The sequence below is a fragment of the Rattus rattus genome, chromosome 10 (genome assembly GCF_011064425.1).
Source record: "Rattus rattus isolate New Zealand chromosome 10, Rrattus_CSIRO_v1, whole genome shotgun sequence".
Taxonomy (NCBI): domain Eukaryota; kingdom Metazoa; phylum Chordata; class Mammalia; order Rodentia; family Muridae; genus Rattus; species Rattus rattus.
The window spans coordinates 11,414,774-11,486,085 of NC_046163.1; the positions used below are offsets into that span (position 1 = coordinate 11,414,774).

At 51.4% G+C, this 71,312-nt stretch overlaps 1 protein-coding gene across 1 annotated transcript; it reads right to left on the reverse strand.

Annotated features, from left to right (window-relative positions):
• Positions 1-2,019: 2,019 nt before the first annotated feature.
• On the reverse strand, positions 2,020-34,986 carry Gli2 (GLI family zinc finger 2). Its single transcript, XM_032915614.1, has 11 exons — positions 34,843-34,986; positions 33,431-33,616; positions 23,174-23,375; positions 21,451-21,664; positions 20,209-20,331; positions 15,359-15,493; positions 12,845-12,994; positions 11,251-11,415; positions 8,943-9,224; positions 6,932-7,268; positions 2,020-4,854 (listed from the first exon to the last, which is right to left on the reverse strand). The coding sequence occupies exons 1-11, from the start codon at positions 34,934-34,936 to the stop codon at positions 2,474-2,476; spliced, it is 4,269 nt and encodes a 1,422-aa protein (XP_032771505.1). The 5' UTR covers positions 34,937-34,986; the 3' UTR covers positions 2,020-2,473.
• Between the last annotated feature and the right edge of the window lie 36,326 nt (positions 34,987-71,312).

Sequence of the window (71,312 nt, forward strand, 5' to 3'; positions counted from 1 at the left end):
TCTACCCACCAGGGGGCCTTCCTAGGCTCAGGGTTGTAGCCATGGCTAGTCTCTTCTGGCCCTTCACCCAAGGCTGGTAGCTATGCATCCTGGGCTCCCCTTGCCTGCCTGACATTTCTCTTTTGCCGACTTTGGGGCTCTGCCCTCTTTCCCACCCTTCACTCCCCTAGATGTTTGATCTCAAAGTCAACCTGATGGGTTCTAGGATCATCAGGAAACAAGGAAACAAGCGTGTGGGCGTGTCAGTGAAGGGTTATTGGGTAAACTGAGCTGGGAAGACCTACCTTAACCACGGGCAGCTCCGTTGTACCAGCTGGGGTCCTGGACTGAATGGAAGACAGCGAGCTGACCATCAACTGTCTTCCTCTGCTTCCTGACTGTGAAAGCCATGTGGCCAAGTATCTGATGCTCCTGCTGCCATACATTCCCCACCAGGACAGACTGACTGTACCCTTGAACTTTGACCCTAAGCAAACCCTTCCTCCCTTAAGTTGCTTTTGTCTGCTATTTGACCATCGCATGAGGAAGTAGCCCCAACCCAAAATGGGTATCATCACCGAAACCAGACTGTGCCCGGGTCTGTACAGAGATCTGGCATGGTAGGACTTAGGCTACATGTCTCATGAGCTGAGCCCACGAGTGTCTCAGTCTTGGCAAACTGTCAAGACCTGTCTGCCCCCGCCCCAAGGTGCCAGAAAGCAAACAGTCGGTAAATGACTCTGAATTAAGCCCGTCTGGGTGAAGGTGGGGTAGTCAGTTTTGACACTGTTATGAAAAAATTACAGCCTATGTTTTGTTCAAATGCATCAAATTTACTGCCTGGATTCTCATTAACTACTGTCAGGAGAAAAGCAGATCGACAAGATAAATTATGAAAAAATTATTTTTAATGTACAAAAAAAGACTTATTTACAAGTTGAGCGTGTCATCTCAATTTATAGCATGTAGAAAAAGCTAAAAATGTTTGGCAATATAAATTTGGCTGGACGATTCATCCACAGTATATTCAGGCATGACGATGTCTACACAAAATAGATACAGATAGAGAAAGGGGAGCTGGGGTCTATGCCAGGCAGTGAGCCCACACCATGAGAGCCAGAGACCCATGGGCATGGCCCAGAGCTGTCATTTAGAGTTGGTCCTGTCTCTGGATTGTAAACAGAGAAGTTTGCTGCCCCGGGACACAGGGGGTCCAGACTCTGTTAAGAAGTTCCTCACTGCAGCCAAGGTCACGGCCAGAAGGAAGCTCTGAGTGGTGAGGTTTGGTTTGGCAAAGTTTCTATTAACTCAGAGGGACAGGTCTGGGATGTGGACATGTGTGTGGGAAGTCATGGGTTCACCCTGCAGTGCGCTCTGGACTGATTCTTTCTGGAGTCAGTTTCCGTATGCCATTTCTTATCTGGGGCCAGGCCATACTGAACAAACAAATTCAGTCCGGAGTTCCTCAAGGTCCAAGAATCAATCCCTTCACCCTCCCGCCCAACCACAAACACCACGCATGTCGTCACAGGTCGGTGCCAAACGACCTGGAGAGGAGGGGAGAGGTCAGGGGACCAGAAAGCACAGAGGCTGCATGTGGTGGCTCAGTACTGACTGCTGGCCACCAGCACTGTGTAGAGGAGCCCTGGAATCTCCCACGGGAGAGTGGTCAGATAGTGCGCTGGAGAAACAGAAGCGGGTAAACACACGACCTCCTTTTCCTGGGGAAGGCCTCTTTCACCCTGAGGCCCTGTCCATTCCTAGTCCACAGAAACCCCAGGTATGAAGACACAAGTCCTCTTCCTGGGAGGGCTTCACTGTACACTTCAGAACACTGTAAACAGGCCAAGAGAGCCCCCCACCCCATAGTAAAATACGTGTTTTACTAATTCTTCTCCACTCAGGAAATCTGCTGGTCCTACCCTGCCTAAGGAGTGGAGATGCTAGCAGTAACTGAGGAGACTCCATGATATCCCAGGGGCTGCTCCTTCCTCTTCTGTGGTGAGCAACTTGGCAAACTTCATGGACACATCCAGGGGAAGCAGTGATCCCTTTCCCTCGCAGGTGGTAGAATGGCAAACCGATCTTCTCAGAAGAGAGAGTATCCAGCATGGTCTCAGATTCAAACCCAAAGTGGCTCCCCTCCCCTCTTTGGGCATGTACTTAGAAAGCCCTTGGCCAAAGTACTCTCTCATTAGCTGAAAAATAGAGGTGAAAAAGCCAGAACCTAGTAATCTCATAGACACCAAAGACTGGCAAGCTTCATGTAAACGAGTTTCTTTCCAAATATGACTTTTTGAGTGTCCCGAAAAATAGGCCAAACAGCGGAGAGGATGCCCCTAAACCTTTTCTTAAAATATGTGCAAGTTTGAACCAGCCACTTCCCAACCCTCTCAGGCCTAATTAACACATTTGGACAAGGAGACTAGATTAGACCCTCGTACTCCAAGAAGCTGACATTGCTCAGGTCTGCTGTGCCAGGAGCCAGGAGTCTCTAGGTCATCATATTTAAAAACTTGTTCTCTTCGGCCAAGCTGGTGAGCATGGAACTCATGTCCCCAACAGCCATGTTGCTGATGCCCGCGGGGATGGAGGGCAGTGTCAGGGAATTCCGGGGTGTGGTGAGGCGTGAGGAATTCTGGGAGAGATTGTGGAGCAGGCTTGGGCTCAGTGCACCAGAGAACAAACTCGAGTGATCGCCATCGTCCATGATGGCATCAAAGTCAATCTGGGGGGGCTCCAGGAGCTGGGAGTCCACGGTGCTGGACACCTGGTTGACTCCTGGTGAAGGCAGAGGTTCAGGCTGGATATTGTCTGAGCAACCTTGTGGTTGTGGCAGCTGGGGCTGCATGGCTGGGCAGCCTCCGTTCTGTTCATACATGTGGATCTGGCCATAGTAGTAGAGCGTGTTCTGGTCCTGTGACCGCCCTGTGTCCTGAGATGGCTGAGGAGTTAGGGATACCATGGTCCCTGCTGTTCCCTTCGGCATAGCTTCTGCTGTCTCTTGGTTGGCTGATGTGACCACGGCTTGGCCAGCGGTCCTGGCATACAACTGCTGTTGCCCAGAACGTACTCCTCGGTGACGGCTAGCTGTGTTGGGCTCCAGGGGTGGCCGAGGCTGCATGAGACCAAAGCCCGTGTTCTGCTGGGCCTCCATGAAGCTAGGCTGATGGGATGGCGGAAGGCCAGAGCCCTGTTGGTAGCCGTCCTGCTGGGGATAGCCCAGGACCGGGTGAGGTTGGGACACTGCAGCCATGGATGAATTTGCAATCCCAAGTTCCCGTTGATGGCCACTTATGATGGTGGCATTGGGGACAACTTCCATTTGCTGAGGGAGTCCCAGATGGCTGGGCTTGGCTGCCATATTGCTGCAGGAGGGGGCAAACTGGTTCAGAGATCCACTGACAATGTTTGGACTCAGCTGCTGGTGGGTTTGGCTGTAGTTGGCCTGAGGGCTCATGGCTGCAGTCACACCCAGGCACTGACTGCCTGTAGCTGGCAGTTGAGGCTGTTGCGTGTAGCTCCCTCTTGATGCAGAGGGGGCCCCTCGAAGCTGTAGGTGTGGTTGGGTGCTGTCTAGCCCTCCAGAGCCGCTCTGCAGGGCTTGTGGGCTATAGCCTGGATAGTGGGCAAAGGCTGGCTTCTGCTGAACCAGGTTGCTCTGAGGAAAAGAGGGTGGCTTCACCTGGGTGGGCAGGGCATCCACGGTGCCAGAACTCACCTCGTTCCACTGCACAGGCATGTTGCTCTTGTTGAGGCTGGAGGAGGGGCTGTAGCTCAGCTGGCAGCCTCCCAGCCCAGGAGCAGAAGGGCTCATGTTGGAGTCGGCAGCCGCTAGCCTGCGGTGGCCTTGTAGCCCGGGACTGGGCAGTTTAGAGTTCTCGGGGAAGCCAGTACCTTCTGTGGGATACACCTGCCGCGTGCTGTCATCCAAGGCACCACCGGTGTGAGCCTTGATGTACTGCACCACATCATCTGGCAGCACGAGGTCATCCTCCACCAGCCCCAGGTCAGACTCTAGCCCTGCACCGTCTACCCCAGCAGCCATGGCTTCCATCACCACGTTCTCATTGATGCTAGGGGGTCGCGGAGAGTAGGCATGGCGGGTCAGGCTGCCATCTACGCTGGGGTGGCTCTGTAAAGGCAGGCCACGCCGATCAGTGCAGGGGGGCAGCGGACCTGGATTCATGTTGTGGATGCTGTGGAAACGTTGCACTCGAGGCAGAACAAGGGGGTCAGGGCGCCGCACAGGGTCGCTGGCCCGCCGCGTGCTGCCGTTTGGCCCCTCATGGGGTAAGGCAGGAGCCGCACCTACATAGCCATGGCCGTGGTTATAGGTAGGCCCGTCGCTGCCACGCCGTGGCCCCAGAGGTTGTGGGCAGGCGCCCGGCAGTGCGCGCTCAGGAGCATCCAGTAATGCCAGGCGGGTACGAAGGCTGACACGGTCGAGGCCCGGCAGTGGCGTGGGCGGTGGCCCGCCTGTGGCCGCTGCGTACTTGGCACGCAGGCTATACTGCTGTGCGGGTGTCAGGTTGAGCAGCCCGGGGCCACCGCCGCTGCACTGACTGGCCTCACTGGAGCGCCGAGAGGCATCTGTGGAGATGGGGTCGTAGGAGTCCGCTGAGCTGGCATTGTGCGGGCGTACGCCACCAAGAGGCGAGGCCTCGCTGGAACGGCGGCTGGAGAAGTATGGGGAGATGCCGGAGGAGCGGCGGCTCACGGTGTAGGCTGAGCTCATAGTGCTGGTGGAGCTGTCTCTCCGTTCCTGCAGCTGGCTCAGCATGGTCACTTCTGTCAGTTCTGGTAGCCGCTGGTTGGGCAGCAGTCCCGCTGGTCCACAGCCCCCAGTATTGTTGAAGTTTTCCAGAACAGAACCTAGGGAAGAACGGAGGGGTCACAGGAGGCCAAGGGCTGTGCTCCACAGGGCATAGACTCCCTGGGCTGTTTCCCAAAACCAAAAGATCACCTACATCTAGTCCAGTAGAGGCAGTGGAAATAGTAACCAGTTCCCTCACCCAACCCCCCGACCAGACTGATCCTGGAGGCCCAGCGCAAGGCCAGGTACATAGCAGGTACTCGACAGTATAAGAGTTCTGGGTATAGGAAGGGAAGAAGGAAACCAGGTGGCATGGTACACACAATCCCAGCAGCCGGGAGGCAGAGGCAGGCAGATCTCGAGTTTGAGCCCAGCCTAGTCTACAGGGTGAATTCCAGGACAGCCAGGGCAGGACAGAGAAGCCTCCCCAGTTTCTTTAGCTACATTACACGCATCTGCACAGAGGATGGGGTTACTGACAGCACAGTTCAGGAGCGCCCTGGCTTGAAGACCCAAGGTCTTGACTTCTGACCCTCCTGCCTCTACCTTTGGAGTGCTGGGGGTTACTGGTGTGCACCACCACGCGCTGTTGATCTGGTGCTGAGCACTGAACTCAGGGCCGTGTGCATGCATGCGAGGCTAGCACTCTACCTGCTGAGCTACGCATCCAGCATTTGCTTTGTTCTGAGGCTGGGTCTCTCTATGTTGTATAGGCCGATCTTAGGGTAGACAGAAGAGAAGCGAGCCCAAGACTGCAGAGGAAAGTCAAGGCCTCTCACAGCACTTTATGGCTGGGTAAAAGGTGGTCACACTCCCTATGAACAGTCATGACTTGAGCTCAGGCAGCTGTCTGCAATCCAAGAGATCCCTTGCAAAGTTCTAGCCTTCTGGCAGGAATCCTTCCAACAGTGGGGCTGGTGGTGTGCCAATGGACACCACCATGTGGGGCAGCCTGGTGTCTATGTGCCCAGCGGCACTCCAGAGGTGCTCTGGAGATAAAAAGAGCCTGCTGAGCACAAGGCTACATCCTCTGAGAAGCCCCCCTGCTCGTTCCCCATGGAAGGCACCTCCTCAGGCCAGCAGTAACCCAGCTTTGTGGTGCTCTGATGCTCTAGGGCTTGCTCTGCATGTGACTCTGACCCTGGGTCCTTTGGGATGGTGAGCATTCTGCTCTCCTTTCCTTGAGCCTTTGCCATGATGCCCTAAATGCTGACTGGCTAAGTAAGGAAGGAGCCTATGTTCAGAGGCTGACAGTGGCATGCTGCATGGAGAACACCGTGCGCTTTGGGGCTGCACAGACCTGAGCTAAGTCCACTTACTGCTGGGGTTTGGGTGGGGTACCTTCTCCTCTGAGCCTGCTTCCTTTCCACGCAGCACAAGGCAGAGTTGAAGCAGGCAAGTGAAGGGAAGGCCTAGCAGTTGGGCATCATTGGATCACACCGCTCACATCCCTTTGCCAGCAGAGCATCTCCGTATTTGCAGCTTAGTGCAGGGGCAAGCCTCTCCAAAATACCCCTTCAAAGTACCCCTCTCCATACCTCCATACCCCTCTCCAAAATAAAGAACCTGGTAGGGACCTCTAGTTCCCTATCAACCCCTAGGAATCTTTAGAGGCCAGACATACAACCTATAACCAAGGGACCAGGTTGATCCAGTTTGAACTTGCTTGGGGTGCAAGGGCAGTAATGTAAACTCTATCCTTTGAATGAACGTTTAGGGAAAACCCTCCATTTATCAGGTTATACTTGTATATGGTTGGGTGTGCATATAGTTAAAATTAGGGCGTGATCAAAGAACTAAGGTTTACATAACCTAAGCCTGTCAATCAAACCCAAAGACCATCCACACCCCTCCCCTAACAACTAGCTCCTCCTCTTCCTAGACTTCCTAGAGGAAGCCCAAGGCAATACCTGGGTACTCTTGGGCTTTCATGTACTCATGGTTCATTCGATTCTGAAGAAAACTTTTCAGTTTTGCTATTTTCGTGGGCTTCTTCAGTTGTTTGACCAAATCAGACACCAAGAACTTGGAACCATCTTCTCTGCCCCATTGTGGGAAGCCAGACAGACTATGCATGGTGCCTGAAGGAAACAGCCCCAGGCTCTCTCCCACCAGGGTCTGTTAAGCCTCACTCACCATTCACTGGAAGGGGAGGCAGCTTGGTGTTGCGGGTGTGTGGGGCTGGGCCAGCCCACGAGCAGGAATCCTTTAGAGACTTGAGCTTCTCTCTCTTCAGCTGCTCAAAGCGATGCATGGTGGTCATGTGTTTGCGCAGCTGCAGGCCACCAGTGGAAGGTACAGCCAGGGCTGATGTGTCAGCTCCTGGAGACGTGTCGTCCAGTGCAGTCAGGTCTCCCAGACTCCCGGGCCCTGTCCCCGGCATCTCCACGCCACTGTCATTGTTGGGGACACTGCCCAGGGGAGAGGGCTCGCTGCTGCAGGATGACTGGGCCCCGGGGCTGGACTGGCACAGCTGCAGGGACAAGGTAGAAGACACAGGCTCAGGGATCATGAGAAGTCGCCCGGTCCTGTGAACCATCCCACATTCAAACCGGGTCACGAGCAATCAGGGAACTACTTTAAAGGGGCACTTGCAACCCATTCTTTGTGTGCCTGTATAAGATGACTAAGTCTAACTGTGGCCCTTTTCCTCAACTACGGTACTGACCCAGACTGCCTTCCATGTAGCAGCATGTGCCAGGATTTGTTGTACTGTAGGCAGAAGAAGACTAAGTTGATCCAGAGAGAAGGTATTCAGCACAGCACTGCACAGTGAAGTGGGGGATAACAGAACCCTGGGGACTGGTTGGCCAGCTGCCTTCTACTGCTCAGGTTAGGGACAGGTGCTCAAGAGGTCAAAGAGTGAGGAGCGGGGAGCTCTGGGGTGTGGCCACTGCTTGCACGGCCACTTCAAACTGGCAGGCTATCAACTTGACTCAAGCAAGAATCACCTGGGAAGAGATTCTTAATAAGGAATCTGTGTGCATGTCTGTGGAGGGCTGTCTTAACTGTTGATTGAGTGTGGGAAGACCTAGGCAGTGTGCAGGTGGCACCAGGCTGCGTGTGTCCTGGACTGTCTAAGAGTGAAGCCAAGCACAGCAGCAGACCATGACGCACACACATTCTCTTTGCTGGGGACTGTGGATGTGATGTGCCTAGCAGCTTGAGTTCCCTCCCAAAAAAGTGGTGGGCAGGAATGTAACTCAACTCCTCACCTCACACTTGCTCTGCCGTGCTTTTCCTCAGTGTCTTTGTCACGGCAACGGAAATGAAACTAGAACATGTGGTTCTCCCCCCTCCCTCTGTGCTGGGGTGGGGCAGGCACATAAACAAGGAACACCACAGAACCCTACAACATCTGAGGTCTGGGCTGGGAAGCAAATTCTAGATGCAGTAGTTTGAGGCTCGTCTCTGGGTTGGATGATTTCCCTGCACTGTATGCCTAGCTTAGCAGAGCCAGTTCCAACAAGCATTGCGACAATTCTTTGCTCCATCTAGTCCAGACTCACCCCTGCTCTCCCTTGATCTCCATACCTCACCCCTACCTTCCCTTGCTCCCCATACCTGCCAGCCTTATTTTTACTGCTTACCTCTCTCTACCTATTCCCACGGTGCCACCCGATATCTGTCTCTCTGAAAGCCAGTTCAACCTCTGCCCGGCCATGAGCACTGAAACAACACGCGGCCCACCCTCTCTCCCTGGGTGCTCCCACCCCCACCCCATTCCTCTGCTCACCTCAGTAGCGTCTATCCTTAGGGGAGGTACAGTTGGGAAAAAGAGGTGGAGACAAAGAACAGGTGGTTAGAACAGAAGGAACACAGGCTAGAGCGGGGAGGACACAGACAGGGACAGAGGGCTGGGGATCCACAGAGGCACCCGGGTACTGGAGGAGAGGCAAATTCATCCTGAGCAGACTACCATTGAGGAAGGGCGTTTCCCAGCCCCGGCCTCAGTTGCCCAGCAGGAGCTGGGTCAGAGAAGGCAAAGGAAAGGAGAAAGGATTCATGAGGGGGTACAAGGTGATAAATAAGATGGGGCAGTGTTTTGTTCTGAGAACGGGGTGCTCTAGCAGGACCCTCAGAAGGAGGCTGGGCTTCTGGGCCTCTGAAGAGCTGAGCACCAGCTTAGCACCCAGCTCTGTCTTACCCCGGAGCTCTCTGTCTTGATGGCTTTGATATGCAGGCAGTCCTCCGCAGTGTGACTGGTGCTACTGGCCTCCACACTCTCCTCAGGTCCCCGGCCACCTGGCTCGGCGCCGGCCTCATTGTCCCCATTCTCCTTGAGCAGTGGAGCACGGAGGTGCACATCATTACGCTGTTTCTTGGTCACATGGGCATCTGGCCCGTGGACGGTCTTCACATGCTTGCGGAGTGAGCTGGGGTCTGTGTACCTCTTAGTGCAGCCTGGGATCTTACAGATGTAGGGTTTCTAGGAAGACAGCCAGGCCTGGGTTATGGACAGGGACCCAAGGACAAACTCCGAGTGGGTGCTATAGCTGTTCTGAAGCCACTGCACGTTCCCTGGCAGCCCTGGCTGGCACAGGGGCAAGCGCTCTAACACATTCATAGTCTGTGGGTCAAGTTTGTAAGAGCCTGGCCTTCCCATCTGCCTTGTATGCAGAGAGGATACAGTGTCAAAGAAACTCCAGACAAAGGATCAGAAAGCGTGTGGGAAAGACCCACATGCTCCCCCAAGACAGGGATGTCAATCTCATTAGACTCCACTGAAAGCAGATAGACTAAGGAAACTTGTAGTCACCCGGCCACTGTGGGGCACACCTGAGCATCCAAACATCTTGTTTCTGTCCTAGCTTGTACACACTCAAATCTATAGACGGAAACCACCACCTAATGTACCTTACTCTACACATGTCTTCACACACACATAACATACATACATACATGCATCTACACATATACACCACCCTCATTCATATCCACACAAACACAGATATACCTACAATCCCACACTTGGCCCCATATACACTCCATGTATGCACCCCACCATGCACACACAAATGCACAACACACATGTAAATACCTCCATACCTGTATACATGTTCCTATATCTACATGAACATAACGTACTTATACACATGAACACAGACATATGCCCCCCCCACACACCCCAATCTTCTAATCCATTAATATATAAACATGTAACATACCTCACTACCACATCTATAGTGCACATATAAATACACACATGTCCCCACATTGGCTATCTACATAAGTGCACACATATATGTATATCTATACTTCTCCCCAAGAGGATGGCTTCAAGGGGCCCAGAGGCCTTTGGGAATGCCTCTCACTTCTAACATGAACTGAAGCAAGGTCTCTTTCTTTCTTCTAAGCTGTCAGAAATACTCTTTCTCCCAGGTCTGGAGAGATGGGTCTGTGGTTTAGATCACTTATTGTTCTTGCAGAGGTTCAATTCCAAGTACCTATGTGGTGGCTCACAGCCATCTGTACAGTTCCAAGGGATCTGACCTTCCTCTTCTGGCTGGGCACATGCATGATGCAAAATATTCATATATATATAAACACATGATAAATATATAAATGTATGTATAATATATACATAAAAAAGTTCTCTCTTTGGTCTGCCTGAACCACAGAAATTGTATAGCCGAGCAGGGACTAGGGAGTTGGGTTCCTTCTCTCAGGCCTGTCTAAGGGCTCCACTTGCTCTGGGCAGAGTTTGTGGTCTAGTGGACCCCAGGCAGCACTAGCCTCTGCAGTAGGAGCTGCCTGTCGAATATGCCAAATACTGATAACACTGGGGTATCTGTTCTGTAGGGGCACACATACTTGTGAATAAAACAATGGCCTAGGATGGTTTCACAGCTTCACAGAGTGCCTAGCAGGCCTGCCAGCAGGCCTGTGACATCACCTAAGAGATTGTGTCACCTCTGAGTGTTGGTTTCCTTATCTGTAGCAGAATCCATTCAGCAGCCAGAGAAGCAGATGGGGGAGGGGCGCCTGGCAAGTGGTTTGTGCTAGCTAGCTTTATCTATTTAGAATCATGTGGGCAGAGAGTCTCAATGAGAGACTGTCTGTGGACATGTCTGTGGGGGTATTGTCTTAATTAAGCGGATTGCTAATTGGAAGTCCACTGTGAGTAGACCATTCCCTAGGCAGGAGGTTGTGAACTGTATGAAATGGAGCTGAGTACAAGCAATCAAGCAAGTAAGCATGCATGCATTCATTTTGCTCTTGACTGTCAATGAATATGATTAACTGAAGTTCCTGACTTGACTTCCCCACAATAGACCTTAACCTGGAATTGTAAGTTGACCCGAGTCCCTTTTTCTCCACATTGCTTTTAGTCAGGGTATTTTACCACAGAAATAGAAATGAAACTAGAACAGGGTTATCCACTAGCCAGTGGCAATGCATTTACACACATCAGCAGCAATGCATGCGTTTCTGCACATCCCAGTCATGCGTACCTCATTGGAGTGAGTGCGGTTCTGGTGCTTGGCACGGTCCGAGGCATTGGAGAAGGCCTTGTTGCAGCCTTCGTGTTCACACACATAGGGCTTCTCCCCTGTGTGGGACCGCAAGTGTGTCTTCAGGTTCTCCAGGCGAGAGTAGGCCTTTGAGCAGCCTTCAAACTGGAAAGAGGTGGACTGGTCAGAGAGGACACTCCAGAGTCACATCAGGCAGCTAGACCCGGGGCTCCCCTGCACCGCCCTCCCTGCCCCCTCCTGTGGCATACATTCCCTCTCGTGCACCCCAAAGCATGTGTTTTAGTAATGACAGTTACTCTCTCTTCTAGGAAATACTGAAAAGGCTGCAGTACAAAACTCAGACGAATCAAAGACCTTGGAGGAGGGCTTCACTGTGAAATACAGGAGCATGCATGTACGTATGTATGTGTGATATTGACATGAACAAAAGCACACACTTATAAGCTGTCCGATTCTTCACGATTTTATACACTTGTCCGAAGCACATGAAAGTTCTGATTTCTCCATAGTCTGGTTCTTACTATTAACTGTCCTTTGTTTTGAAAGATTTTTAGAAACATTTTATGTGTACAGGTGTTTTGTTTGTACTCATGTCTGCACACTACATGTAGGCCTGGTGTCCTAAGAGCCAAAAGAGGGTGATGGATCCTCTGGACCTGGAGTTACAGCAGGTTGGAAGCCACCATGTTGACGCCGGGAATTGAACCTGGGTCCACGGGAAGAGTTGAACACTCTGAAATCTTTCCAGTTGCTGTTGTGTTTTATTTCTGAGATAGGATCTCATGTAGCCCAGGCTGGTCTCAAACTCACTGTGTAGCTAAGGAAGGCCTTGAACTTCTGACCCTCCTGCCTCCATGTCCCAAGGGCTGGGGTTATGCACATGCACCACCACACTCAGTGTCTGTGGCTTGGGGATGGAAGTCAGGTTCTCACACACGTCGGGTGAGCCCTCTCACCGGCTAAGCTATGTTTGTCCCCTACTCCTGCCAAACTCTTAGAAGAAACAAAGCAGGAGGCTCGCTCAGTTACTGCGGCCATGGGTTAGGCAAGCACTTCTTAGCTATGGCAGCTAAAAATTAGATTTCACTAAATTAAGCTCTTGCACTTCACAGGAAATTATCAAGAAAACGGAGAAAGCACACAGAATTGGAAAAGTATTTGTAAACTGTACGATTGGTAATGATCTGGAACTAGTAACAAAAAACAATTCTTATAACCAAGCAACAAAGTGGCAGGTACTGATTCCCAAAGAAGACGTACAAACGGGCTGAGGGGATGGCTCTGTGGATAAAGGGGCTTGCTGCCAACCCCGATGCTTGGACGATCATCTCTGGAACTCACAGGATGGAACGAGACAAGATTCTGTCGGACTGCTATACATGTCTCACCCCTTTCCCCTCCCCTGCCGCACAAAGAAATGTAACTGAGATGTTTTTAAGTGCACCAATAGCCGGTTCAGTATTATTTGCCATTAGAAAGCATTCACTGAGAACCTAAGGAGGAACGGGGGTGGGGTCCAAGGGACACAGGGTACGGCTGTGTCCAAGCGGCTCTGCAGGGGGAGGAGGCTCACCGTGCACTTGTGCGGCTTCTCACCCGTGTGCCTGCGCATGTGGACAACCAGCATGTACTGGGCCTTGAAGGGCTTCTGCTCTCTCGTGCAGGCCTGCCAGCGGCACACGAACTCCTTCTTCTCCCCGTGGATGTGCTCATTGTTGATGTGCTGCGGGGGAGGGTAAGACAGGGCAGGGGGGGGAGGCGAGCACGAGCTACTCCCACTGCTCACTCTCTATTGGCTGGCTGGCCCCTGTGTGCAGAACCCTCCTCGCACAGACCACCTCCTGCCCTCAGGAGACCACCATCCCATCCCAAAGCCTCTACACAGCACACCCATCCTTGGTGAGGAGCACTGCAGTAGCTGTGTATGTGTGTGTGTGTGTGTGAGGGAGGGTGTGTGTGTATGGGGGAGGGGAGGTGTGTGGGGGAAGGGGAGGTGTGGGGGTGAGGGGAGGTGTGTGTGTACACATGTGCAAGTTTGAGTGTGCGGGCATTCTTATATATGTACATCGCACACACATGGATGTGGCTGAGGGCAACTGAGTCCTACATGGCCTTGGTGGGGGTGGAATGACATGGCTCCTGCCCCCGGTGACATGGCCAACAGGGCATGGGGGTGCACTCAATGGTAAAATGCTTGTCTATCACGCATGAGACCCTGGATCCAACCCCTTCCAAATACTCTGTGTGGTATATGAATGTGTACACGTTTGTATGTGTGTGTGCTTGTGTGTACGGGTGCACACAGAGGCCAGAGGTCAACACAGGGTGACTTCTTATCACTTTCCACCTGGGTTTTCGGAGACAGGGTCTCTCCATGAATGTGAGTTTACTAATTCAGCAAGATCAAGGGCCAGGGGGATTCAGGGAGCCTTTGTCTCCACCTCCCCAGTTCTGGGAGTGTAGACAGTGCGCCACTGCTCTCCTCTAAATTTACTGATGATTGAAGGCAGCCCACACACCCCAGTTGAGGCTCTGGGCCTGACCCATGGGGGAACACAGTGACTATGGCGATGTTCCTGAGGTACAAGCACCAGCTGCTGGCTAAGTGTGCAGTGAGGCACACATACCTGGCTTCCAAGATGTGTAAAGGAGGTATCCTACCGGTGGAAAACAGCTTGCTCAGCTCTGATTTTGAGGGAGGCTACAGCTAGGTCCTGACTCTCAGCTTTGGACTCTAGGCACAGTGCCAGGCTGACCCTGGGGCTAAAGAGCCTCGACGAGTGACCGGGTCAGCCAAGGGGACAGCAAAGCCACTGCCTGACTTCTGCCTCTCTATATTTACCAGGTATTCCTAGAAAATGTAAACTCAGGTGCTGTAGTCTCTCCCAGACAAACGCATTTGCATCTACACAGCTCTCCAGGAGCCGAGTGACTGGCTCTGGCAGCACCTCGTCCTGGAAGATGAAAGGCCACTGGCCCGACGCCCTGTGCGGCATCCCAACTGTCAAGCACAGATAACACCACCTTGGGAGCCTGCGAAACAGCAGCCCTTTGAACTTCCAGAAAAATCTTCTCCTATCAGCCTCCCTTTCCATTCATAAAGCCTTTCAAATGAGAAAAATGCTTCTCGGCTGCGCCTTTCATTTTTTTCTTATTGGTTTACTTAGCGACAAATTGTTAATAATGGACGGGGGTCTGGCTTGCCATCCATCTTCCCAGAGAGGAGAGGCAGAGCTAGGCGAAGGCAGGTCCTCTTTGTAGAGCAGCCTGCTCTTTCGGGCCAGGTGGGAGTGATCCCCTAGGGCCACAGAGATATCCCTAAAGCAGCCCTTCTCGGGTCGAGGCAGGAATCTGACTAGGAGACTCTGTCCCCTACATACTGAGGCAGAGACTCTCACTGGCCCGGAGCTCATCTGGGAGGCTAGGCTGGTTGGCATGCACCTTCCTCGGCCTCCTCACCAGTGCTAGGATTAAAGGCATCCGACCCCATGGCCAGGCCCTCTGTAAAGGGTTCTTAGGAACTGAAACCGGGCCTTCTAAGCACTTTGCTGGCCGAGCGGTCTCCCCCACATCTTTTTACACTGTCACCTCTGTATTTTTGCTTGAGCCCAGTCCCAGTCCAAGCACTGTCCCTTCTTCCTCAACCCAAGTGCTTGAACCGGCACCGCACGGTTCTGATTGGTACCTCTGCCTCTGCTTACTCCAAAGAGGTTGAAAATACAGATTCAGGTTCTAGAATGAACTTCATGTGCATGTGGACTGTAGCTTAGAGCACTCGGTTTTGCTGTACATTTCTCACTGTGTGTGTGTGTGTGTGTGTGTGTGTGTGTGTGTGTGTGTGTGGTGTATTCTTCATTATTCCTTTTCCTTATTCTCACGCTTTCGTATTTTCTTGGACCTTCATGTATACTACATACGTGTTTGAGGTGGGGTGAGGGGCCTCCAAGGCACCTGGTCACTGTATCTCCTACTTACAAGGGATGGGGCTCCCCATTCAGCCCCTCTGAAGTACAGGCCTTGGAAGGCTCTAGGTCCATTGTGGCTGGGGCTCTGCACCCCTAGGCAGGATCTGGGGACAGAGGCTTACATGCACCAGCTGCTCCTGGGTGTCATATTCCTTCGTGCAGTCTGCCCAGTGGCAGTTGGTCTCGTAGATGACCACTTCGGCCTCCTGCTTGCAGTCATCCCTGTCCAGATCTTCCTTGAGATCAGCCAGTTGCTCCTAGAAGGGAAGCCCACATCCACATGAGCCATGACTGGTCCTGTGGCTAGGGTGAGATTAAACTCAAGGGTTTACACCAAGGGCCTAAGGCTGGCACAGGCATGGACACACATCCACGCATATAATATATGAACTCTTGCATCCACACATTCACGAATACAATATATACATTCATACATCCATACACATACATATGTACACAATGCATGCATACACATGTACACATACAACAGAGGCACACAGAGTCATACTTACCCACCCTTCTCCCTTTCCTTAGCTCAGCCTAAGGAAACTGCTTGTCATAGGTAACTGGGCCCTTCCTGCTCTCTGGTCATCATGAAGAGATTTTGACCAGCACCACCCCTCTCCCATTTGCAAGTGGAATGTGGGGTTGGTTTCCACTGTGAGTATCTAAGGTGAGCTCCATACTCACTGGAGGTATGGAGATGGAAACACTGTTAAGTGTGGGGTCCCTGTCTGGAGGAAGGAGAACCCCCAACCCCAAGTCCTTTCCTTCCAAATAATTTTTTTCATACTGTCTCCTCTTCCTCAGGTGCATGTGTGCCCTCTCGCAGTGCCAGCATCTGCCAAGCGCTCTGCAGAGAGAGCGCACACCCCTTAGCCCCTCAGGCACATTTCCCTGTCACAGTCTTTCTTCATTCTTGTATCACAGCTAGGGAAACTGAAGCTCAGGGAGATGTGGACCCTCCTCTCCACAGCCGATATGGACTCTGGAGGAGATGAGATCTGGACTTGTGTCTCCATTCCGATAGCTTTAACTGTCAGCCTCGGAATCATTGCAAAGGGATCCTCAGTGGAGGGACTGCCTAGGTCAGAATGGTCTGTGGGCCTGTTTGGGGGTTGTCTTGACTGTTAATTGATGTGCAGGACCTGTGGGTGGCATCACGCCTGAGTTCACTGAGCATGAATGAACTAGCAAGCAAGCAGTGCTCCTTCATGACTTCTGCATCAAGTTCCTGCCCTGGCTTCCCTCAGGGATGGACCTACCCTGGAAGTGTAAGGTAACAAAGCCTCTTCTCTCTTGTTTGCTTTTCGTCAGAGTGTCTTATTACAGCGATATCATGGAAATGGAGCACTCTACAGACCATACATTAGGGTTATGAGGCTATTACAAAGATGAAGCTTCAAGGAAAAGCCTCGGGTCACAGTGGATCTGCCTGGAACAGAGGCCAGGGTCAGGCACAGGTTCCCCAGGCTGGGAGGCAAGGTCCAGGGAGGGCCCGTGAAGCCTACTGTGGACAACCCAGTGTTGAAAGCCAAACTAAACCATGGCCAGAGGCAATATTACAAAGACCTTTATTTTTTAGTGTTTTGAGACAGGGTTTCTCTGGACTTCACTCTATAGACCAGGCTGGCCTTGAACTCAAGAGATTCTCCTGCTTTTGCCTCTCAAGTGGGGTGCTGGGATAAAAGGTATGTGCCGCCACTTGGCCATGTTCGACTTATATTTTAAAAACTGCAGGAACGTATCCTGACTCTTCAAGAATTGGGTTGTGGCTTTAGAATCAAGAGCGTTTGCCTAACACACACAGGACCCCAGGTTTAATCCCCTGTGCTGCAAAACAGGAAAAGAGACCTAGGAAGAACCTCGGGGAAACAAGGACAGTGCCGGCTAACAGGGACTTGCCAGGTTAAGGCCTGGAGTGTCCACTGGCCACTCACGAACAGCAAGCTCATTTCAGAACTTCAGAATTTCCCATGGTGGGCCACAGACACAGCCCCTCTCTGATACTGCTACAACCTCCTCCAAAAGGGACCCCTGGTTCACCATCTGGGACCCTCATAACAGGCGTCTCGGTTCTGCAGAGAGCAACGCTGCTACTGTGTTCCCTAAGGGACCTCATTGGCTGCACCGCACAGATCAGTCGAAACCCCTCACTTCCGGGTATCCAGCAGCCAGCGACTGCCAAGATGGGAATGTAGAGGAGGTCTCCTAGTGCCCGCAGGGCAGCAGAACATCTGGGATTATCCTCACTGCACATACACTACAGGCTCTGCTCATTGCAGACCAGCAGGCCCAGCGGTGGGCTGCTCTGAGACCAAGGCAAGAATCCAACCAGTCTGCAGTTTGAGGGCTTCAGCAGAAAGCACGTATGGAGCAACATGGAGCCCGATTCTGTGAGGAAAGGCCTTCTGCAGTGCCGTGAGTGGACTGCCTTCCTGTGCGCCATTCCTCACTTATCTGAGAGGGGATCACATAGCTCCAGGCTTGCAGTATTACGCTGCCAAGGCTGCCCTTAAATTCTCAGTCCTCCTGCCTCCACCCCTAGGGCTGGGATCCCGGGAAGGTACCACCAGGCCCAGTTTGCTTTCACGGTTTCTTTCTCTGTGTGTTACTGGTTACACAGGAAGGCTACGGATTTCTATGTGTTCGTTTTGTATCCTACCATTTTGCTGCAAGTGGTTTTCAATTTAGAGGGTTTCCCAGTGGAGTCTTAAGGGTCTCATCCATGTAGAGGGTCAGGTTACCTGCAAATAAGGACGTTCTGACCCCTTCCCTTCCTATCTGTACCCCGTGTGTTCCCCCTGCCATAATCACGTGCTGACTGGAATGATAAGCACTAGGTTGAACAAGCGTTGGGGAAGAGGACACCCTTGTCCTCCTGATTGCAGTTTCCCTCCATGTCAGATGGGTGTGGCCAATTGATCCCACTAAGAAAATTAGTCAATCTCAGAAAGGCAAATCCTGCATTCTGTCTCTCGCTTTATAGGTACATAGAATCCTATCTGCACATCATACAGATGATGACGCGAGAGTAGCAAAGCCATCAAGGGGGTGGGGTGGGGGTGGGGTGATAGTGAGAGTAGAGGGAACCAGAGTAGGGTGTGGGGAGAAAATACTTGAAATGCCTTATGCACGTTAGGAAACTGTTCTTATGCAACAGTGTGTGTGTGTGTGTGTGTGTGTGTGTGTGTGTGTGTGTGTGTGTTACACTGTTGTGCATGAATTGAAGACCAGAGGACAGCCTTAGCTATCATCCCTCAGTCACCGCCCACTTCGTTTTATTGATACAGGGTTTTATTGAACCCAGATCTGGCTGATGTGGCTAGACTGGTTGACCAGCAAGCCCCAGGGATCCACCCGTCTCTGCCTCCCCAGTGATGACATTATAGGTACATGATACCGTGTTCAGCTTTCTACATGGGCACCGTGCATGCTAAGGATTCAAACGCATGCCCTCACATGTGTATGGCAAGCGCTTTACTGACTGAATCAGCTTCCCAGCCCCTTGTAAAAGTTCTCTGTCTCTCTGTCTCTCTGTTTCTGTCTCTCTCTGTCTCTCCTCTCTCTCTCCTCTCTCTCTCCTCTCTCTGTCTGTCTCTCCTTCTCTCTCTCTCTCTCTTCCTCTCTTTTTTCTCTCTCTCTCTCTCTCTCTCTGTCTCTCTCTTTCTCTCTCTCTGTCTCTCTCTCTCTCTCTCTCTCTCTGTCTCTTTCTCTCTCTCTGTCTCTCTCTTTCCTCTCTCTCTCCTCTCTGTCTCTCTCTCTCTCCTCTCTCTGTCTCTCTCTGTCTATCTCTCTCCTCTCTGTCTCTCTCTGTCTCTCTCTGTCTCTCTCTCTAAGGGTTGTTGGTGTAAGACAAGAAGGTCTTTGGGAGGCTTTCCTAGAGTGTGAGGCAGAACGAGGCCCCACCCCTTGGGAAGGGCCCACCCTGGCGCCCCTCCCTGTTTCTAACATTCCTGCATGTTTATCTTCCAGGATGTGTGCTTCCTCATCAATTTCAGCACACACCCCTTCCCATGATGGCCAGCCTCGTGGAAACTATGCATCATGTTCAGACTAGTGCCGGTGTCAGTGAGGGGAGAAGAATTTGTCATCAACCCCTCTGTTTGCCTGACAATAAGAGGACCCAATATTTCATGAAAATTAAGTGCCTAGAGCATGCCTGATGGTTTACAGTCTTGATAAAGGATAGGCCAGCAGATGCTGGGAGCCAGGGACCACAGGGAGGCTTGAGCATCCTCGGTGACTGTGAATTGTGGGCTAACAGATGGAGACTATGCCACCGTGAGGGCTTATGGTTAGGAGGCTGAAAGCTAAGGTCAGTAGCAGCTAAGCCTTTCACACGGCACACCTCTGCTCCAAGAGTAGCAAGGGCCCGTGTGTCCTCCTAGGGACAGGGCAAGCAGTAGGACTTCCAAGGGGCTCTAGCTGGGCCTCAGTCATGCCAGCTCCAGGGCTGGCCATAGAGGCTGGGCCTCAGTCATGGTGGCTCCAGGACACAGCTATCCCATCCTTATTCTCCCCACCAGGAGAGACCTGGCATTTAAGTGTCTCGAGTTCCCTTACCCAGGAGCGCCAGTACTAAAGAATATAGTGTGAGCGGTGGGCTCCAGGAGAGGGGGCAGCCTTGAGGACCAGAGCCACTCAGCGGACGTGAGCAGCTCAGACTCAAGGCTGAGGCTGTGAGTATGTGGGGATACATCTGTGAGGCTACCCCACCCACCCCACTAACTTTCTAAGTTCTGCAGATGGCCATCAATCCACTTACCCATTCCATTTTCCATCTATCCATCCACCCACCCAATCATTCATCCATCCATCTGTCCACCTATCTTTGTATGAATGCATGAGTCCATTCATCCATCCACTGCTTTCCCCTCCCCCTTCTAATCACCACTAGGTGCTCAATAGCCAAAACAGGAGATCTAGCCCGGTCCCAGCCCAAGGACCGTGGCAGTGGGCAGCAGGTTACCTGTGTCAGTCCAAGCGGGGAGGCTGGCCGTAGGCCCTCAGCCTCAGTCTTGACCTTGCTCCGCTTATGGATGGTGATGGGGTTCACGGTGCTGCTCACAGCCGACTCGCTGTTCTGCTTATTCTGAGGGAGATGGCAGAGGACAGTCTGTCATGCAGGCACAAGGCAGAAGACCCCCGAATTCTATGGGCGGTGGCTCTACAGTTAACTCACATAGACCATCGTTTATGTGTATGTGTACACATACGTTTATGTGTGTGTGTACACATATACATGCATGTTCATATGTGTGGAGTATATGTTATATGTACATATTCATGCATGTTCATTTGTATGTACATTGTTATGCATACACATATATGCATGTGTGGAGCACGCATTTAGATTTGTGTGCATGTGTATGCATATATGCAGAGATAAGAGGTTCATCTCAAGTGTGTTCCTTAGTCACCACCCACCTTGTCTTTTTGTGGGTTTCTCGCTGGGACCTAGGACTCCCCAATCAGGCTAATCTGTCTGCTTAGTAAGCCCAGAGATCCACTGTCTCCACCTCCTTAGAGCTGGGATTACAAGCACGCACTACAATGCCTAGATTTTTTTTTTTGCACTTCCTTATTTCTTGAGACAGGGTCTTTCTGTGTAGCTCTGGATGCTCTGGAACTTACTGTGTAGACCAGGCCGGCCTTGTACTCAGAAATTGGTCTGCCCCTGCCTCTGCCTCTGCCTCTTGAGTTACGGGACTAAAGGCATGTGTACCCACTGCCCTGAAATGCCTGGCATTTTGAATATGGACGCTGGGGATCATACTCAGGTCCTCATGCTTGCAAAACAAGCTGTTCAGCCAGCGACTTATCTCCCTAGCATCTCCTTACTTCTGTATTTTGAAACATCAAAAACTGAATCTTAGAATGGTCCTCCAACCAGGGCCAGCAGAGACAAGGGTGTGTGGTAGGGGGTGGGTCAACACCTTGTTCCCCATGATATGTGTAGTGTCTCTTCATGCAGAATCCCTACATTAGAGGGTTTCTCCATCCCCGCTTGCTTTTTGGACAAAAGACAAAACTGAGTGATTCGGAACTCACCATGGGCCCAGGCCAGGGTTTCTGACCCAGTTTAAGGCCCTTTCTACCTCGTGATCTCTGTCCTAAAAGCAACCAAACAGTCAAAAGTGCAGAGATCCCTACCAGCTCCTAGCATGAATCGCCCTGGGGGAACCCACCCCAGCTCCCCGCACCCACCTACCTGGTTGGCATCACTTATACAGTTGCTGCTATTGCTGCCTAGCTGGGTAGGCACGGTGATGGAGGTGAGAGTCATGGGCTGCTGGGCCAAGAAAGTGGGTGAAGGCTGGATCAGGGGTGGTGTATGTCCAAAGGCTGAACCCAGGCTCCGCTGCTGGCTCAGGATCTGCTGGTACGCCATGGGATTGATGGGGTGGGGGAAGGTGAAGGCTGGGCTGCAATGGAGAACAGGAGAGGTTGGTAGAAGGAGTGGGTTCGCCGTCAAACCAATGTCCCTGGCAGAGAGGACTGTACTCTGAGGCCCAAGATGGCAAAACTGTTAATCATGCAGTGACAATGGATGTCTTGACTTAGCTTTACTTCCCATGCCTAGCTCCTTGAATGCAACCTTGACCCTGGGCAGGCTGGCCCCACACCTGGCTGCTTCTCTGCTCTGACCCAAGCTGCACCCCTGAAACCCTCTGCTGTCTATCTGAACCTTGCTTGGCTGTGGACCACTGCGCTCCCTCATTGGTACTGAGCCCTTCAGCTCACGCTGCTTCCCCTCTGCTTTAGTTTCTGCTACACTTACAGGCTGTTTCACACTTGCCATGGGTCACTTTTTCCTGGCAAGGGAAGAGGGGATTGCTGGTGGCCTCTAAGGCTGTGCCGCAGAGACATATGGTTTCCTCCTTGCTTCCCCTAGCATCTCTGTGGTGTGAGCTGCCGTGAGGACCCCCTATGTTGAGGCTCCTGTCCACAGTACATGCTCCTACAGTCAGAGACCCAGGACACTCCTTACCTTTGCAAAAGGGGCAAAGACAAAGCCCCAATCTCAGAGCTATGCCAGCCTCGATTTTTTAAAAAGATTTATTTTTTAATATTTATTTATATGTCTGTGGCTCTGTAAGTGTGTGTTATGTGTGGATACGTGTGGATCGGTACCCATACAGGCCCGAGGTGGACATTAGAGCCCCTGGAACTGAAGTTATAGGTGGTTGTGTGTTGCCTGCTGTGGGTACCGAGAAGCAAATCTGGAAGAGTAGCCAATGCTCTTAATAGCTGAGACATTTTTCCAGCCCCACCAAGCCTCAAACTTGCTCTTCAGCAGCTAGCATTTAAAATGCTCAATGTGACAGCCATGTGTTACGCAGCAGGTATTGTAAACAACTGTGTAAGCGCCTGCGTGCAGCCCTCTTAGGAGTGGCAAGCTAGGAGAGGCACACATTTCAGTCACACTGGTTGGGATCTGAGTCCTCAGGAAGGTCCAGTGCTGCACAGAGCAGAAAGAAAACAGTTTTGACGGCACCACGGTGAGACCTGTCACTAGCCCTTGAGATGTGCCTAGATGGACTGCGTCAACGTCACACCAGGTGTGGCTTTTTATGTTAGTCGACAACTAGATCCTTTGGCTCTCTTGTAAATACTAGAAAAGCTACTCCATTAACAACTGTACGTGTGTACGTGTGTGTATAAATGTCAGCAAATGTAGGTAAGGAGCGTGCCTTGGAATACACAGGGAAGGCAGAGAGAACTTTGGGTATCAGTCCTCACCTTCCAACAGCATATTCCATGCTAGCTGGCTATGAGCTTATAGGGCTCTCCTGTCCTAGCGTGTTGACATACCAGCATTAAGTTCTGTGTTGTCTCTATAAAGCTCCATCTGTAAGACCAGACCCTGCCACACCAGACCCTGGCCCCAGCCCAGCTCCCAGTTCTTAGCCCTTCTTGTTGTTGGGGCTCACCTGAGGGCACCAGCTGACAGATGCCCGTAAGAACCGCTGGCTGCTGAGCTGCTCCTGGAGTTGTTGATGTAGGCTACCAGCGAGTTGGGAGAGGTCCGGATCATGCGCTGTAGGTCAAGGCTGGCGTCTGAGAGCGGGGAGATGGATAGAGCCCGCTTGCGGCTCAGTCGTGGGGTCACACGTGGGCTGGAGAACCGTGATGCTGGCAGAGCAGACAGCCAACCAAAGGCGTGTTAATATCACAGAATCTCCTCCCACCTCATGAATATTCATGACCTCCCCATGCCTTGGTGTGGCATGGAGATGGGCCCATTTTCATCACTGAAGAGAATCTCACTGGGAACAAACTGAACAGGGTTACAAGTCAGGGTTCCTAACACACATATGCACTGTAATGGCTATTCCTGGTTGTCAGCTTGACTGTATCTGGGATGAACTACAATCCAGAATTGGAGGGCACACCTGTGATCCTGATCGTGAGGCTTGAAGACACAAGTTTCTGACCTAGGTCTTGGCATGAAGATCTTGAGGCATAATGGCCATGAAAATCTTAGGCCCAGGCAAGCTAGTACACACCTTTAATCCCAGGAGACTGAGTCAAGGAGATCTCAGAGTTCAAGGTCAGCCTGGGACAAAGCAAATCCCAAATCTAGGCATGATGGCACACACCTTTAATCTGGGCCACACCTTCTGCTGGAGGCCTACAGAAGGACTTTGGAAGAAGGAAGATTCACTCTTCTGCGATGCTACACTTCCTCTGCCAGCACATGTTTTGGAACCCACTTCTACAGAAGACCAGTTCAAACACTGGCCTCGTGGGACTGAGCAACCACTGGACTCTTGGACTTCCCATCCACAGCTGCCCATTGTTGGGTTAGTTGGACTGCAGACTGAAGGTCATCACAATAAATTCCCTCAATATAGGGAGGCATTCCATAAGTTCTGTGACTCTAGAGAACCCTGACTAGTACACGCGCGCACGCACAAACATAGCTCTTTCCCCGATCACCATCCCCCACTCCCCCCAAGGAATTCTGGATCTCTCCTCTAGATAACAATGTCCTAGAAGTGGTCTGGTTCATTGTCTCACCTCACACTTTACAGTAGGGGTGTTATGGTAGCAGCACCCTTCAGGGATGCTATAAGGTGTGAAGTTAGGTGATGGGAGGCCTGGACCACAGCAAATTAAAGTGAATGCTGGGGTGTGTCTCTGCTTTCTAGAGACCTGCCAGGTGCAATGGCTTCTCTGCATTGTTGGCCTCCCTCTGGGACTTCATATACATGTGTTGGTTTGCATTGCTGCCTGTAAGCAGTCCTGGTCCTGCCGAAATGCTGGGCAGGGCATCATACAGACTTCCCCAGCCTCCTTCAATGCAGGCAACATGCCGTGAAGTCAGACAGAGCCTGACGGTGGTACCTGTGACCCTGTCCACACGTCTGGGTGAAACGTCTAACTCCCAGGGCTTTGCCAAGGGTGTGGATGGGCAGAGCGGGCCTGCGTTTAGGATAAAGGAAAGGCCCAAAGTCTAGAAAAGATGTCTGAGCCTGGGGCCATGAGCTACCGCACTTTCCCCGACAGGCCTCCATCCAGGCACTCTCTGAGCACCTCAATTTTGTGCCTTGATAATCCTTACCTCAAAGAAAGAAAGATGCAAATGGGGGTCCTCCGAGAGACTTTATGTTATGAAACGAGGGGGACATGAAGACTCTAGCGTTCACCCATGCCTTCCGCATACACATTTTTTTTTGGTATATATGTTCATGTGTTTGTGTGCATGCATGTGCATGAAGGCCAGAAGACATTCTCAGGTGCCATTCCTCAGGAACCGTCCACCTTCTTGTTTAGACAGGGTGTCTTACACAGAGAGAACTCACCAAGGAAGCTAGTCTGGGTGGCCACCTCCCCAGTGGGTGCCCCAGCACACCATCTTTTTTCCCAGAGATCCTAGGGAACGGAACTCAGGGCCCCAGGCTTGCAAGGCAAGCACTTTCCTGAGTGAGCTATCACCACAGCCCATCGTCATATATTTTTCAAAAAGAGATTTTGCTGCTAACATTCTGACTCCCACCCTCTCGGGTGCCCCTAACAAGAGGAAGCAGGCCCAAACTGACAGTAGTATTCATCTCCGTTATTCCTGGCCCCCGAGGGAAATGTGTTTATTAACGCGCCTCTTCCCTTGATAAATCACTAAATAGGAAGAAAAGCCTGGCATTCATTTCCTGTGCTTTTCCTGTGATTTATGTTTGGGGACTGGAGCATTCGCAGCAGCCATCCATCTGTGGTGGCTGCCTGTCCTAACGCTAGCCACCGAGTGACCGGCCACTTGCCTGCCGTCCCTTACAGGATGTCTGATGCAGCCTGTTCTCCACCTATCTCTAGTCTGTTAGTTCTCCCTCCCCTCCCCTCCCCTCTCCTCTCCTCTCCTCTCCTCTCCTCCTAGGCCTCTGGCCCGGGCACACTGATTCAGCTAGGCTGGCTAGCCTCCGAGCTCACAGGGATCCTTGTGTATCTGCTTCCCATCTCTGGAATTACAGCTGCGGGTCACCCTCCTGTTTTTCACATGGGTTCTGGGAATTTGAACTCCTGTCCTCGTCCTCTTGCTTTCGAAGCCAAGCCCTTTATAAATGAGCCAAATCTTCCTCACTTCACCCCACTTAATTTTTCCTTTTTTTGAGACAGGATGTGATGTAGCTGAAGGCGGCCTTGAACTCCTGACTCTTGCATTTCCACCTTCCCAGTGCTGAGAATCCAGGTATGATCGGCTGCAGCTGGCCCAGGTCTTTTCTGAGCTCACTCTCAGGTTGTGTTCTGAGGAATTCAACCCAAGTATTTTACCCATGTATACTTCACTGATTCAAGCCCTCATCTTCCTCATGAGGGAACCTCCATGGCATGGCCATGGAGCTAGGGACTTAGAGGCCAGTGGCCCCATTTCCAGTCATGTCCCAAGGGCAAAGCCAAGGTCTGGGCTTTGAGTTCCCCAAGTGGGGAAGTAGAATTGTATCCTGGTCAACTCGGGTTCACCCAAGGACCTCTTACCCAGTTCATTCCCAGCCTGTGCTCAGCAGCCTGTGGGACCCACAGTTGTTTGCCTCAGCCTCAGTCTCCCCCTTGTCCCAGGCCGGGCCTGGATTCCTGCCTGGAGCAGTCCCCTGAGACCCCAGCGATGTCTGCCTCTCTCCTGTGAGATCAATGCCATCGGTTTCTGAGCCTCCCCACCCTGGATCCGCGGGCTGCATAAAGAATGAGTATCAGGATGGAGGTGACATCCGAGTCACATTAGCGTCAATATGACAATAAAACACACAGCTGGGAGGAGTTAGAGGGCTGTGAGCAGACAGTACTTCAATCAGAACATTTCAGTCTTCTCAAGAGGGATGGGGGGGGGAGGTGGGCTGTGACTGCTGCCGCCCTGCAGATACACTGCCAGTGTCAACAGCGTAGTGTGAGAACGGTCCATGCTTGGGACTGGCCACAAGCAGCGAACTCCTCCATCTCTGCAGAGCCACAAGCAGAAGAATGGATAGCCTTGCTTCTGTTGCTTTCTTGCTGCCTCAGCTCTTGGTCTGAAGAAGGAAGGACATCAAGGGAGAGGCCAGATTGTACCAGAACCTCGGGGCTCTGTTCCCACCCTCATTCTGGCCCAGGGTGTAGAGTGGCACTGGTCTCTGACCCTGTCAGGCCTTGCTGTCTTTCTGACCCATCTACTGTGCCCCACATATGGGAGTACACAAAGTCCAGGAGACACCTGTGGTTCTCAGACAGAGACATTCCCTTCTGTTTATGGTTAAGTTTGCCCCTTTGGGGAGGAAATGGAAAGTTCTAGGAATGGGGCTATAGCCCACTTGGTAGAGTACTTGTCGAACATGTATGAAACCCTGGGCTCCGTACACAGCAACACATAAATTGGCAAGATGGTACAGGCCTATAATTTTAGCACTTGAGAGGTAGAGGCTGGGGGATCAGAAATCCAAGGTCATCCTCAGCTACATAGTGAATTCAAGTCTAGCCTTAATTACATGAGTCCCTGTCTAAAAAAATGTTCCATTTTGTGATGGTTTGTATACTCTTGGTCCGGAAGGTAAGGCCTTGGTGGAGTAGGTGTGTCACTATGGGCGTGGACTTTAAGCCCCTCATCCTAGCTGCCTAATCTTCTGCTAGCAGCCTTCAGATGAAGAAGCAGAACTCTCAGTTCCTCCTGCACCATGCCTGCCTGGAGGCTGCTATGCTCCCGCCTTGGTGATAATGGATTGAACCTCTAAACCTGTAAGCCAGCCCCAATTAAATGTTGTCCTTATAAGAGTTGCCTTGGCCATGGTGTCTGTTCACTTTTGTGAAACCTTTAAGTAAGACGCATTTTAAGAACCATTCATTTAATCCCTGAAGTCAAATCAGTTATGAATGCTAAACGCACTGTTGTGCATTGGGTCCTTGACTCAGTTAAAATGATGCCGTTGAGTTGGAGAAGGAAGGATCTGAGGGCCAAGCCCACCAGGCTTCCGCTCAGGGTGCCTCACAGTTTGGCAGATCCTACCTCTGTGCCTCTATTGGGCACGCAAAGCCTCTGGAACGCTCTCTGCTCTGCTGGGTGTCCCCGTCTGGAGACATGAAGGCAGGTGCTGAGAGAGGAGACTGAGAGGACAGGTCAGGTCAGGTCAGGACCTGCATCGGAGTGCTTACCAAAAAAGGGCCTGGTGCCTGGCCAGACAGACTGAGAGCATTTTGGGGGCGGGACTTGATATGGGATTCAGCTTCATGCTTAGTGCCTAAAACCTAGCCTGGCATCATGTTTACTTCTTTGTGTGTGTGTGTGTGTGTGTGTGTGTGTGTGTGTGTGTGAGAGAGAGAGAGAGAGAGAGAGAGAGAGAGAGAGAGAGAGAGAGAGAGAACAAACTGGACTCATCTGAAAAGAAGAAACCTCGACTGAGAGATTGTCTCCACCAGCTTGGCTGCAGGCAAGTCCTTGGCAGCATTTTCTTGATTGATGATTGATGTGGGGAAGGCCCGGATCACTGTGGACGGTGCCAACTCTTGCCAGGTGGTCCTGGGTTGTATCAAAAAGCAAACTGAGCAAGCCCTAGGGAGCAAGTCAGCCTGCATGGTTTCTGCTTTAGTTCTTGCCACCAGGATCCTGCCTTGGGCTCCTCCCCTGGCTTCCTTCAGTGGGGGACTGTCCCCTGGACGTTGTAAAATGAAATAAACCCTTTCTCCAACAAGTCGGTTTTGATCAGTGCTTTATCACAGCAATAGCGAAGCCTAACTAGGACGAGTGCTGAGAAGCAGACAGTGAGTTTTTTTTTTTTTTTTTTTTTTTTTTTTTTTTTCGGAGCTGGGGACCGAACTCAGGACCTTTGGCATGCTAGGCAAGCGCCTACCACTGAGCTAAATCCCCAACCCCAAGCAGACAGTGAATGAGTGTGCACACCACTTCTTCTGTCAGAGTATTGAGCAAAAGGGAACTTGGTAAGAAAAAGATCTAAGTTTTCCAGGAGGGGACTGAAGCATCCTGTGGGGGTGGGCTGCAGAAAATACAGCTGTTTGCAGGGGCTTCCCTGGTTCCTGCGGTCTATTTAAGGGGAGAAAGAGGATTGGGGAACACCTTGGAGGCAGGCTGGGCAAGCCTCAGCCTTGTTTAGCATCTCTTTCAGAAACAGCAGATTGAGCATCTGCATAGGTACCTAAGCTGGGTGGAAACACCCCCAATACTTTCAAAACTCTGAAGCCAAGTTTGAGCCAAGGTTTGGACCAGGCTGGGGTAGATCTGAGATGGCTGAGGGTGGTGCTTACAGCCAGGTCTGATGACCTGAGTCCCATCCCCCGGTCCCACATGGTGTGAGGAGAAAACCAATTCCCATACGAGTACAGTGGCAGGCACAGGCACATTCCTACAGGCACGATAAATAAATAAATAAATAAAATACAGAAGCTTAAGAAAACAAGAAAGAAAAGTCTAGGCCTAGCTCAGTGGTAGAGTAATCACACTTAGCATGTGTGAGGTTCCAACCTGAGAGAAAAATAAAACAGTAAATCTGCCCGGAAAACCCCCGCTGAGTGGCATGAGCAGGAGAACTGGAAGACTGTTATGACTTGGTATGGTTTTCTTGGGTTTATGAAACCAGTCCCCAGCACTCTCCAGTCACCACCCAAGTCCTGCTCAGGTGTCTGGGGATCTGCGGATCTGAATGCAGAAGAGGAGAGAGGAGGTGGCTATGGTAAGTTATCCAGCCTTTGGAGGTGGCTGTTCCACCAGCCATGAACTCTTCTTGCCCGGGGCCTCCCTGTTTCTTAGATAGGTGCAGCCGATATTGGATGTTCTGGGGAACAGAGCTGTCTCCAGTCCCTTCGAGGCCAACCATAGCTGCCAGCAGCTCCCCTGTCCCCTCCAGTGGTTTCTGCTCTAATTAGCTTGCACCTTTCTCTCCCTGGTCTCCTGTGTCGGCCAATCCTTACACATCAGGTCTTAAAGGCCATGAGCCACCCGGTCCAGCAGCAGGGCTGGCTGTCTTAGGTCAAAGGAACCCAGGTTGGCTACAGTTGGGTGCCTGGAATTCCACGGGCACCTCAGGTGCCCAGGACTTGATGCCCAAGATGCCTTTGTAGCTGCACAGAACTCAAGCCCTCAGGCATGGCAGACCGGCAGATCCTCAGAGCAGAAGCATCAGGGGGACCTGCTCTGGGAGCCAGCAATGAGGCTGCAGGAAGAAGGCAGTGTAAAGAGCCACCTCTGTCCATCCCACTGGTTATCTGACAACATACTCAAAAATAAATAAATAAACAAACAAACAAACAAATAAATAAATAAGTAAATAAAAATGGAATTTCCCCAGGAGACTCATGCTGGGAGAAGGAAAGGGCTGAAACCTCGTGCTGCTGGAGGGGGAGTGTGTCTCCTAGAAAGAGATTTCACACAGTTCTGATAACTTGCCAGACCACTTTGCAGGGAAGAGATCTGATGGCTAGACCACACCTTGACCAGGACTACTTAGCCATGTCCAACTCTTGCCCTCCATGTAAACCAGAACATAAACGTCTCTGTTCATCTTCCCAGTGGCCACGGTGACTAACCCCCTCTCTCTGCTTTTCACTGCTCCTGCTCTGTTTAGCTGGCATTGAGGATGGGCTGCTGAGCCTGGCTTGCTATTGCTGCCACGGTACAACTCCAATAACAACAATACAGGGAGAGGGGGGACAAGCCATGCCCAGCACACCCAGCACGTCCAGCACGCCCAGGGACGATGGATGGGGAGGTAAAGAGGACATGATGCTCAGAGTTGTACACGGCTTGGGGGGATGCAGATACAGCTAAGATATGGGCCCCTGGCGATGGGGGTGGATTTGAAAGAGGAAGAGGGAAATGGGTAGTGAGAGGTCACATCCAGCATTAATTGAGCACCCAGTGTATACAGCAACTAGGCCACATTTACCTTCATTCTACCTTTACTACGTTCTCCTTCAGTCAGCTTCATGTACCCTGCCCACTCACTGCCATCTCTAGGCCACGCTATCCCGAGAATGGTGGGGAACAGCAGGACATGGATTCGGTCCATAAGTTATCATACTGGCTCCTTCTGCATCCTGCCCTGCTCCTCTCTGCCAAATCCAGACCCAGCTGCCTTCTGGAGGATAGAGCTCAGGAACTGGCAATGGATGGTGTGGCTCAGCTAGAGCAAGGCTTGGAACCCCACCTAGAGGCCTGGGGACTTGTTCGCTCGTCCTAAACAAGGTCCTCACTGCAGCCATAGGAAAAACACCCATTCCTCTCTCTGTTGCATGCATGGCACCTCATGGAGACGCATACCCAGTCAGGCGCTCAGGATGCCTGTCACAGTATGACTCCGGTCTGCCCAGCTCTGCTCCTGCTGTGCGGGCCACCTGCTCAACTTGGTCCCCTAGCCACAGCATCAACACGTCTGTCCACTTGCCAGTGATGTCCAAGGTCTGGCTCTAGGTCTTGGAGGGGGGCTTCCCAGCATGGTAGACGCTGCCATGTGGGCATGACTCTGCGCTTGATCGCAATATTGTGCTCAATACCCTCCTGCTGTGTAGCTGTGCTAGGTTTGCAACACTGGGAAACACCACATCCAGGATGCACCCTCCCCAATTCCTGATTTCACTGTGCCAGAGACAAGGATGAGAAAAGAGCCCCACAGATGGGACTTAATACCATGCACCAGGCTGAATCCTGGACCCGACATTCCCTAGGGAAGGCACTGAAGGGAGGGACAGACACTCAGCGAAGTGTTGGCAACACGGTTTTGTCACTCAGGAGCCTCCCATGAGGGAGGAATGGCAGGGATGAGCAGAGCAACTTGACCTTGTGTCTGTGGTGGAGGGGATTGTTTAATCTCAGAGAGGCAGGAAGCATCTAGGCAGACTTCCTGGAGAAGGAGCACTCTTAGTCCTGCCTCTGTGGAGAGATAGCTCAGATGGAGCACGGCCACTGAACAGAGCTGCAGTGGCGGCTGTGGTAAGAAGCCCAGGAATGGGGCCTATGATGTGAGCTGAGGCCTGGATGACATGGGCCCACCCTGAATCTTGTACCCTCGGCGGCCTCTTAACAGCTGCCACAGTCCGTTTCCAACCTGCTACCCTGCAGGACCAGATGGCCTCTCTGCAGGTCTGTCTCCTCCCACCATGCATCACTGTGGCATGAAGATGCTGCTCCCAGCAGGGCTAGAGGACAGCAGCCGGAAGGCGGCACCAGCCTAGAGGTTGACAGTGGTTCCCCACGCCTCTACCCCACATCCCAGGCATCCTAGGACAGTTCTAGGGTTGCAGGTGGAGTGAGATCTAGCTGGAGTGGGGGCAACAGCATTGAGCTTTGCTTTGCTTTCCATGGTAGGGGTTGTGTGCTGACCCAGGGTCTCCTAGTCAGGGGGTATGACACCCCGGGAAAGCAGCCACATGGATGGCTTCTAGTGAGAAGAAAGGGCACGGTGTTTGATGGGCACTTAGAACCTCATCACTCCAAGACTCCTTCCTGACCTTCTGCCCCGCAAAGCGGCCTAGCATATGCCCTGTCTTCGTCACTGAAGCCCATCCTATCACTTGGGCCCTAGACCCTGGCATTGCCCTTGACTCTTTATGATGGTTTATAACAGCTGTTAACTTGGAAAGATCACCATCTAGGACACATGTGTGTGGAGGATTTTCTAGAACGTACTGACTGAGGTGAGAAGATCCACCCTGAAAGTGGGCCATTCTCTGTGCTAGGGTTCCAGACTGAATAGCGAGGAGAAAATGGCCTGTTCCTATTTCATGACTATGGATGCGATGTGACCGGCTGCTTCTCACTCCTGCCACCATGCCTTCTCCACCATGATGGACAGGATCTCCTTAAAGTGTGAACTACAACTAAGCTGCTTTCGTCAGTTTTGTTTACTGGGGGAAGGTTAGATATTTGGTCAGAGCACAGAGTACACTAAGTAATGAATACCTCTTTCCATGTACACATCTCTGCTGGGAATGTGTCTTACATCTCTACCCAGTCATCACCTTTAATCCGATTCATCTACAGCTCAGCAGTGGGGTCTACTGCTGCCTGCCCCGACTCAGTTCTCAGATCATCATGAACAAGATACTTTCAAATGGAGCATCAGATCTCTTTACTTCTCTGTAAATCCTCCCCCAAATGGTTCCACAGCCTCATTTACTCCAGCAAAGGACAACTCCTTAATCAAGTTCCAACTAGATGGCACAGCCCAGCCCGGAACACTGGCCTCAGCACCACTCCTGCCTTTCACCTGATTTCTACCAATCACACTGAACCCAGCAGGAATACTGATCCTCTGCCGGACCCCACTGCACTTCTCCAAGCCAGCATGTGGGCTGGCCCCTTCGGTTCTGTGCTGGAATAGCATCCTCCCCACCTTAGTGAGGGATACGTTTGACTCTCTATGTCCCAAAACTACATGTTAATATGCTCCATCCCTATTTTGTCTACCCCATTCCATCTTAGCTTACTAATCCCCAGTGGTGGGTGGTGTCTGTACTTCCCACTACAGATTCTTCCCAAAAGTTAAGCGAGTGCGTTCCATTCTTTGTGATAGCCACAGATCACCCATCCTATCACTTAGGCCCAGTCCCCATGTCTGGCAGTGTAGATAGTGTTGGGGAGCCGGGAAGACTTCTGCTTGTGTCTCTCACTTGCAAAGAGACAGAAGAGATAGAAGACCTGCTTTCTAGGACTGTCAGTCAGTCACCCTCATCCACCCTATCCCCCTCCCCTGCCCCACGTTACACCATCTGGTACTCACCATCCACAGGGTTGAGGTAGTCATGGAGATGGGGTGCGCTAGCAGCACCACCACTTTGCATTAGAAGGTCCCCGTAGGGTGTGGGGTGGCTTGCCATGAGGGTCATCTGGTGGTAATAGTCTGAAGGGTTGGTGCCTGGGGCAGCGAGGCTAAATAGTCCCCTCTCTTTCAGATGTTCATGGGCCACTGTCACAGAAGGCAGGAGAAGGGAACCGTCAGAATCTACTATCCAAGGGAGTGGCTCAGCAGTTAAGAGCACTTACTGCTATTGTAGAGGGCCCGTGTTCAGTTCCCAGCACCTATGACGGGTGGCTCTCTACCACCCACTAACTCCAGCTCAGAGGATCCAATACTTACTTCCGGGTGGAACCTATGCAAACATGCATGCACACCCACATAGAATGAATATATATAAATACAATCTTTTTTTTAAACAAAGAATTTGATTTTAAGGAAGGAAAAATAATCTGCCCTTGGCCTGGGGCCTCAACGCTTGACCTCCTAGCCAACCCATCACTTCCTGTGCTCGAGTGGAGACCAGAGGTGAACACCAGATGCCTTCTTCAGTTACTCTCCACTGTCTTTTTGAGACAGGGCCTCTTCTTCAACCTAGACCTCACTGATGTTACTAGACTGGCTCACAAGGGAACCCCAGTCCCTGCCTCCCCAGTGCTGGGATTCCAAGTGCTTGCCACTGGGCCCCATTTTTTGATTATTTTCTCTTTTAAAACTTGGGTTCTGGAGGATCAATGTCATACTTACCAACTGAACTGTCTCTTCAGCCCCTAGGAAAAGTTTACATCTGAGAGAGTAACTATATTATGTGATTCTACTCACTTCTAGTTCAAATCAACCTGTTCCAGTGAGCTGGTCCATCCTTTCTTGAGCACCTGAGTCTACTCTGTCATTCCCTGGGGAATGAAGCCTTGGCTGCCTGTAACTCCAGCTCCAGGGGATTCCTGGGAGTTGGGAGGCCATCTATGTTGACCATCACAGGGACAGAAAACAGATTCAGGCAGCAGCCAGCCCTGCTCTGCCTCCCCTTTGATGCTGAGTTCAAGGAGAAATTCCCACACAATCTCTTACTTAATACCAGCTTCCGCAGCCTTTGGTGTGTTGCAAGCAGGATTCTGCCCCTATGATGTGGCTGCGATGGTCTGGACATGAAACATCTCTCAGTGGCTCATGTGTTGAAAGCTTGGGTCCCCAATGCAATGTACAGAGGTGGTGCTTTGGGGGAAATGAGCGGATCATGAGGGTTTTGACCTAATCAACAGATGTATCTATTGATGAAATTGTAATTTTACGTGTTATTGGAGGATGATGGAAAACAGGCTGAGTGGACAAAGCCACTGAGTCACCCCTAGCACCACGCCCAACGTCCCTGCCACTTTTGCACCAACACTACTTACCATCAGCAGGGCTGAGGCCCCTGGCGGCAGAGATCATTGAGAGTGTGGGGCTGCTGTGCACAGACCGGAGGTAGTGCTCCATGTGGGGGTTCATGTAGGGGTGGTGGGCGCTGAAGGGTGATTCTCCAGGGCCAGCAGGGTGTGGAGAAAGTCGTATCAAGGAGATATCTGAGATGACGGGGCTGCCACTTAGCGTGGGAGGCCTGTGGAGGCAAAAGGTGATATTCTCAGAAAGAGCCTTGGGGCATAAATACCCCACTAAGAACCCCAAAACCACAGGAGTAGCCCTCGACATGTGCAGGCACCCACAGACTTCCTGCAGAAGCCTGTCCTTTTAATTTCCTATGCCAAACTCTCTTAGTCAGCTCTAGCTTAGAGTCAGACCTCGGACGAATCAGCCAGTAGACCCGGACTGGAAGCCTCATGGGGCTTTGAGAGATAGAGCTTAGTGGGTAAAGTGCCTACCTCGGAAGCCTGAGGATACGAGTTCAATCCCGAGAGGTGATGGTAAGAACAGAGAGTGGTTGGTGCGGGCTTGTAATTCCAGCCATGCTGAGATGGAGGAAGAGATGGGCTGACCCTTAGAGCATGCAAGCTAACCCTTAGAGCATGCAGGCTAGCTAGTCTAGCTGTTTGGCAAAGTTTAAGGACAATAGAGACCCCTGTCTCAAATAAAAAGTGGACAGCACCTGAGGAGTGACACTTAGAAGTTGTGTTCTAACCTCCATTTTTTTTTTTTTTTTTTCACACCCACAGAAAGAAGGTTATGTATTGGCCCTGTCACTACAATCCTTGTGGTGGAACTTTGGATACTCCCTTTGGGGTTGCTGAGCCTGAGGTCAGCTGACCACATGTTTGGGTTGCAACCCTGCATGTCAATGCACGGGCACCTGCATGTATACTAGAACACGGACAGTACACAGACTGTGACAGCACTAAATCCAGGAATGAGGTCCTAAGAGCTCATTGCTACCACATTGAGCAAAGGGCTACATCTGTACGGGCAGATGTTTGGCGTCAGTCAGATCACCAGGATTCAGAAGCAGCTGAAGGAGAAATTCAAAATCCAAGTTAAATCTTTCTGTGTGAGGTGTGTGTACACATACGCGTGTATGCAGAGGCTGGAGGTCAGGGTCAGCTGCTGGTTCTCAGATGCTATTCCTCTCGCTTGGTGGCTTTTAAAATTCTGTTTTGAGTATTATGTCTACCACTGGCCTGGAATCCAAAAAGGTTAGGCTAGCTAGCTAGCGAGCCCGTGATCCACTTGTTTCTGTCTCCCCGGGTTTGGGATTGTAAGCACACGGCCCAACACCATGCTCAGATCTTTTACGTGGGTTCTGAGGGTTAGCTTTCCTGCTTGGGAAGCAAAAACTTTACTCCAACAGCCCTGGAATGGTGTTCAAGCTGGTGAGCCGAACCAAAATAGAGAATATTGTTCTAGCTCTCCTTATGCGGTGGTGCTTTTCATTCACAGCCTCCTGTCTTGAATGTCCTCAGCAGTCACGTGGACACACGGCTTGGTTTCCATTGCTTGGGATGACCGCACTCGACATGTCTATGCATTGGAGGCTATGGCTTTACTCAACATTTAACGAGTCTTTTAGAACCCCTGGCTTGCCAACCTAGGGCTCTAGGTTTTGGAGACACCTACTCCAAAATCGATCCTCCTCACCGCGATTCATTTTAATTGTCAATTTGGTATGACTTACAATCAGTTGGGAAGAGAGTCTCAGTGACGGATGTCTACAGGAGGCTGACCTGTGGACATGTCTTTGGGGGAATTGTCTAAGTTAATTGTCTAAGTTAAAAAAAATAACCCAGTCTACTCTGGGTGGCATCATTTCCTAGGCAGTCCTAAACCGTGTAAGAGTGGTCAGATTGAGCTGAGCAAAAGAAGGAAGAAAGCCATTCAAATGTGCACATGTGTATTTATTTCTCTGTGCTTTTGAGTCTGGGTGTGATGGGACCGTCTAAAGTTTGTGTCGTGACTTCTCCACAACAATGGACGGTAACCTGGAATCTATGAGTTAAGATAAATTCTTTCTCCCTTTTTGCTTTTGGTTGAGGTGTTATCACAGCAAAAGGAAATGAAGCGCAGACAATGATCCTCCTCCAAAGTACGCATGCGCCACAGCGTAAGCTGGAAGTCGCGTGTGAAGCCTGGGACGGCATCACAGCAGCGGCCTGGATTGGTGATGCTGTGTGGGGTTCCATCCTGAACGGCCACAACAGTGGACAATGTGGTTACTAAGAAAACGAGACTGAATGACTCAGCGTGTCCAATTCTGTATGAAAACTAGCCTGCTTCACAAGGCAGCATGGTGAATGACAGGCAGGTGACAGCCAGATGCACACACATCTGAGCTTTACAAATGTCGATCCATAGATCCGGAAGGAAGCTTTCAGCTATGTCACTCTTTAGCATCTGGGATGCCAGAGCCTTGGTCTTGCAAGCCCAATGAGCTTGTCTAGCTGTGAGCAGTCCTTGTGGTTTTTCCACAGCCCTAGACACCTTCCTTCTTGCATCCTCTATCGTGTGCAAATCCCTTCTCATATCTGAAACCTGGGCACTGCGGGATCCCTGGGGTAACTCACTTCCTGAAGCTCCTTCACAGACTTATTTTTTGCACCCCTAGCAAAGAACACTAGTAGGGTCTCAGGTTGGTATGCCAGAGCCACTGGGTTCTGCCCAGTAGCACAGCTTATCCAGGCACCTTTGAACATGCATACCTGCCCAGAATAGCACCCAGAAGGTGCCCAGAGGCACCTCCCCAGTGGACTACAAGCTCATGGGCAGAGGAAAGCCTATGGCATAAGTCACAAGTCACTTTCAACTGCTGTCATGCCCAAGCCAGCTGCGGAGGGGATCCACCTATGGGGAACTGCACTACTTTGAGGCTTGATTGTGGCCTTGCTGTGGAGAAGTTGCTTTGTGTCCCAAGGGAGCAGGGCTGGCTGATGAACTTCAGGCCAAGTGGGTTCCTCTGGCTCTGGCCGTGACTGTGACAGGATGGACATCCATGTTCTCACCGCACACAGGCACTTTTGGGGAGAGGAGATTCAGGCAGAACAACCGCATGGCTCCTGGGGATAGCCTGAGAGGTTAATGGTGTGCTGGAAGCTGGGTGCACTGCAGGGTAACGACGGCTGGCTGGGGTTTGAAGGCTCTTAGTTTGTATGGTCAATTTGACATAACCTGGCATCGTCAGGAGAAAAATCTCAGCGAGGGGCCATCTAGTTCAGGTTGGTCTGTGGGCAAACCCTTGACCTGTTAGTTGATGTGGAAAGACCTAACCCACTGTGGGCAGGGCCATTCCCCAAGTGGGGATTTCTGGCTGCATACTATAGGAAGCATGCGTGTGTGAATGTATTCTGTCTGCTCTTGACCGTAGCTGTGATGCAATCAGCCACTTTTGGTTCTTGCCTGGATTACCTGACCCGGAATCCTAAGCCCTTCTCTAAGGTGCCTTCTGTCAGTGTATTTTATCACAGCGACAGAAATCAGACCAAGACAAGGACGCAGAAACTGGTGGCTGTAAGTGGCTCCAAACCCAGGAATCGGGCCTCCTTGGCATGGACGTGGCAGTGTGGTCTACCCTGAGAGACACTCAGTGATGACATGAGGATATCCACCACCATGCTGAGACCACACAGCAGTCCCAGGTAGGCTGTCGGATGTGAGCCAGATCTCTCTGGACTCTGGGGCAGGAGGCAGGAGTGAATATTGTCAAGGTAACATGCAGTCAAAACTGGGGCCACTCTGTGAGGGAAGGAGAGTGCCCAGGGTGGTGTCTCTTTCCCACACAGAGGAAGAGGCTGTCTTCAGAGAGTAGTTGCTGCCTGTAGGGGAAGAGGAATACTGCTTCACTTCCTCCAGGTCCTCCTCCATCACCAAGGAAACAGGGAACCTGAGTTCTGCCCAGGCACTGCGTTCCTTCTCTCAGCCCCAATCTCTGTGGAGCACACAAGTTCCCTGCAGGGCCCTGGACACCTTGTTATGGTGGTCATCAAGAAAGATGCATTGCTACCAACTCCTGTACAACAAATGGCCCTAAGGAGGACATGGGCCCAGAGAGCAGGTCATGACTGGCCTCGTGCCCTCAGGTGGGAGGTGACTGGGAGTGAACTGGAGCAGAGCTTGCACACTGGATGGTGTTCCCAGTCTCCGGGGCTGCCCCACTCTATTAGAGAAGAGTCCTTGAGGACTTCTAGTCTGCTAGTGGCCATGGCTAAGACACCCAGAGAAGCCAATTCAGCTTCCTCAAACTGGTTTACCAGGGAACAGTGGGGTGACTGGCCATTCCCTGACGACAGATTTGATCAAAGGTCTGGGGAACAAGTCGTTACTCTTCCCCCAATGCCAGATAGGTTGACAGATTGGGCCTGCAACAGTAGGATCTGGGCCCTGGAGCCATGGGCCAATGAGTAGCCCTTGAAGTTTTGTTGGGCATGTTGAAATTAGGACTCAATTTGGGAGGTATCAGAATGTGGACATGGGACTGGATCTGGCCCTGGGAGTCAAATCAAATCACACGCTATCCACTTCTGAACTCATGGAGGGTCAGGCTCAGAAGAGCTCTGGGTTGGACAGAGGGAGAAGGCAACAAGAAGGGCCAGCTATGTCAGCTACTTGATCACAGACCGGGAGTTTGAGAGCATGACCATACGCACTTGTGCTGTGGGAGGTTGGGAAACCTGAAAGAGACCCCCAAGGACAGAATGGGACCAAGAGTCGGAAGTGGAGAAGTGGGTTGAAGACAGGATGTCTCGGTGGGCAGTGCTGGCTGTGCAGGGACCAGGATGAGTTTAGATCTCCAGCATCCATGAAAAAAGCTAGGCATGACGGTGTGCACCTGAAATCCTAGCATTTGCACCTACTCAAGCACGCCTTCCCTCAAATATATATAAGGATGTCATGAACCTTACCGGAGAGACAGATTAAAAAAAAGCCAGCCTCTGCTCTCAGGAGGTCAAATTGGACATGCTCACTGGCACCCTCCCCCAGAAACTCTGCCTGCTGGTCCTTCTGGGGCTCCACTCAGTCGGTCTCCAGCTCACCCTGGGGGGGGTGGTGTCTGAGAGACCACCTTACACGCTGTAAGTGGAGTGTGAGCTTTGAAGGCCGACAGATGGGGGTCTGAGTCTCAGTGCTGCCACTCCTGCGTGACCTGGTACCACACCCCTTAGAGCCAGGCGTTCCTCGCCTGCAGGCTGGTGCGGATGTAGATGGATGAGCAGGTGCAGACAGATGAAGGGAGCACAAGAAGAGTGGGGAGTAACTAACAGTCTTCAGTGGGTGTTCAGCCAGCGTTTCCCCTTCTCATACAGCATGAGAGCTCAGCAGGGGGAGCACACCCGCTCACCCTCCTGACACCCCGACTCGTGCCCCCTTCCTACATGCCAGCACAGGAGCTCTGGCAAGAGACAAAAGGAGAGGCTGAGGTGGTGAGGATCCCACATAGCCGGCCACGTGCACCGTAGCACCAAGACTGGGCCTGAGCTAGCACGCCCAGACCCTTGGTAATGGGTCCCCGAGGAGACAGGATGGGAGCCATGTCTTCCTGGAGGGGAGGGATGAGGGTGATGCCGGCTGGGAGTATGAGCAAGGCTCTCACAGACGTAGAAATGAAGGGAGGGCCTGGGCTTTGTAGCATGGAACAGCCCTGGGGCAGGAATGGACGTGTTCCTTCCTAATGGAGTGAGAGGAGGGAAAGGAAGCAGGGGGAGGGAGGGCTGGGGCTCCAGAGCCCCACCCAGCAATGCCTGTCTGGGAAAGTGAACAGTGTGCTGACTCACCCAGACTCAGCCTGAGCACCAGGGTGGGCCCTGATCTCCCACCAGGGAAGGGAGAGTGGAAAGATCAGACCTGAGCAGCTGAGGCAGGGCCATGAAGCCCGAGTCAGGCAGGAGCCTGTGGCCCATCTCACGGACAGAACTACTGAGACCCAAAGCAACACTGGCATGGCTGTGAGGAGGCCAGTGCAGCCAATAAGCTGTAACACTACACGTTGATGGTCCCCAGCCTGGTTCAGGGGCCTCTGAGGATGACATTTTTGACTGCCAGCCTACACGTCTCCTGGGCTGGATTCTGGGGTGACCTGTGGCTACAACTCTGACCCTAGCTCCTGCCTTTATGTCTGCATCCTCTCAGCCCATTTCTCTCCCAAGACTGTCATCAGAAACCCCTTGCCAAGGAAATCCCCGCCCCAGCCCCAAGGTCAGGTACCTCGTGAGGTGCTGCTGTGGAAGACGGAGCCTTCCCTAGTCTGAGTTTAGGAGGTGACTGGGCTCCCTTGGGAGGAACTACATGTTCAAGCTTGTCCTATCTCCCCAGTGGGTGGACAGCACCAGGAGAAGGCGCCAACTAGGTGTGCTTGCCAAGTTCTAAACCTGTGCCCACTAGGAGGCTTGGGCATGCTACTATGTCAAATGAATGGATGATGGATGGATGGAGGGATGGGTGGGTGGATGGATGAAGAAGGATGGATGGATAGATGGATGGGTGGATAAATGGATGGATGGATGGGTGGATGGATGAATTATGGATGGACAGTTGGATGATGGATGGATGGTGGATGGGTGGATGGATGAATGATGGATGGTGGATGGATAGATGGATGGATGGATGGATGAAGAATGATGGCAGATGGACAGATGGATGATGGATGGATAGGTGGATGGGTGGATGAATGAATGATGGATGGTGGATGGATAGATGGATGGATGGATGGATGAAGAATGATGACAGATGGGCAGATGGATGATGGGTAGATGGATGGATGGATGGTGGATAAAAGGATGGATGGATGGATGGATGGATGGATGGACGGATGGTGGATAAAAGGATGGATGAGGGGTGGAGGAATGGATGGTGAATGGGTGATAGATGGATGGTAGATGGATGGATGGGTGGATGGATAGATAGATGGATGGATGGATGGTGGATGGAAGGATGGATGGTGGATGGATGAATGGTGAATGGATGGATGGATGGATAGATGGTGGATGGATGGATGATGAACACCCAGTCAAGAATACCATGCATAATAGCAAAAGACCTGGGTTCCACCTCAGCTCAGCTCAGTTTACTCTGAGCTGTGTAGTTGGAAGAAAACTGTGCCCTCTTTGTGCCTGCCTCTTTGTGAGACAAAAGCAACCACAGGAGTGATTCTGTGGATCGGGTGTGAATAAAAAAACGCTTGCTGAAGATGTGAAGGAAGCCGCTGATGTTGCCAGAACACACATCTGCAACCTGTTTTCTGGAACCTATGGTCAATTGTATTTGGGCAACAAAGGACATGGCAGACATGACAGAGGTCAGGTTTGCTATGACGTGAGTGGTCAGTCCTGAGTGTCATCGCAGAGTCCTCAGAGGTAAAGGAACACAGGCTCAAACAGAGAGGGCATGTGACCTCGAGGCAGAGATCACACCGGGGAGTCCTCAGCTGAGGAATGCTAGCCACCACCAAAGGCTAGAGAAGGCAGAGAAAAGCTTCTCAGTGAGCCACTACGGCATAGTCTTGTCTTGCCATCAGCCTGGTGAGGCTTCCCTGTGACTTCCTATCCCCAAAGTCAGGAAAGAATACATTTCCACTGCTAAAGCCACTACTCTGTGTAAGCTTGTAGTTAGTAACGATCCTATCTAGGGATAGGATCAGCCCTTGAGGGGCGGGAGGTGTCACCCTCCTCATCTCAGTGTCTTTGGTGACTTATGGAACTCCCAGGGAGCAAGGCTCCAGTGTTATTTCTGGAGGTGACCCAAGTCCGGGTGGGTGCACCTTCTGTGGCAGGCAAAAACAATGGGAACCTCTAGCACAAGTCCTGTGTTCCATCCTGTGTTCTTACAGGGCTCCAGAATGTGCCTTCCTGCCGCCACTGGGATTACATGGTCACTGATTCCTCATAGCAGAAACCACTTGGCGTGCGTGACACACCAAGCCCTTAGGCTCTGGGGACTGCTGGCCTGCGTGCTTCAGCCCCACTTCTGGGCCAAGATGCCTGCCACCCACCAGGATCACAATGCTATGACAGAAATGGGGAACCTGTGCCCTCATGCTGTGGCTAAGCTGCTGGGAGCCAGCGGTTACTAGCACCATGGAGTGTGTGTTCTCTTTCTGCCTCAGGCAGGGCCCACTGACCTGTCAGGGAGGGAAACTGTATTTCCAATGAGCCCTTGCAGCTTGGTCTCTCTATTTTCCCCTCTGCTGAGGTGGGCAGGCCTGTGTCTGTTCTTGTAGAGCAAGCAGGCCTGCATCAGCTGACCAGGCCATCTTAGCACCCAGAAAGTTCCCTCCAGGCTCACCAGGAACCCTGTGTCCTTTCCGAGGGTCCGTTGTTGCGTTTCTTTGCTTTGTTCTGTATAGGAAACTTGATATCGGCAAGCTTGCTCATTACGCTCTACTCTTTACACATCTACTTGGAAAGCTCCAAAATCATATTTTTTTTTTAAAAGCATACATTCAGGGTAATTGTACTTTCAGAAAGTCAGCAGGTTCATTATTTGTTTTGGGTGGTACTGGACCTATTTCTTCATTTCTTGTACTCTGGACTATACTCCTGGCCCAGAAAAAAAAAATGAAATATTTTTTCTAGTGTTATATTGCTAAGGGAGGTGGTGGTGCATTCATTCCTTTAATCTCAGCATTCGGGAGGCAGAGGTAGAGGCAGGAGGATCGCTGTGAGTCTAGTTAACGTAGAGAGTTCTAGGCCAGTCAGAGCTACAATATGAAATCTGTCTCAAAACCAAGAGTGTGTGTGTGTGTGTGTGTGTGTGTGTGTGCGTGTGCTCGTGCGTGCGTGCGTGTACATGGCAGAGAACGACCTCTGTTTTTAATATTTAGGCATCATCCAGCTTGGTGTTTTGAGACAGTGTCTCTCTCTGGTCGGGTTCACAGACCGGGCTAGACAGGCTCGCCCACGTGGAGCCAGATCCACTAGTGTTTAACTCCCCAGTCCTGGGATTACTCCTGTGTGACACCACACCCAGTGTTTCCTGTCTCCTTCTTTTCAGCGTGTGTTCTGGGAACCACACTCACTGACTGAACTCTCCCCCCAGGTGGTGCTGCCCTGCTGTGTCGCAGCCACTCAACCCTGTGGGTGGGATCTTCTATTGGCAAAGTCACGGAGCAAAAAAAATCTCAACATACTGGATGGCGAGAACGTGAAACCCCTGTGACTTGGAAATTCCACCCCCCCCCGGGGTGAATTACAGAACCCACCACACACAAGGAGCCCAGAGGACAGGATGTGAGTGTCCCCCATGCTGAACGGCACAAGTGCACCCCAGATGCCTGGAGATACAGACTGCTGCAGAGCAGTGGGAAAGAGTGAGCTCACAGTGAGCAGATGAACGAAGGAATAGAGGCAGAGGAGATAAAACACTGACTGTAAATTATGAAATTCAAGTTCATAAAGAAAAAGCCACAAAGCAAAACTAAGCAATACACCATTAGGGAACTGGGCAGCCGTAATATATAAAATGCTCATACCGGCCAATAACACTATTAAGGATGTGTGCCAAAGAGAAATCGCCATGGAAGTTGGGGACAAAGAACTCATGATCATAGACAATAGAGAAGTGAGAGACCTAGGGCATGGAGCTCCCAAAGTCCGGGCTCATCCCCAGAGGTGGAGGCAGGAGGATCAGGACTTCAAGGTCATTCTTGACTACACGAGAAGTTATCCTGAACTACATGGAACTAGGAAAAAAACCACATTAACAATCAATAATAATATGTAAAATAAGCCAGTGGTAGGAAAAGGCTGGAAACCCTCATTGTCTGGACTTGATACAGCACACAGAACATACTCAAGAAAAGCCCACAATACGTAAACGTGCGAGAGCTAGTGCTATATAAACAACCTACAATAGGTCATGTGGTTCCTGGCCAGCGTTTTGGGGGGTTTATCTCTAAGCACTAGTTGTGGCGGTTGGTTTTAATTGTCAACTTGACACAATCTAGAATCACCTGGGGAAAGTCCCAGTGAAGGATTGCAGAGATTGGGCCATTTGGTGGTCACGTTTTTGGTGAACTGTCTTGATTACAGTATGAGATTGCCAACCCCCACCTATCGTGGATGGCATCATGGGATCCTGACCTGTCCAAGATGGAGAATGACCTCAGCACATGTATGCATGCATTTATTGGCCTCTTCTTCTGACTGCAGAAGGAATGTGACCGGTGGCTTCAAGTTCCTAACTCCTTGACTTCCCCCGACCTCCAATAACCCAGAACTGTAAGCACAATAAATCCTTTATCCTCCAAGTTGCTTCTGTCATAGTACTCTACCTTTCCAACAGGCGTGAGAACGTTACCCAGCCGAGTTCTCTGGGATGCTTTTCCTTTCTCAGAAACTCTCTCTGTATTTCTAGCCCCGAGTCCCCAGTCCAGTCCATTACCCTGGAATACAAGAACCTGGGTGCTTCAGTGGCTCCCCTGGGACCCAGCCCCAGTCCTGTAACACTCAGGCTGAGCGCCTTGCTCATGCTGGCTGACCTGCCTCCAGGAGGCCCAGCCGCCTGTGCTTGATCTCAGGAAGACCCAGATTTGGGAGAAAGCATGGCTGCCGGGTCCAGGCCTGTGGTGAGGTTGGCTGAATGGGTGAACACCCTGGAACGGAGAATGGAATCTGAAGTGAAGAAATTATGGGAGCTCCTAGAAAGCATTTCAGGGCTCTGCGGGTGTCCCTCTGTCACCTACTGCCCGGTGGGCGCTAGCCTTGCCTGGCAGACTCATTTTGTGACAGATGCACACGGTATGCACGCTGGGCCCTGCCGTTCCCCAGGCCTGCTACAGATCCAGCGTCCTCCAGATCCAGCTCAGCTCTGGCTCTCCGCCCGCTGCATCCCTCCGCAGACTTCTCGAAGAGTAATCAGTATTTGGATTTGGATATCTCACTAAGTAAACACTGATGTTTGCGTAGGGAAATGAGGTCATAAAACGGAGGCTGTCCAGAGTGGTTCTAACAGACCCAGCTGCAGCAGTTAACCAGGCTTTGGCCACGCCCACATACTCTTCCTTTATCTCAGAGCCAGAAGGGCAGGAAGGCACTGCTATTTCACACACCAGAGCTCCAGATGTGTAAAAGACTAAAGGAAGGGCTTGGGGAACACAGCTCAGTCGGTAGAGCGCTTGCTTAGCATGCATGAAGACCTGGCTCCACCCTTAGCATGGGGAAAGCGGCTGAGGTAATACATGCCCACAGCTCTAGCACTTCAGAAGTGGAGGCAGGAGGGCCAGGCATCCAAAACCATCCTTGGCTACATGTGAATTAGATGCTGGCCTGGGCTACACGAGCTCTTGCCTCAGAAAAGGGGAAAAAAAGTTCAAAGAGCTAGCAGAGTGCTTGACTTTCAATATGGGGACTTGAGATAGCATAGGGCTTGTTCCAGCTAAGAAGTAGGGCCAGGAACACAGCTGGGCTAGGGAAAAGGCCGGGAGAACCTTGTCAAGATGAGACCCTCTCTGGGAGACCTAAGCACTGGTTACCATCTGGGGATGCGAAGTCTTGGTCTACAGTAGAATCCACCCTTGGCAGAGCACTGCTGAGTGGAATCTTCTAGAATCAATGTCTCGAAGCCATGGATGGGAATAGGCAGATACTGGTCTCAGAGGTAGAGGGGGAGAAAGAGGAGGAGGGAGGAGGGGAGAGAGCAGCAGCAAGAAGAGGATGAGGAGAAGGAAGAGGAGGAAGAGGAAGAAGAGGAGGAAGAAAGGGGGAGGAAGAGGAGGAAGAGGAGGAGGGGGAGGAAGAGGGGGAGGAGAAAGAAGATGCCTTCAGGAAGAACAGCCTGTAGGGATGGCACACAAACATGGCAGACTTGACAGCTTAGCCTTAAGAGCCCTGTGGAATGTCCTGCTGGCCCATCAAAGCTAGATAGGCTAATCCTGGGCTCAAATAAACTTCTCTCAAAGGCAACTGGCTAGTGCGTGCCTGGGGGAACATTCCCTCCTCAGAAGCAGCACTGGATCTGCCCCTCACTGCGTCCAGACAGTCTCCATGGGCTGGCTTAGGGAGAAGAGGCAGGTCCTTCTGCCGATAAACACCATTCCCTCTTTCCTGTGTGAGTTCCACACCTCCTTCCTTCCAGCCTGTCACCCCACAACCTTTCAGCCTGTCACCCTAAAATCTGTCCCTCCCTCCTTCCTTTCTTTCTTGCATGTGTAGGATGTGTGTGTGTGTGTGTGTGTGTGTGTGTGTGTGCGCGCGCGCGCAGGATGCATATATGTCTGTCTGTCTGTCTGTCTGTATGTATGTATATGTATTCATTCATGTATGAACACAGCTGTGGAAGTGCCACACCTCTGTACTCACTGTGTTACTGAGCTTTCCTAATATATTAGATAAACCAACTGGGGAAGAAGAAAGGTGGGGGCTGGAAAGATGCTCACCTGCTGAAGCGCTTACCAGTCAACAATAAAGACCGAGTTTGACTCCCTGAACTCATTTAAATAAGATAAAAACGGTCTTTGGAAGAAATAGGATTCCAAGGGCAGCTTAGCCAAATCAGTGAGTTCTAACTAAGCCTGTGAGAGATCCTACTTCAAAAACCAAGGTAGAGGGCAAAAGGGGAATTGACCTCAGGCCTCCATGTGCACATGTATGCATACGCATGCACGCACGCACACGGTTTCTTTTGGCTCACAGTTTTGAAGGGTACAGTCCATCATGGTGGGGACGGTCTGTGTGACGGCTGGTCACACTGCATCTGGTCAGGAAGCAGAGAGAGATGAATGTTGGTGCTCTGAAAGTTTCGTCTTTTAGTCCAGGACTTGGTCCACTGACAGTTGCTGCTTACAGTGAGAGTGGGTCTTCTCATCTTAACCTAACCTAGTACTTCCTCATAGCACGACTAGAGGTTTTTCTCCTGGGTAACTTTATATACTGTCAAGTTGACAGTATTAACCGTTACAAGGATACAAACACATCCCCATTTTAGAGAAGGGGAAACTGAGGCACGTGGTGGTTAATCAGACAGCCCTTGGATGTACTGAGAATATATAGTAAGAGCCACATCCCAGCCCTACCCAGCCCTACCCAGCTCTGCCTTCATCCTCAGAGTGCAGAGGGGCGAATGCCCAACAGAACCCTAAGGGAAGGGAGAGGAATCGGAGGGTCACTTCCTGATATAGGAAATCCTGGCCAGAAGCCTGCCCCTGAAGCTTCTGGGAACACATGGCTCCCCATGCAGCCCCATCTCTACAGGACTAACTATATCTTCACTCCCCACTGGCTTCTGCCCCCAGCTGACCCCATCAATGCTCCCCAGAGCCAGGGCCAGGAAGCACCTCTTACAGGAGCAGCTGGCATTCACAAAGATCAAACACTAGGCATCTTATCAGACAAGCTCCTCATTAAACCTTTATGGGCCAGGCTCTATTATAAATGAGCTGTCTGCCCCACACCACTGAGAATGTTTCTGGGCTGAGAATCTTATGTTCTCAGAGCAGGGGGAGATGCAGCAGGAATCACGCTGCCTGGAGTTCAAATCCTACTGCTGCCATGGCTGGGAATGTGCTATAATTAAACTCTGAAGTATCCTTAAAGGCCTGTCTAACAGCTGGAGGGTGGGGGCCTGGGAAGTGATTGGATCCCAAGGACTCTGCTTTTCATCAACAGATTAATGAACCATCAAGGAATTAACCCGTAGATGGATACCTAATTGATGACATTACTGGAACTGGAGCCTGGTTGGAGGAAGAAGGTCGTTACAGGCACGCCTTTGGGGGGGAGGGGGAGCAGGAGAGGGAGAGAGAAAGAGATAGAGGGATGGAGGGAGAGAAAGGGGAGAGAGAGGGAGAGAGAGAAGGAGAGGGAGAAGGGACAGGGAGTTAGGGGGACTGGAAGAGGGGGGGAAGAGGACAGGGAAAGAAAGGGGGGGAGAGAGGGGGAAAGAAGAGGAAGAGGGAGTGAGGGGGACAGGGAGGGGGAGAGGAAGAGAAAGAGGGAGGAAGAGGAAGAGGGAGAGGAAGAGAAAGAGGGAGGAAGAGGAAGAGGGAGAGGGGTACAGGGAGGAAGAGGGGGAGAGGTAAAGAGAGGAAGAGTGATACAGAGAGGGGGAGGGGGACAGAGAGAGGGGCAGAGGAAGGGGGGGTATTTAGGCATGCGCATGAGCAGGTGAAGACTAGAGGTCCACATCAGGTGGCTTCCTTAGTTGCTCTCCACTTATTTCTTGAGACAGGATCTCTCACTGCCGAAGCTTGCCAATTTGGCAGACGAGCTGTCTAGTAAGCCCTGGGTGACCTGCCACCCTAGCACTAGGATTACGAGTGCTCACCACCACGAATGGCTTTCTAAAGTGGGTCCCAGGGGACTGAAGTCAGGCTTACATAGGACCCACCCAGGCATCTTCTCAACTCTAAAAGTGTGTATTTTACCTCAGGGTCTGTTTCCTGGCTGCCATGTGATAAGCGGCCTCCTCCGTCACAAGATCCTCTCCGTTATCCATCCCAACAAGAGAGAGTAACACACTCGATGCTGAGGAAGAGGCAGGCTGCCTTCCAGTGCTTTTTTTCCCTCTTGTGAGTGGAGTGACGGCATCGCCATGTTGGCAGGGCAGCAGTCTTGAGTGCTCTAAGGCTGGCTGACCAAGAGAGAAACAGATCTCTCCTTGCCTGAGGGTCCCTCTATGGCTGTGTCACTCTATCAAGGGCAGGCTGTCCACACAGCCTGCTCCAGGCTTTCTAGTCTCCCTCTGTCTGCTGGTCAGTTAATCAGAGAAGTAAGTTGTCAGTCATGTCAGAGAGAGAGTTCCAAAGACAGAGAGCAACATGGTGGTGGTAGGGTGCTATGTCAGGTTTCTGGTGGGTGTCCATGAGTCCACCTAGCACCTCAGCCTAGGAAGCAGGCAGACACGCACTTTCCAAGTCCCCCATCCACCAGGCGTTAGAAAGGAGCACATGCATCTGCTGAGAGGGAGGACGGTTCTTTAAGAGGCACAAACGAAGCTCTTACTATGTAACTCACAAACTGGGGTACAGAGCTAAGAACCCAGAGGAAAGCAGCTGTATCTCTTTCTGTCCAGCTGCTGCCCTTGGAGAACAGCGGAAGACTGTCACGGGCCCCGGGATCACGCTAGTAAGTCACAGGTGGCAGGTCTGTCAATAACAATGACCCTGGAAAAGCCATCTTCAAATTCCACAGACTAGAAAGTTGGCTAAGCATAGTCCCGGCAAAGAAACGACCATCTTAAGTGACAGTGTGCCGATTTAAGGGCTGGCACCTCCATTTGTATGTTCCTGCTGGGGACAGGCAGGGACTTATGTGTATAAAACGGTTCCCTTGTGGGAACTTCGGGTAAGGTGTGCCCACCACCTGGTATTCCTTCTACTTTAACATCTCAGTCCAGTGTGTCAGCTTTCCATGAAAGCTATACCCCAGAGCCATCTGTCCCCAACCAGAGCCTTTCTGCTCTCTATGGAAAGTGTGGCCTTGCGTGGCTACCAACTAAGTTCAACCCAGGACCAAGTGATCCGCAGGGAGCCATGAGCAGTAATCAAACACAGAAGGTGGGGTGGTTGGAAATCGTGGAGCTCAGGTATGGTGCCGGACAAGAGACGACAGTAGGACACCGGTCTCTGTGCCCGAGAGGTCACAGTTCCTCCCCAGCTGTCTGCTAGCTCAGGTACGAATGGGTTTAGGTCAACCAGGAGGGCCTCAGCTCTGAGTGGGAGGGCAAGGGGAACAAGGGATTTTAATGGCCCCCATTTCTGAGGGGGCACTGCTGTTGTTGAGAGGGTAGCTGACTCCATGATTCCAAAAAGTTAACACACAGCTCTGTGCTTCTTTCCTGGGTGTCAAAGCAGTAGGAAGGTCCCTAAAAACTGGCCTGTGTAAACTGAGAACTAAGTAGATCTGCAGGCTTCATCCTAGACTTGAACAATCCAAATACTCAGAGCTGGGTCCTATTAAGACTTGGGTGTAAGGTGAGAGGGGCCGGAGATGGAGTTCAGTTGGTCATGTGTCGCCTGGCATACACAAAGTCCTGAGTTTTGTCCATAACACGACCTAAGCCAGGTGTGGTGGTGTACCTCTGTCATCTCAGCACGCAGAAGCCGGAGGATCAACAGGATGTTCAGCGTCATCATTTTCATCTACAGAGCAAGCCAGAGGCCAGCCTGAGCTACATGAGACCTTGTCTCAAAAACGGAACCACCAGATTGCCCAGGCTGGGATCTGCTGCATTGAGCAATTTCTCTACACTCTCCTAAGTCAAACAACAAGAGCAGAGTACAGGAGGCAGACACTAGCCTCCTCCTGAACCAGTGGCATGGACTCTGTACCTTCCACTCAGGGGCGCAAAGTACTCTTGGCCCAATGTGTACCAAGACTGGTTCTTTCCTGGGGACCAGCCCCACCACACTCTGCCACAGAGCAGAAGCCCAGAGGCAAGCAAAGTGTCCTTTCCTCCCGTATAGATGCTGCAGGTCAGTTTGTCTCCACACTCAGCTGCCTTTTCCTTCTTCCTTTGGGATCTTGGGAGCATGTCCTCATAGGGGTCCGAGAGAACCCCTGACCAACGTGTCTCCCTGTATTTTCCATAGACCCAAGATGTTGCACTGCAAGTTCAGGGACAGTACGGTTGCACATTCACATTGTGAGCAATGCAGCTACGCCAGCATCAGGAAGCAGCGTGTTTTGCTTTTCCCAGTACTGGGAACTCATGCATTGGAGGCAAACCCTTCTACCACTAAACTACAGCCCTAATTGAATCTTGTTATGTTGCTGAAAGCATCAAGAAATAATCACCCCACAAGGGGGCGGGAAGAGGGTGTTTCTGGGAGGTCATCTAATTAGGCTGGGCAGCAAGATATTCATCCCCAGGCTGAATGCCACACCCAGCAGCTTGTTAGGGGCTGGGTGTTCTAGTCCAGCACAAGGCAGCTAGGACAGCATCTCTGTTAGGGTTGCTGTTGCTGCGAGGAAACACTAGGAACAAAGGCAAGTTAGTGGGGAAAGGGTTTATCTGGTTTGCCATTCCACATTCATCATCAAAGAAAGAACAGAACTCAAGCAGGGCAGGAACTGGAGGCAGGAACCAAAGGCAGGAACCGATGCAGAGACCATGGAGGGGTGCTGCTTACTGACTTCCTCATTACCGCTGGCTCGATCTGCCTTCTTCTGGAACCCAGGACCTCCAGTCCAGGGACGGCTTCACCCACAATGGGCTGGGCCCTCCCCTATTGATTGCTAATCAAGAAAATGCCTTACAGCTTGTCTACAGCCAGATCCTATAGAGATGCTCTCTCAATTGAAGTTCCCTTCTCTCAGATAACTTTAGCTGCGTCAAGCTGACATAAAACTAGCCAGCAAAGACACCAGGCAGTCCTCGCCATGTTTCCATCCCACGACTCTCTCCTAGGTCCCCAGATAAACCTAACCATCATCCCTGATTCTGGGGCTTTAGGGAGACAGATGTCCAAATTCCTCCACTAGGAGAAAGTCTCCCTCTTTCCTTAGCCTCATTCTAACCTGTGCTGCAGCCCCCATCTTCTTTTTAAGACAAGCCATGTTTGTGATGCAGCCTCTTCTGGAACAGGTAGATGGGAGAGCCACAATAACAATACTTCTGGCAACTTCTAAACTACCCTACACTTTTCCCTGCTCCCTCCAGTCTCTCTCTCAGAACAGCTAAGGGGCTGGCGAGATGGCTTTGTCGGTAAAGCATTGTCCACCTTCAAGCATAAGGACCCAATCTGAGCCCCAGAACTAATATTAAACGAAAGGGTCGTGACGCACACCTCCAGTCTCAGCACTTGGAAGGCAGAGGCTGGGAGATCTCTGACTTCAAGGCCTGCCAGAGCAACACAGTTAAGACTCCATTTCAATTCCCCCAGTCCCACCCCAAAAAGGAGCTGAGGGACCAGGGAGATGACTCGGTAGGCAGAGGACTTATTGAGCAAACCCGAGCACTTGAGTTTAGTTTCCCCGATGGCCACATAAAATTAGGAGGTGGTGGCAAGTGTCTGCAAGCCCAGTGTTTGGGGTGGAAAGAGGCAGATCCTAGAAACTCGCTGGTCAGTCGGCCTGGATGCATTGGTAAACTCTGGGTTCAATAAGAGACCTTGTCTCAAAAGAATGATGATGATGATGATGATGGTGATGGTGGTGGTGGTGGTGGTGGTAGTGACGATTGATTGATTGATTGATTGATTGATGATGGCGGAGATGATAGCGGTGATGATAAAATGCAGAACCATAGTGGAGGAAAATCCATAGTATGCATTTTAATCTCAGTGCTGCAAAGATACACAGGCAGAACCCCAGGCTTCATTGGCTGGCCATCACAGTCTACTTGGGGTACTCCTGGCCAGTGAGGAACACTTAAAAAACAAGGCAAAACAACAACTCCCAAGAAACAACAGCACGGGTTGTTCTCTGGCTCCCCTCCCATGAGCCCTCGGCCACTGGTGCACAGCACCACAGCCACACCAGTCAATAGGCTCGTGGCTGTTACGTGACAGCAACTAGGTAGACTCTGCTTTAAGGTCATTGAAAGGTGTTGAGTTTGGTGCTCAAGGGATACTAAGGTAGTTTTTTGGGAGGTGGGGAAAGATGTATTAGAAGAGTTATTACTTAGCACCATGGACAGACGGACAGACATTAGACAACAAAGCAAAAGCTCTGAGGAGTTTTCAGGACCACAAGGCAGAACGGGGTTCCTCTAGGTCTCGGAGAAACAGGGAGACTCTCTGCCACATAGCTGATGGGTGGTCCTGTGTGGATCTGCATATGGCGATGGGGCGTGCGGCTCTAAGCGTGCAGCGGAGGTGGGACGGAGCGCGGCATCTAGTTGAAGTACGCCTGTTATACCCACAGCGCTCTGATGTCCCAGAGTCTGCAGCCCGAGGCCTGTAAACTTCCCGGGGAACCGAGAATGGCACCTGTCACTCTTCTGGAGTTCCAGCACTTAGGGGAGTCTGTGAAAGATGGGCTTGAAGATCTGCAGACAGTATTGGTGGAGGGCTTGCCATTCCTGTCACAGTAGCTGCAAGAGGCGACTGGTCAGTCTGGTTTCACTAGATATGTCTGCTTCAGAGATGAAAAGAGGAGGCTCGTGGGTTCACATGACACCTGTTCTGCGCTGGCAGACATGTGGGTCCTCCTGGAGGGCCCAAGACATCAGCAGATCTTTGGGTAAGACTGAGGCAGTCCTGTGAGCACAACAGGGACACTAGACTCAGAGCCTGCACACTGGGATCCTCTACTCCAGGGACTTAGGAGGATCCCAAGAGCCACAGGGAGGGGTCTGGGTGATCCAGTAGTGTGGGGCAAGAGGGGGCTGGGCAGAGAAGCAGGAGCACCCAGCAGTACACAAAGGGCCTCGTGACTCCAAGGGCAGGCAGTGGCTTAGACTCTTCTGACAAGAGATGGCACAGGGCCTCATTTGCTGCATACCCTTGTGTAATTAAACACATTGGTGGTAGCAGGCAGCCTACAACACAGGCTTGATGGATTGGGGACTCCACCAGGCTCGGACCACATTAATCACAGAAGCCGGAACTATGGGCCATTTTTCTTGCAGGGTTTGTCCAGCTCTCACCTGGGATAAGGGGAGTATGGGAATGAGGAGGTTTGCCTCCCAGCCCTGAAGCCCCTATCATGTCCCTTCTTGATCTTCTTGGTGGAGACATACTATCCTGAGCTTATCAAGGAACCCCTGAGGCCTGCCTCAGCAGAGCACAGGTCCTGGGACTCTATGCTGCTTCCTGGCAGTGAGGTTGACAAGCAAGACTCTCCTAGGCTCTGTCCCACAGTCTGGTCCTCTAGACCTCACAGTAGCGTGTGGGCCCACCTCCCAGGCTCTACCCCAGGGCCTGGTGATAACAAATGATATAGCCCTTAAGGTGGCATGACCTGACGATGCCATCTGTATCCCAGTTGGGGATAGGGGGATGTAGAGATGATTCTGGATCCAACTGGATCGTCTCTAAAAGCCATAGCAAGTGTCTTTGATGAGTTAGTCAGAACACTGAAGCAGGAGAGGAAACTGACATGAGAGCAGGTCCAGGGGAAAGGCTGTATGGTGTGAGGTTGGGGTTGCAAATCAAGATGCAGGAGGCTCCAGAAATGGGGAAAGACGAAGGTACGTTCCCTCCAAAAGTAACTAGACCTGTCCGCACTGTGTAAGCCTTACTTCTGGTCTCCGGCCTCCAGAACAGTGTGACAATGCACTCACGCTGCCTTAAGCCACAGAGTTGACTATTTGTCATAGCCACAAGAAATGGACACACATTCCTCGGGTATCCAGTCCGGTGCAAAGGGCATGGAAGTCAGTGAACGGCATGGTAATTCCCCAAGGCTAAGGGGCTAGGGAGATGGCTTAGTGGATAACAGCACTTGCTGCAAGATGTGGACCTGTGTTCTAATCCCCAGTACCCACTCAGCAACTGGGCATGGCTTGTGGATCTGAAAGTCCACTGTGGGAGGACACAAGAGACAAGAGGATTACAGAAGCTGGCTGGCTGTCAGCATAGCTTCATGTTCAGGGACAAATCCTGACCTCAGGGAGTAAGGATAGTGATGGAGAAGGAACATCTGATGTCCTTCTCTGTCTGTCTGTCTGTCTGTCTGTCTGTCTGTCTGTCTGTCTGTCTCTCTCTCTCTCTCTCTCTCTCACACACACACACACACACACACACACACACACACACACACACACACACACACACACACACAGAGGATCCTGAACAAGGAACTACAGACTTATGGGAAAACTACCCACATTCGTATCAGGTGTGTAGTTTAGTTCACTGTGTTGGTATTGGATGATACAGGATGTTAATGTCTGAGTAGCTGGGTGGAGGGCATGTGGTTTTTCTTGTCTAACTTTTTACGGCCTTTGCATGCCTGAATGTATTCCCAAAGGAAAACAATTTTCATTTATTTACTTGAAGGTTATTGTATACTGTGTCTTGCGTATTATCTTTGTATACGGGTGTTGCCATGTGTGCCGTGATACATGTGTGGAGGTCAAGAGGACAACTTTGGGGAGTTGCTGCTCCTTCTCTACCTTTACACAGGTTCCAGGGATTGAACTCGGCCTCACAGGCTTGCACTGCAAACATGTTTCCTCATAGACCCATCTTGTCATTCCCCGATGTTAAACTTAAAATGTGACTTAAAAGAGAGCCAAAGTCCCAGGCTGGCTGTGTAGTAGGCCAGAGGCATACTGAAACAGGTATCATGGGACGGCTGGCTGGCACGCAGCAAAGGCACAGTGCTTTGAACATCCCAGCACACAGCTATGCCAACCAATTTTATTCTAGTGGGAGTTAGAGTCTCACAGGTGGGGCACCAGGGGTGACTCTCTGCTCAGCACTCTCTGCGTACCTACTGTGCATCTGTCACTGTAGGCACAGCAGCCCAAGGGAATCTCACAGTCTATGTGCCCTTGCGCTGCTCTGGCAATGGTGCTGGAGTTCAGAACTGGGTCCCACTCAGGATGGGGCAGCCCGTTCTCAGGAGCTGGCTCTGAAGCTGAGGGGGTTCAGACTGAGTAGGCAACTGGAGCCAGTCATCCAGACAAGTGGCGGGGACTGTGCACCAGCATCGCAGGTGTGCATAGGTGAAGAGGCCCCAGAGGAGTGGGAGGGGAAGGAGACAGACAGAGGGACTCACTTCCCACGCATGGAGGACTGTGGAGAGGCTGAGTGAACAGCCAAGGCCCAGACCTCTGGGGTGGTTAATTCTGATGTTCAACTTGATAATCTAGAACTTCATAGGAAACCTAATACATTCCTTTAAGGGCTTTCAAGATTGGGGTTATTTGGGGGAGAACCACCTTAATTGTGCACTAATGGGTTGGGGTCTCACACTGGGGGGGGGCACTGAGCGTCTGTCTCTCTTAGCCTCCTGAACGTGGATGCCACGTGACCAGTTTCCATGACTTCACCACAATGGACCCTCAAAACATGAACTAAGATAAACTTTCCTTCCATTGTTACTTTGGTCAGCTACTTTATCATTGCAATGATGAAAATAACCGGGTCTCTCCTCTGGTGGGAGACCAGGTGGTACAGGAGGGGGTGGGGTTCAGAGAGGGGCAAACACCAGGGCTGAAGGTCCCGAGTGGAAATACCGCGTCACATCAAGGGTGTTGCCATTCTCCTTGGGGACCTCAGGGAGGGATCGCTCTGAGCTTGTTTCACAGATTGTGCTTCAGCACACCTGCGATAGTCAAAGGGAGGGACTCCACACCACTCCACCATGGCAGCCTGTACCTGAGATTACATTGTAGGGACCTACAAGGGAGCCTAGAGCCGTGAGCCATGGTGACGACACATGATCCAACCTTGCTACTTGGAAGAAGCCAGAGTAAGGCTAGTATGCACTCATCACCCGCTCACGGGTTCACAGTCACAGCGCTTTTGGGACCTAGGAGGACAGAGACAGGCAGCTGCACAGCAGGAGCAGTGGACGGAAGCTGACACTTACCCGTGCACACCGTGGACAGAGTGAGGATCATAATGGTACCTTCCCTCCTGGTGTCTCATGTCAATCGGCAAAGGCACGTGGAAAGATGGCAGGAGCTGCTGAGGAACTGTGGAGAGGGAGGGAGAGAGAGAGAGAGAGAGAGAGAGAGAGAGAGAGGACTTCAAAAACTTTCCCCCTCCCTGCAAAAACAATTTTCAAAAGGCTTTAAGCTCCATGAATTCCTGAGCAAGAATGGCCAGGACAAGGGGCTCCATGATGCCTGCACTATCACACACCCACGAAGGGGGATGAATAAATAATCAAAGCCAGCCCGAGAATCCTACATCTTCCACATAAAAGATCCCCAGCCGTGCTCTTGACAAAGACAAGCAGCTCAATGCTCTTTGAACTTGGGGAACCCAGCCTGGCCGCAAATCAGGGCTGACAGGGCTGACAGACTCTGACTCCCGCCAGCTTCTGCCCACCCCGGCTTGGCTGCGTGTGGCTTCAGTAGCATCAGGTACCAGCCTCAGATCCCCTGTGCACACAGGCTGCACGTATTTACCTAGAACCATCTGGGAAGCAAGGCCAGGCCCAGTTTGGTGACATCTGCTTAGGTAGCTAATTCTCTACTCTGTGTGTATGTGTGTGAGTGCGTGCATGTATGTGTGTGTGTGTGTGTGTGTGTGATCATGCCTGTGTACATGCGTGTGTGCCTGTGCGTGTATTCACATGCATGTGGAGGCCACAGGACAACCTCAGGTGTTGTTCATCTTCAGGTACTATCCAACCATCCATACTGTTTATAAGACAAGATCTGTCCCTGGGATTTCTCATTCACTGATTCAGTTAGGCTGGCTGGCTAGCGGGTCCTAGTGGTCCTGCTGTCTCTGCCTTCCCAGTGCTGGGATAGCAAGCACACGTCCCCACACCAGGCTTCTGACGTTTGTGATGAGGACTGGGTTCTCATGCTTGTGCAGCAAGGTCTTCACTACCACCCCAGCTCCCAACTCTTTTACCGCAGTGCCATGGAAGAGAACTTTCTGGTGTTTACACTAGTAACAGAACCTGTTTACAAAGAATAGCCTTGTCTCAGCAAGTTGATCAAGGCACACCTATCTGTCAGCAGCCCTGATGATGCGATGTGGCAGACAGATTAGGCCCTGCTTCCCGGGGGCCAGTGGCCTTCTGACTGAGGGAAGAGTCCGCTGAAGAATGAGGAATGCTCGGGCCCTTAGCCTTTCCCCAGTCTACTTGTTAAAAGGTCCTGTTTTCCTAAAGCCTATAATTATGTTTGCCTCTGGGGCACCCAGGCATTTTCTTTCAATAAGCAAAGAGCATCCCGCAATTACCACGATGATTTGTTGAGCGCAGGCCAAGCGCAGACAGGGGCTGACTCAGCTCCGAACTGACACACACGTGTTGGTGTTTTCAGTTCTGGAGGCATCACCAGCTCCAGGGGCTGATAATTAATATCAAGACAGGAGAGTCGGGGCTGGGAGGGAGAGCTCAGTGAATCCAAGTTCAAAGTCCAGAACCCACATGAAAAGTCAGCTGAGGTGATGCACACTCATAAACCCAGAAGTGAGGAGGTGGACACGGGGGAATCTCTGCAGCTCTCTGACCAGACAGCTTAGACCGATCATTCAGACCCAGGTCCTGGTGAGAGACCGTGTCTCAAAACACACTTGAAGAATGAGCAAAGACTAACCTCTGGCCTCCATATATGCATGTACGTGCATCTGTATATAAATATATGTTCTATATACATCATACATGCACTCACACGATACACATACCTCACGTATATGAACATGCTCACAAACATTTACTATTTTCACCCTCTTAAGTAGATAGTTGAGCGGCAGTAGCACAGTCACGCATGGCACAAGGCTGTCACCATCTCCACCCACAGACCTTTTCAACATGTTCAGGGGAACTGTCCCCATCGAACACGGACAGTCCGCCAGTCCCTGCCCCTGACGACGCTCTGCATTCTGCCCTGTGAACTCGATAACACATTTATTAGTATAGCACGCATCCTTTTGTGTCTGGCTGACTTCACCCAGCATGTGTTCTTGAGTTTCGGTAAGACAGACCACATTTTGTGAGTCTGTAAAACTGTTGCTAGACATTTGGATTTAATGCTGCCGATTTTTTTTGGGGGGGGGGAGTGAGAGACAGAGTCCCACACTGTAGCCCAAGCCGGCCTTGAACATATGACAATCCTTTTGTATTAGCCTTCTGAGTACTGAGATTATAGCATGAGCTTTAATGTTAACAATTCCCCACGAGAGGAAACTCTTCTCCTCAATTAAAACATTACTGATTTATTGTGTGTGCGTGTGCGTGTGCGTGGGAGTGTGTGCCTGTGTGTGAATGTATGCTGCACGTGTATAGGTCCTCTGCCAAAGAAGCAGTGCACTTAACCACTGAGCCACCTCGAAAGCATCCCCCAACCCCAGCTTTAAACAAAAACAGGTTCTGGGACCTTAGAGGCCAGAAGTAGTCATCGGATGTCCCCAGAGCTGGGGTTGCATCCCACAGTTGTGAACCACAGATATGGGTACTGAGAGCCGAACTCAGGTCCTCTGCAAGAGCAGGACGTGTCCTAAACTGTTGAGCTGTTCAGCCCAGTCACGGGAGCCCTGCTGTGAGATAGCACACGCCCATTCACTCATACTCACACTTCCACTCACAGATTCATGCACACCCACCACACAGTCTTTGCAGACTTTCATACAGGTAAGTGAAGGGAAGTCAAGACATTTCAGCTCAGTAGGGGCCTTCCTCTTAAGCTTCCAGAAATAAATGCTTGCTCAAAGCTCTCAGCGAGGTAGTTTTAGCTTCTGAGAGAAACAGCCCCCATACAGAGGGCCCAGCAGCAGCCGAAGAATACAAAGAGAAACAGAGGAAGCAAGAGCGACCTTTGGCTGGTAGACAGCTCAACGGGTAAGTGCGTTTACTGTGTAAGTACGAGGAGCCGAGTTCCAATCCCTGGCACCTATGAGCCTAGCTGGGCATGGCCGCCTGTAATCCAATGCTGTAGGGGACAAGCAGAGCAAAGTCACTGAGGGCGTGGTAGCGGGGCAACATAGATCCAAATTCAGTGGAAACCCTGCCCAAAGGAATAAGGTAGCAGCAAGTGATAAAGCAAGACTCCAGTGTCCTGCTCTGGTCTTCGTGAATGCCCGTGCACCTGCACACACATGCGAATGCACCAGACATACACATAGAAGCCTCTTTACCCCCATATACTTCTCACACACACTGAGACCCACGTACAAAGCCCGTCACCTTCAGCCGGCATACTGATTCGATCGTTCCACACAATGTTTTCATTGTGGGTATTTTTTTTTTTTTAAGGAAATCTAAATTAAATCATGTCCTCCAGCAGAAAGAACGGACACACACACACACACACACACACACACACACACACACACACACACACCATATGCCATTTCAAAGAAATGTCTCCCTTTTTATGTTTCTGAGGAAGAAGCTCAAAGTGGAGACTGCTCAGCGGCCACGCCCTGTTTCTAGAAAAATGCACATTTTGCACATTTGTTTTTGATCTGGCACAGAAAGTTCCCCGAGGAAATGGAGAGGAGGCAACTGCCATTAAAAGTCCAGAATTTTTGTGTGCTAACTCAAACACCATGTTCGCTGGCTGGTGGGGTCTAATGAAGAGCCATGTGTGTCACAGGGTCCTGAGGTAGCCATTTTGCTATGTGTGAGGAAGACACTGACAGGAGATACAAACAGGCTTTCCTTGCACACTGGGCTACAGTTAAGGCCCCAGAAGGACCACAGTGTAGATGAAGAGGGGTGCTTACAGGAAGAGCTGAGAACATGACAACATGCCCAGAAGTCATGTCAGTTGACAGAGAGTTCTGAGATAAAGTCACATGTGGCTCTATCATAGGCACTGCCTAGAGAGGGGCTCAAGAGACTTCTTGGCGGTCACGACCCACATACAGGACACTGCGGAGACACCCCAGCCTTCCAGGACATCCAATCCCCGAGGATGGCATCTCCAGAGCTTCCTGCCCGTTCAATCATAATTACAAGATGGATTCAGCTTGGAGGAAGGACATGTGTCCTCTGTGAGTGGGACCAGAGAAGTGGGTTTCTTTGAGAAGCCCTGCTGCCCAAGGTACTGGACATCAGCCAGTGGGGGCCAAACGACCCCAGGACAAGAGCCTCTGTACAGTGCTGGCTGCTCGTCAGTGCCAGTGGGACAGGACTTAGAATCACCATGGAATATACTCCGGGGTGTACCAAGGTGTTTCCAGAAAGGTTTACCTGAGGGGGAAGACCTGCCCTGAGTGCAGAATGGTGTATTAGCTTCTTTTCTGTTGCTAGACAAACACCATGAGAATCCCTTCTATTGCAAGAAGGGTTTGTTGGGTTTCCAGAGGACTAAGTATCAGAGATAGTGAGACACGGCAGCAGGTGGTCCGCACCGAAGCTGGAGCAGAAGCTGAGCGTTCATGTCTTAAACAGAAAACCCAAAGTAGACAGAGAGCGAACTCCCACTGGTGTGAGTCTTTAAATTCTTAAAGCCAGTGACACGCTTCTAAAGGCAATACCTTCCCCAAACTCACAAACTGCTGTACACCACCAACTGGGAACCAAGCATTCAAATGCTCAAACTATGGAGGCAGGGGCTGGGGGTGGGGTGTGGGGGTGGGTTATCTCATTCAAACCACCACAGGCAAGCTGGAGTTCTGGACTGAAAACAAAGGAGAAAGCAAGCTGGTATCCGGATTCACCTCTTTCTGCTTTCTGAGTACAGAGGCAAAGTGACTAGACAATCCACTTCCTGTTTCTGTGACCTCCCACCATGAGGGGCTGTGAACCAGACCCTTCCCTCCTTGGAGGATTTCTTAAGTCATTTTCACTTGCCAGGTATTTTGTCCCAGCAAAGAAAATTAAGGATCACAGCAGGGTGTTGTGCTAAGGCTCTAGCATATGTAAATGTAGCCTGCAGGGCGACCAGGCCGAGGACTGGCAGCTGGCAGCTCCCTGAGGTTCACAGTTCTGTGGATTCCTGGGGCTTCACTAGACCCAGCCAGTCTAGATGGATCGATCAACCAGTTCCAGGTTAGTGAGACACTGTCTTCAAACCAACCAACCAACCAACCAACCAACCAACCAACCAACCAAGATGCAAAGGATAGGGTTTACAGCTTTGCAGAAAAGGGCTTTGACAAATGGATTCTTCTGGCTTGTCATCATACGGGTACAAACCCAGATACAAACCCCAGAAAGCCCAGGCTGGCTACTCCATAGATGCTTCCCTAGTACCTGTGGTGTACAGGACTCACAGAAAAAGGGAACGTGCGAGGTGGTCCTCATAGCAGGCGGCCTTGAAATCATCAGGTCACCTAGACCTTTCACTGGTGTAAGGATGTAGGAGTGACCAGAGCTGGGAGCCCTCACTGAGCTGAGCTTGTCCTCGGTCCACTTGGCTCAGAGCTAAAACAGTTTAGAAGCAAGGACACTTCAGCCCTCCGGACCCAGCATGCCTGTCTTCAGGGGCCTCCACAAATGGCATGTGTCCCCAGCAAGCAGCCTCAGGACAAGTTGCTTTTGGAGGCCCCTGCGGGAGCAACTAACTACCTCACAAGGATGTCTGTTAATAACTATGATACCCCGAGTAATGGTTACTTCACAGCATGTGACTGAAAAGTGTTACAGTTTCAGTTGGAGGCGGGGCTTAAAATCAGGCGGGACATTCAAACAGCACAAGCTGACTGTTGTCCAACAGGCTAAATGAGCAGCTGGCCCTTCCCCAGGCCTACTCTGGTCAGGGAATTACTGACAAAATAGTTGTTGAAAGAGTGCAATGGGGCTGGACTGGAGTCCGTGTGAGCCACTCCATGTGGACATGAGGTTGAGCTCAAGTCTGGGAAAGCAAGAACGAAGAGAAAAGCACAGTCCCAAGAGTGCTCCAGAAAACGCCGTAGAAGAGGCTGACTGAAGCCTCAGGGAGACTGGACCATGCAATCTCTCCCTTGAAATGATGTCCCCAGAATAACATGGGACAGGCCACAGGAAGAGGCTTAGGATGTGATGGGCAGTGCTGAAGTGGCCGTCTCAATGAATCATCCTGGGCCTCAGTTTCCTCATCTGTGAAATGGGGGCAGTGACAGGGCAAAGGAACAGAGCGTGTGTGAGGCATACAGAGTAGAACCAGTGTGACTGTCTGTACCACCCACTCTGCTGGGTTTCGCCTTCTTCATCAGGCGTGGGGACAGAGGGGAGTTTTACAGGACCCCAAGGAAACCCCTACCACACATCATGGGGAGCAACAGGGGCTGCTTACCAGTTCTAGTTGACCAGTGGGGTTCCAGGTTGACAACCTCTGCTGTCACTTAGGCACTGTCCAAGTGTCTCCTTTTCCTTCCCTCCCTTTGTCCCCCACACCCCTCTGCTTTTGAAACAAAGCCTCTCTCTGGGACCTGGAGCTCAGCCATTAGACTAGGCAGGCTGGCCAGTGAGCCTGGCAGCTGCATTTCCACCTCCCCAGCAGTGGGTTACAAGCACATACCGCCATGCCTAGTATTTTTTCCAGTGGACACCAGGCATCAAAGCCATGTGCCCATGTTTGGGGGTCTGGGGAGGGCAAGCTCTTTGCCAAGAGAGCCGTCTCCTCAGCCCCAGGTTAGGGAATCTTAAGGCCAGAAGAAACATTAGGAAGGCCAATCCAGAATAAAGGGAGCAATTGTCTAGGTCACAAAATCTGCTTTCTAGAAAGTTGTGTGATGGCCCCCAAAACAATCAATGGACTTAAAACACAGAGGACTGCAGTTCTAGGGACTCTTGGGATCTTGTAAAAAGCATGAGTCCAGGGGCTCCGTTGCTGAAGTGCCAGGGGCTCCGTTGCTGAAGTGCCTGTCTTATAAACACAAGGACCAGAGTTTGATACCTTGAATAGGACCCACAAAAGAAAAGCCAGGCATGGTAGAGTGTTTGTAATCCTGTTGCTGGGGAGGCAGAGGCAGGCAGATGCCCAGGGCTCACTTGCCTGCCAGTCTAGCCCACTTGGTGAATTCCAGGTCAGTGAAAGGCCCTGTCTTCCAAAATGGAACTTAGACACAGCTTCTGAGAAATGACACTTGAGGGTGTCGTCTGACTTCTCCATATATACATACAGCATGGGCATACACACACAGAGAGAGAGAGAGAGAGAGAGAGAGAGAGAGAGAGAGAGAGAGAGAGAGAGAGAGAGAGAGAGAGAGAGAGAGGAGGGAGGAAGGAGGAAAAGGAGGGGGGAAGGAAAGAACAAATTCAGGCTAAGTTCATGCACTTGGAAATAAGGGCAGCCAGCAACTTGGGCCCCATGGTTCTTGTACCCATTGTAGAGAAGGAGCAGGGTGAACTGACTTGGGGAAGATGTGGTCCCTAAACCTTGCTATCTTCTGACAGGCTCTTTTGGCAGCCTTGCAGCTTCCGGGCTGTGTGGTGAGAGTCTCAGGGGCATTTGCTCCTTTCAGAAGGACATCTGTGACACTCCACTATCAGGAGCCTAGGAGCCACAGTGTTTGCAAAAGATGCTAATCTCCCAGGGGGAGGAGGCTGAGAGGAGGAGACAGGCAGCTCCTAGCTGACCAGACCACCAGGCTCATCAATGAGTTCTGGGTCATGAGAGACTGCCAAAAAACCCCAAAAACGTGGACCCACACCCGAGACTGTCCTCTGACCTCCAGACAATGAGTTTACATGCCTACACACACTTGTACTCACACACCTATGAACAAGCACACGCATATACACATAATTAAAACTTCAGCATGAAGGCAGTATAAAAACTATTAATAAAACATTTTGTGTTCTTTGTTCCATGAAGCCTTCAAAATCTGGTACAGCTCCTTCTGCGCAGCTTACTGGGACAACTGCTCAGTTGCATAGTAACAGGCTTCTGTGGCTGCCACGGCCAACAGCTCTGGCCGGAGTCGTCACCATCATCGTCACTGTCTTTGCACGCAGGTGAAGCTCTAGTCCAGGCTAATCACAGGCCTGCTGACACACAAAACACAGGAATGCGAGTCGCCCACCTCTCGGTCCTCCCCCTCCTCCGTATCTTAGCTTAGTTAAGTCATGCCCCTTCACTAGCACAACGAACGGTTACGATGTCTTCACTTCCTTCCTCCGACCATTCACTCGCTGAACTCACAAGGTCTCCCAGGTCCCCGTGGGGTCACCGAGTGGTGTTGTGACATTCCTTATGACCTCCCATTCCCTTGGCTGGGTCAGTGTTGTGTTGGACACTGCAGCCTGCGTCCGTCCTGGCTTGTGTCATCACCTGCTGCCTTTCTGGCAAGCTAGGGTATGCACAAACAAGGCAATGGATATGTGGATCCATAGCCCTTTGATGAAGAAGAGGATCCTCAGAACACAGTCGTAGAGGGAATTGTGGGTGGGAAGGCAGCAGGGGTGTGCAGCTGCACCGCCAAGCCAGGAAACACAGGAGCTTGGCCCTGGTCTGCATCGCACTGTGAATTGAAGGACGCTTCTAGTTTGCACTGTTCCACCAAGCTTACCCACACTGTCCTACCCACGCCCACTACCACTGACAGGAAAGGTGGTTCCCTCTAGTAGGACAATGGGGGGGACCCACCAGCAACTCTGGGGGCTGCTCCACAAACCCTTCATCCCTGCATGAAGAAACTAAGACATGGAAACATGGCTGTGGGTAAGGCCGATGTGGCCAAGGCCAATGACCTGAGTTCCATCCCCAGAACTCAACATGGCTCAGGGTGAGAAGCAGCTTCCACATGTGACCTGTGACACCCACAAACCCATGCATAAATAAGTAAGTGTGATTTTTAAAAAAAGAAAAGAAAAGAAAAACAGCCAGACGAGTCGACCTATCAAGCAAAGTGGTTTCTAGAATCTTTTTCCTGGAATAAGGCTATATAAAGAGGAGCCATTCCAAAGGCTTCCTGGACATCAAAAAGCCTCTTGCAAAACAATATTTTGATGAGCTAAGTGTGTGAATTAAAAGCAGATGAAGCCGACTTCCTATAAAATAAACAGAGCTCAACATCCAGGGGAAAACTCCCCATACACTGGGCCTGGGGGCTGGTGGAGTGATCAGAACTGCACTTTCCTCACAGAGAGCTTCTGACAGCATGGTATGAGAGGAAGGTCTTGTGCTAGCACTCTCCTGAGTGTGCCCCACTCTTAGCACATCTATCCTCCAAGCCCTCAAGCAAGAATGTGTTATCTTCCACCCCATTTTACAGAAGAGGAAACAGAGACATGGAGAAACATGGTGACTTTCCCCTAGTAATGCATTAGCTAGTGTCACAGTCAGGCCTCGTACCCACCCACATTGACTCTGATTCATCCTCACAGGTGGGATAAGACAGTGACATTTCTTCTGTGACTGTTGTGATGGTTAGCTTTGTCATCTTGATACAACCTCAAATCACCTGGGAGATTTTTAGGAGAGATGCCAACATTGGGTTGTCTCGTGGGTGGCATCATTCCCTAGGCAGGGGTTTTGAATGGTGTAAGAGTGAAAAAAATCCATCTGCACACAAACAAGCGAGCCTGTACGTATTCATTTCCGCTCCTGACTGTGGGCGTAACCAGCGTTTGACCTTCCTACCTCAGCTTCCCTTCAATGATAGACTGTAACTTGTAATAGCAAGCTGAACGAATCCCATCTTTGCTAAGTAGCTTTCTGTTCTGTTATCATTCAAACAGAAATGAAACTCCCTAGGGAGATCCAGGCTCTGGGCTCTGTCTCTACTCCACTCACTTCAGGTTCTCCTGTGGGGCCCGGCTCCTCTCTGGCACCCTGGGCCAGGTATCAGTGTTACAGGGCCACAAGTGGGCAATGGATGAAGAGGGGTGAGCACTCTTGATACCCAGCTCCTTTATGGGGTGTCAGAGTTGATGATGCCCAACAGACACAGGGCTAGGCTTGGTACTTCCTTCTTGGCCATCCAAACATAAACGTAACTGGCCAATACAAGGTATTCCTTCTGCATACCGCTAGGTAGGCGACAAAGTGGGTGCTAAGAGCAGGAGGGGTTCCTGGGAGAGGAGTTATCTGTTTTCCCAGCTGTGCTCCTGGTACCTACTAATAACCCCCATGGATCATCCTGCTTGGCTCAGAAAAGCTTCTGACTGGCATTAAAAATGGGCCTCCTTCCTGCCCATGGCTGGGTGCCCCTGTAGTCCACGTGGGATACTCCTGGTTAGCATGCTGTTTGTGTAATTAGGGCGTTGAGGATGGCAAAGGGCCCACCTTGGGTCCTCAAGAGTGATGGAGGTTCAGAGAAAGCACCCACCTGGGTTTGCACTGATTAATGGAAGGCCCTGTTAATAGCCCTGCTTAACACAGGAGTTTGTCAAGATTAAGTAATTGCCTTAAACAAAAACTGTATTATCTTTTAAGGGCCTGATGAAGGATGACTGCTGCTGGGAAATGGGGTGATGGATGTCTGTGACTCTGGCCACCACCAGCCCTCCCTCATTTGCATAAATTATCACACAGACATTGATTTGGGTGAGAAGGTCCTGGACAGATCTGGGGACAGGGTGGCTAAGTTCGAATACCGTGGCCACTAGGAGCCTCCAATAGCATGAGGGATGCACCAAGTCTCCTTGGGAGGGGTGACAGAACCCCAGGGAAATGGAGGTTAGGAAAGGACATGGGAAGGGGAGGCCACTGCATAGGGAAAGTGTGGGAACACAGGAAAGAGGACCATTGGCCCCAATGGTGGCTAATAGGCTCACACACAGCTCAGAATGCCCTCATAAGTGAGAAACAGCTCTCGTAGACTCAGGGACTTAGGAACACATCACAAGGAATGGGGAGGGGCCTCATACCCTCCCTCCCCTGTGAGGACCTATAGGCAGTTAATAGGTGATACGGAGGGATAGACATTTTCTTGTGATGAAGCCACTGGTAAGCAGTGCACACTCTTGTACAAGACCCCTCCCCTAAACCCCTTCCCTAACAGGCCCCCTTAAGCTCCTCCCCTAAGTTCCTCCCCTAACCCCTCCCCTAAACTCCTCCCTAAACTCCTCCCCTAAGCTCCTCCCCTAAGCTCCTTTAAGCAACTCTATGCAACTCATTAGGGCCACAAAAACCAAACCAAACCTAAACATCAGGAACACAGAGGAGGGGAAGAGGGGGATCTCGGTATGTGGGGCGGGGCGAGGGGTGGTATCAGAGTGAACATGATCACAGTACATTATGTCATAATGAACGCATTGCTAAGTCTAACTGGTGAGTGCTAAAGAAAGTATTAAAAAGAATGCATACAAGTGAAGGACAGGCCTAGCCAAGACTGTGGGCACAGCTGGTAGCCCAGGATGGGCAAGGATGCTCCTCTTGTAAAATGGCGTCGTGGATGGAGTGTGGACCATCTAGCACTGACCTGCCCTAGTGAAGTGCTTGCAAGGCTACTCCCTCAGCCTGTCTGCTGCCCATGCTAGGTGGGTGATTTTCCCCCTTCCTTTCTATGAAAAATAGGATTCCCAAGCCAAGCCAGCCACTCAAATTTCTCCCAGCAGAAACAGCAGCAGAGCGGGGAACTGTTCCCTAACATTGATTTCCTCCAAACCACAGCTTTAGAGCAGACGCCTGTGTGGCCTATTAGTGGATGCTGGGGCTGTGCCTGAGGGAGCCATCCCTCCTAGGAAGGGTTTGCGATGCCCTCTCCCACCTCCTAGATGGGTGATAGGGGCTCACTGCTTCATGTCCCCACCCAGAGCCTGGGGTTCTTTTCTGCTTTCTGATGCCCGGAGAGGGCACATGCCTTCAGGAGCAGAGTACACACAGGCTCTGAAAATGACAGCCCAGACACAGCAAGGGGTCCACAAGGTGTCTCCTGGGACTGCTGGCTAGACATACAGTGGAATACTCTTTCCCACCACAATCTACACACAGGCTCCATGCTCTGAATGGTCTCAAGCAGCCCTGGTTGCCCCATGCCACTCAAGTCAAGTACATAGCCCCCAGCACCAAAGGATGACAGGTGACCGGAAAACCTCTGCTTGACAGCCTGGTTATTACAGCTCTGCTGCCCCCACATGACTCAGGGCACAGATTAGACACAAAGTCATGGAACGCTGTCACCACGAACAGGACAGACCCATCCACACAGCGGTGCCTGCCCATGCCCCCCACACTACCGTTACCTTCCCTGTGAAGAGCTCCCGATGGGAGTGACAAACCTCTGGTGTCCATAGCCTCATACTGATCAGGTTTTCGTGCCACCTGTGGTCTCCTGATTACTCTCACGATCCCTGTTTTACAGATTAGGTTCAAAGGAGTAACCCACCCCCACCACAGCCTCCCCAAGTCCCAGAACCTGTCCTGTGTAATTCCCTGGCTGTCCCTGGGACCCTACGGTGAAGACACACAAAGGTAGGGCTGTGCTTGTGCCTGTCTAGGCTATCAGCATACCTGCCCCTCTCTCACTCCAAGGGGTAGGTGGGGATACCCAAGGCACAGCCCCATTTGAACTCTTGGGATGCTGCACGGGGATCTACCCAGGAGCTGCTGCTGGTCCTGTTCTCTCCATCTCATCCTCCTCCTTGGCAGGAACTACCACTCCTTTTTACAGCTCCTTACCGCCTCCCCCCATCAAGAGCCCCAGGCTGGCAGAAATGACTGCTAATACTGCAAGGCACATTTACTGAAACCCTTTGACACAGAGGGTATTTTTATGGGATAAGCACCCCAGCCTCCGTATCAACTGGCAGGTTTCACTGCTCACATTGCAGCCCTGCAAAAAGCCTTTTTCAATCACCGCTGTGGCAAACGATAAACTTTAATGGCCCAGGGAAGCCTGAGGCTCTCTGTCCTTCCCACCTCCTGGCCGAGGCGGCAGGCCTCCTTCTTCCACTCTCCATGCTGGGCCAGAGGGAGGCGGGGCATAGCCTTCTCAACCCCATGAGCCTTCAGCTCTGGTGGAATGCACTAGAACAGCACCAGGCCACTGGGGAGTTAACAAACACTGAGCCCCCGGCTCAGCTCCAGCCACAGAAACCAAGATGCCATTCCCTGTGTGTGTACACATGTGTTTCTCCACGAGTGTGCACGTGTGGTATATGCACGTATGTAGAGGTAGAGCTTGACACTGGCTTCAGCAATCACTCTCCACCTTATTTTTTTAAGAGATGAAACAAGTCATTTACGACTGGGAGTTTTTGCAAGTTCTATGGGCGTTTTATGTCAACTTGACACAAGCTGGAGACATTTGGGACGAGGGAACCTCAAAGGAGAAAATGTCCCCATCAGGTTGCGGTGGGCAAGCCTGTGACGCATTTTCTTGATGGATGATTACTGTGGGAGGGCCCAGCTCACTGTGGGTGGTGCCATCCCTGGGCAGCTGGTCCTGGTGCTTCAGAAAGCAGGCTAAGCAAGCCGTGAGGAGAAAGCCAGTAAGCAGCATCCTCCGTAGCTTCTGCACCAGCTGCTGCCTCCAGGTTCCTGCTCCGTTTGACTTCCTGAAGGGAATGTGATGTGAGAGTTCTAAGCCAGACTAAGTCTTTCCTCCCAACGTTGTTTACAGTCACAATGTTTCCTCACGGCGACAGAAACTCTAACAAAGACAGTGGCCGCCAATGCTACAGTGCTGTGTAAAGAGAACAACGTGCAGAAACAGGTTCCTTCCGTCCACCATGTGTTGTCAGGTTTGGTGGCAAGCGCCACTACTCAGCCACCTTGCCCTGCCCTGTCACCTGAAGTTTGAGAAGGGTCTTTAACTGAATCTGGAGCATACTTGATTTGACTAGACTAGCTGGCCCATGAACCCCAGAGACCCTCCTGTCTCTGCCTCCTAGCACCGGGGTGCAGACATGTGCCGTCACAGCCAGCTCCTTTAATGTGGATCCCCAGGGACTAAGCCTGGGTCCTCATGCTTTTGTGGCAAATGCTTTACCCAATAAGCCATCTCCCCAGTCTAACGCCAGTGTTTTCAAGTATCCCAGTTAACCCCAGGAGGCAGTGAATGTTAAGAGCAACTGTGCCTAAGTTATATGCTTTCATTCCCAAACCTGCCACCAGGATGATCAGG

Bases quoted from the DNA above. Each gene is read 5' to 3' on its own strand.
- Gli2 (XM_032915614.1), bottom strand. From the start codon at position 34,936: ATGAACCCCCACATGGAGCACTACCTCCGGTCTGTGCACAGCAGCCCC. The intron at 21,665-23,173 runs GTGAGCCCCAAC...TCTCCATTGCAG, and splicing joins CTGTCAGCTGGTGCCCTCAG to CCCAGCCTTCACCTTCCCCC. The intron at 15,494-20,208 runs GTAACCTGCTGC...CTTCCCTTCTAG, and splicing joins CCCCGCTTGGACTGACACAG to GAGCAACTGGCTGATCTCAA.